Source organism: Prionailurus viverrinus, chromosome E2 (assembly GCF_022837055.1).
Source record: "Prionailurus viverrinus isolate Anna chromosome E2, UM_Priviv_1.0, whole genome shotgun sequence".
Lineage (NCBI taxonomy): Eukaryota > Metazoa > Chordata > Mammalia > Carnivora > Felidae > Prionailurus > Prionailurus viverrinus.
Window position 1 is genome coordinate 38644481 of NC_062575.1, and position 72089 is coordinate 38716569.

Sequence of the window (72089 nt, forward strand, 5' to 3'; positions counted from 1 at the left end):
TCTTCATTTAACCGTATTGAGCTGCATAAAGACCTTACCTTTAAATACAGTCACATTAATTGTTGGGGCTTTAACATATAAATTTTGGGAACATATAATTTAGTCCATTTTAAAGGCCCTCTTTTATTTTTTATTTTTATTTATTTATTTATTTATTTATTTATTTTTATTTTTATTTTTATTTATTTTTCAATATATGAAATTTATTGTCAAATTGGTTTCCATACAACACCCAGTGCTCATCCCAAAAGGTGCCCTCCTCAATACACATCACCCAACCTCCCCCTCTCCCACCCCCCATCAACCCTCAGTTTGTTCTCAGTTTTTAACAGTCTCCTATGCTTTGGTTCTCTCCCACTCTAACCTTTTTTTTTTCTTTTTTTCCTTCCCCTCTCCCATGGGTTTCTGTTAAGTTTCTCAGGATCCACATAAGAGTGAAACCATATGGTATCTGTCTTTCTCTATATGGCTTATTTCACTTAGCATCACACCCTACAGTTCCATCCACGTTGCTACAAAAGGCCATATTTCATTCTTTCTCATTGCCACGTAGTATTATATTGTGTATATAAACCACAATTTCTTTATCCATTCATCAGTTGATGGACATTTAGGCTCTTTCCATCATTTGGCTATTGTTGAGAGTGCTGCTATAAACATTGGGGTACAGGTGTCCCTATGCATCAGTACTCCTGTATCCCTTGGGGAAATTCCTAGCAGTGCTATTGCTGGGTCATAGGGTAGGTCTATTTTTAATTTTCTGAGGAACCTCCACACTGCTTTCCAGAGCGGCTGCACCAATTTGCATTCCCACCAACAGTGCAAGAGGGTTCCTGTTTCTCCACATCCTCACCAGCATCTATAGTCTCCTGATTTGTTCATTTTGGCCACTCTGACTGGCGTGAGGTGATATCTGAGTGTGGTTTTGATTTGTATTTCCCTGATAAGGAGCGACGTTGAACATCTTTTCATGTGCCTGTTGGCCATCCGGATGTCTTCTTTAGAGAAGTCTGTATTCATGTTTTCTGCCCACTTCTTCACTGGGTTATTTGTTTTTCGTGTGTGGAGTTTGGTGAGCTCTTTATAGATTTTGGATACTAGCCCTTTGTCTGATATGTCATTTGCAAATATCTTTTCCCATTCCGTTGGTTGCCTTTTAGTTTTGTTGGTTGTTTCCTTTGCTGTGCAGAAGCTTTTTTTCTTCATAAGGTCCCAGTAATTCATTTTTGCTTTTAATTCCCTTGCTTTTGGGGATGTGTCGAGTAAGAGATTGCTATGGCTGAGGTCAGAGAGGTCTTTTCCTGCTTTCTCCTCTAGGGTTTTGATGGTTTCTTGTCTCACATTCAGGTCCTTTATCCATTTTGAGTTTATTTTTGTGAATGGTGTGAGAAAGTGGTCTAGTTTCAACCTTCTGCATGTAGCTATCCAGTTCTCCCAGCACCATTTGTTAAAGAGACTGTCTTTTTTCCATTGGATGTTCTTTCCTGCTTTGTCAAAGATGAGTTGGCCATACGTTTTTGGGTCTAGTTCTGGGGTTTCTATTCTATTCCATTGGTCTATGTGTTTGTTTTTGTGCCAATACCATGCTGTCTTGATGATGACAGCTTTGTAGTAGAGGCTAAAGTCTGGGATTGTGATGCCTCCTGCTTTGGTCTTCTTCTTCAGAATTACTTTGGCTATTCGGGGCCTTTTGTGGTTCCATATGAATTTTAGGATTGCTTGTTCTAGTTTCGAGAAGAATGCTGGTGCAATTTTGATTGAGATTCCATTTAATGTGTAGATAGCTTTGGGTAGTATTGACATTTTGACAATATTTATTCTTCTAATCCATGAGCAGGGAATGTTTTTCCATTTCTTTATATCTTCTTCAATTACCTTCATAAGCTTTCTATAGTTTTCAGCATACAGATCCTTTACATCTTTGGTTAGATTTATTCCTAAGTATTTTATGCTTCTTGGTGCAATTGTGAATGGGATCAGTTTCTTCATTTGTCTTTCTGTTGCTTCATTGTTAGTGTATAAGAATGCAACTGATTTCTGTACATTGATTTTGTATCTGGCGACTTTGCTGAATTCATGTATCAGTTCTAGCAGACTTTTGGTGGAGTCTATCGGATTTTCCATGTGTAATATCATGTCATCTGCAAAAAGTGAAAGCTTGACTTCATCTTTGCCAATTTTGATGCCTTCGATTTCCTTTTGTTGTCTGATTGCTGATGCTAGAACTTCCAATACTATGTTAAACAACAGCAGTGAGAGTGGGCATCCCTGTCGTGTTCCTGATCTCAGGGAAAAAGCTCTCAGTTTTTCCCCATTGAGGATGATGTTAGCTGTGGGCTTTTCATAAATGGCTTTTATGATGTTTAAGTATGTTCCTTCCTCCCGACTTTCTCAAGGGTTTTTATTAAGAAATGGTGCTGGATTTTGTCAAAGGCCTTTTCTGCATCGATTGACAGGATCATATGGTTCTTCTCTTTTTTTTTTTTTAAATGTGATGTATCACGTTGATTGATTTGCGAATGTTGAACCAGCCCTACATCCCAGGAATGAATCCCACTTGATCATGGTGAATAATTCTTTTTATATGCTGTTGAATTCGATTTGCAAGTATCTTATTGAGAATTTTTGCATCCATATTCATCAGGGATATTGGCCTGTAGTTCTCTTTTTTTCCTGGGTCTCTGTCTGGTTTAGGAATCAAAGTAATACTGGCTTCATAGAATGAGTCTGGAAGTTTTCCTTCCTTTTCTATTTCTTGGAATAGCTTGAGAAGGATAGGTATTATCTCTGCTTTAAACATATGGTAGAACTCCCCTGGGAAGCCATCTGGTCCTGGACTCTTATTTGTTGGGAGATTTTTGATAACTGATTCAATTTATTTGCTGGTTATGGGTCTGTTCAAGCTTTCTATTTCCTCCTGATTGAGTTTTGGAAGAGTGTGGGTGTTTAGGAATTTGTCCATTTCTTCCAGGTTGTCTAGTTTGTTAGCATATAATTTTTCATAGTATTCCCTGATAAGTGTTTGTATCTCTGAGGGATTGGTTGTAATAATCCCATTTTCTTTCATGATTTTATCTATTTGGGTCATCTCCCTTTTCTTTTTGAGAAGCCTGGATAGAGGTGTCAATTTTGTTTATTTTTTCAAAAAACCAACTCTTGGTTTCATTGATCTGCTCTACAGTTTTTTTAGATTCTATATTGTTTATTTCTGCTCTGATCTTTATTATTTCTCTTCTTCTGCTGGGTTTAGGCTGCCTTTGCTTCTCTGCTTCTAATTCCTTTAGGTGTGCTGTTAGATTTTGTATTTGGGATTTTTCTTGTTTCTTGAGATAAGCCTCGATTGCAATGTATTTTCCTCTCAGGACTGCCTTCGCTGCGTCCCAAAGTGTTTGGATTGTTGTATTTTCATTTTAGTTTGTTTCCATATATTTTTTAATTTCTTCTCTAATTGCGTGGTTGACCTACTCATTCTTTAATAAGGTGTTCTTTAATGTCCATGCTTCTGGAGGTTTTCCAGACTTTTTCCTGTGGTTGATTTCAAGCTTCATAGCATTGTGGTCTGAAAGTATGCATGGTATAATTTCAATTCTTGTATACTTATGAAGGGCTGTTTTGTGACCCAGTATATGATCTATCTTGGAGAATGTTCCATGTGCACTCGAGAAGAAAGTATATTCTGTTGCTTTGGGATGCAGAGTTCTAAATATATCTGTCAAGTCCATCTGATCCATTGAATCATTCAGGGCCCTTGTTTCTTTATTGACCGTGTGTCTAGATGATCTATCCATTTCTGTAAGTGGAGTGTTAAAGTCCCCTGCAGTTACCGCATTCTTATCAATAAGGTTGCTTATGTTTATGAGTATTGTTTTATATATTTGGGGGCTCTGGTATTCGGCACATAGACATTTATAATTGTTAGCTCTTCCTGATGGATAGACCCTGTAATTATTATATAATGCCCTTCTTCCTCTCTTGTTACAGCCTTTAATTTAAAGTCTAGTTTGTCTGATATAAGTATGGCTACTCCAGTTTTCTTTTGGCTTCCAGTAGCGTGATAAATAGTTCTCTATCCCCTCACTCTCAATCTAAAGGTGTCCTCAGGTCTAAAATGAGTCTCTTGTAGACAGCAAATAGATGGGTCTTGTTTTTTTATCCATTCTGATACCCTATGTCTTTTGGTTGGCGCATTTAATCCATTTACATTCAGTGTTATTATAGAAAGATACGGGTTTAGTTTCATTGTGATGTGTGTATGTTTTATGCTTGTAGTGATGTCTCTGGTACTTTGTCTCACAGGATCCCCCTTAGGATCTCTTGTAGGGCTGGTTTAGTGGTGACGAATTCCTTCAGTTTTTGTTTGTTTGGGAAGACCTTTATCTCTCCTTCTATTCTAAATGACAGACTTGCTGGATAAAGGATTCTTGGCTGCATATTTTTTCTGTTTAGCACACTGAAGATCTCATGCCATTCCTTTCTGGCCTGCCAAGTTTCAAAAGAGAGATCAGTCACGAGTCTTATAGGTCTCCCTTTATATGTGAGGGCACGTTTACCCCTTGCTGCTTTCAGAATTTTCTCTTTATCCTTGTATTTTGCCAGTTTCACTATGATATGTCGTGCAGAAGATCGATTCAAGTTACGTCTGAAGGGAGTTCTCTGTCCCTCTTGGATTTCAATGTCTTTTTCCTTCCCCAGTTCAGGGAAGTTCTCAGCTATTATTTCTTCAAGTACCCCTTCAGCACCTTTCCCTCTCTCTTCCTCTTCTGGGATACCAATTATGCGTATATTATTTCTCTTTAGTGTATCACTTTGTTCTCTAATTTTCCCCTCATACTCCTGGATTTTTTTATCTCTCTTTTTCTCAGCTTCCTCTTTTTCCATAACTTTATCTTCTAGTTCACCTATTCTCTCCTCTGCCTCTTCAGTCCGAGCCGTGGTGGTTTCCATTTTGTTATGCATTTCGTTTAAAGCGTTTTTCAGCTCCTCGTGACTGTTCCTTAGTCCCTTGATCTCTGTAGCAAGAGATTCTCTGCTGTCCTCTATACTGTTTTCAAGCCCAGCGATTAATTTTATGACTATTATTCTAAATTCACTTTCTGTTATATTATTTAAATCCTTTTTGATCAGTTCATTAGCTGTTGTTATTTCCTGGAGATTCTTCTGAGGGGAATTCTTCCGTTTGGTCATTTTAGATAGTCCCTGGAGTGGTGAGGACCTGCAGGGCACTTCCCCTGTGCTGTGGTGTATAACTGGAGTTGGTGGGCGGGGCCGCAGTGAGACCTGATGTCTGCCCCCAGCCCACTGCTGGGGCCACAGTCAGACTGGTGTGTGCCTTCTCTTCCCCTCTCCTAGGGGCGGGATTCACTGTGGGGTGGTGTGGCCGTCTGGGCTACTTGCACACTGCCAGGCTTGTGGTGCTGGGGATCTGGCGTATTAGCTGGGGTGGGTAGGCAAGGTGCACGGGGGGGCAGGAGGAGCAGGCTTAGCTCGCTTCTCCTTAGATGATCCACTTCAGGAGGGGCCCTGTGGCAGTGGGAGGGAGTTAGATCCGCTGCCGGAGGTTTGGCTCCACAGAAGCACAGAGTTGGGTGTTTGCACGGAGCGAGCAAGTTCCCTGGCAGGAACTGGTTCCCTTTGGGATTTTGGCTGGGGGATGGGCAAGGGAGATGGCGCAGGTGAGCGCCTTTGTTCCCCGCCAAGCTGAGCTCTGTCATCCAGGGGCTCAGCAACTCTCCCTCCCTTTGTCCTCCAGCCTTCCCGCTTTGTGAGCAGAGCTGTTAACTTATGACCTCCCAGACGCTAAGTCGCGCTTGCTGTCAGAACACACTCCATCCGGCCCCTCAGCTTTTGCCAGCTAGACTCGGGGGCTCTGCTTGGCTGGCAGGCTGCCCCTCCACCCTGGCTCCCTCCCGCCAGTCCGTGGAGCGTGCACCACCTCGCTGCCCTTCCTACCCTATTCCGTGAGCCTCTCGTCTGCACTTGGCTCCAGAGACTCCGTTCTGCTAATCCTCTGGCGGTTTTCTGGGTTATTTAGGCAGGTGTAGGTGGAATCTAAGTGATGATCAGGACACGCGGTGGGCCCAGCATCCTCCTACGCCGCCATCTCCCAACTTTCTCCTTACTGGATATTTCTTAAAGGCCCTCTTTTAAATTGCTTCCTTGTTCAATCTCTCTCACCAAAGAAGTAATAGTTACTTTCTGCATTTTCTACTTCTAGACTCCTTGAGTCTTATTTTAACCCCTTTATCTAGGTTACCATTTTTACTAGTTAACAATCCTCTATATCAACTTTTCTGTTTAAATTATGTTTCTTTTTTCTCATGGACCTTGACCAACACAGTTCCCTTAACTCCATTCCTACTATATAAGTAATCTTTTTTATTAAATTTTCTTTAATTCCAATCAAGTGAACCCTCTGATATGGAGAAGGTGACCAAATCTGGTTGATCACCTGGTAACTCTGATGGTATGTCCACTGTTTTCCAATAGTTAATAACCTTATTTCCTCCAATAATTCATTTTAAACAGTCAAACTTCTACTTTGGTCCAGTACCCTCTATAAATTCCATATTTATTTATTTTTTCTCTCTCTTTTTAAAATTTTATTTATTTATTTTTAATATAATTTATTGCCAAATTGGCTAACAAACTGCATAAAGTGTGCTCTTGGTTTTTGGGGTAGATTCCTGTGGCTCATCACTTACCTACAACACCCAGTGCTCATCCCAACAAGTACCCTCCTCAATGCCCATCACCCATTTTCCCCTCCCCCCCCCACACTCTTAGTTTGTTCCCTGCATTTAAAATTCTCTTGGGTTAGCCTCCCTCCATCTCTGTTTGTGACTATTTTTTCCTTTTCCCTTCCCCCATGGTCTTCTGTTATGTGTCTCAAGATCCACATGAGTGAAAACATATGATATCTGTCCTTCTCTGACTGACTTATTTCACTCAGCATAATACCTTCCAGTTCCATCCATGTTGCTGCAAATGGCATGATTTCATTCTTTCTCATTGCCAGGTAGTATTACATTATATATATATATATATACACCACATCTTCTTTATCCATTCATCAATTGATGGAAATTTAGGCTCTTTCCGTAATTTGGCTATTGCTGAAAGTTATGCTACAAACATTGGGGTACACGTGTCCCTATACATCAGCACTCCTTCATCCCTTGGGTAAATTCTTAGTAGTGTTATTGCTCGGTTGTAGGGTAGTTCTATTTTTAATTTTTTGAGGAACTTCCACACTGTTTTCTAGAGCAGCTGCACCGGTTTGCATTCCCACCAATAGTGCAAGAGGATTCCCATTTCTCCACAACCTTGCCAGCATCTGTAGTTTTCTGAGTTAATTTTAGCAATTCTGACCAGTGTGAGGTTTTGATTTGTATTTCCCTAATGATGAGCATTGAGCATCTTTTCATGTGTCTGTTGGCCATCTGGATGTCTTATTTGGAAAAGTGTCTATTCATGTTTTCTGTCCGTTTCTTTTCAAGTCTAGCCATTCAACTCTATTATTTTTACTTAGAATTTACCTCTTCATCTTGACCCACCAGGTTGCATCAGGGCTTGTGTCCAAGAAAATTAATGACTCATCACAACATCTTTATGCATGTGCATTTTTCAGAAGGACAAATCATCAACTCAGAGATAGAAGTCCCTCTTTAATTCTACAAGCTCTAATGGAATTTATTATGATGGGCTGCTGAAATAAATATCTTGGGGAAGGTCTTTTAACTGTGAACTTCTCTAATTCTGCTTCCTCCTTCATATGCCTAAGTGAAAGAAGGCAGAGATATAAGTCTACATGTGGAGAGTCAACAATCAGATTAAAACCTGTCCATACCTGATGTTTTGCTGATATTTGATTCTTTGGATAGATAAAATGGCAAATTCCTATCAGTTATATTGAAATTGGATAGGATATCATCCAAGGTCACAGAATGAGTTAGTGAGTGGCTCTGTGAATGGTGGTTGTTCAGGATTTCTGATTATGCTTAATTCCATGTTTCATGCTATTGGACCTAGTTTTAGGTAGAGAGAGAACTCAACTTGAGATATTTTCTACTGCAATAGTTATTATTCTCATTGGAAATTTATTTCTCTAACAACTTCCTCTGATTACTTAAATTCATCTTTAAAATGGATTTCTTTTTTTATACTCAAAATTCATGTAGGTTTTTTTTAATATTACATTTTTAATGAGAAAATTTATATTCATTTGAGAAGAATGTGGAAATTATATAGAGTGGTACAGAGAACAGAAAAAAGTCTGATTAGTTTTCACCATCTAGAAAAATAATATTTTAAAATCATGAAGTAATATTTGTGTTGCATTTCATATTATTTTCCCCATTAATATTTTTGATAAATATTTTCCATGTTATCACAGCTTTAATAGCTATGATTTTTAATTTATGCATGACTGTAATTTAAAATATTATAGATTAATTGCCCACCATACCTTAGTTTAGGGGTGACTGAGGGAGGCTTTTGGCTAGGGAAATCAGATAATCTGTTTTCAATGTTTTGGGAAAATAATTTGGGAATTTTGTGATTTTACCTCCCTGACTACTGCTTGGGAAAGAAATTAAGTCAGGCTCTTCTCATGGATTTGAAAGACACAGGAAAATTTCTAGCCAATATATGTGAAAGAAGTTCCACTGTCATGCTAGTAAACCCAAGAAGATCAGAAAGAAAAATTATAGAGGTTGAAGGGCTTAAGATAATAAAAGTTATAGAAACTTGTGTTTGATTCTGATGGACTAAGCTCCCCTTGTGCTCAGGACCACATGCAGATGAACATTTCCCAAAGCTTCCTCACAGAGTGCTGCAAGGGCTGAGAGCAGAAGTGTCTCGGCTTATAAAACTTGGATTTCTGAGTTCTATTTTCAAGCACCTTTTTATTCTCCAAATATTCATTCAGTTTAACATTTCACATACCTTATGGATGTAAACAGAAGGAAATCAGTGTGAAAATGCTATTAGTCTTATCGACAGAAACATATCCTTTTCTTGTCATCTGAGCAGTTATATTGCTATTGATTCTTTAGAGACTATAATTTCTGTTGATGCCTGTGTATTCTTGACATTTTTGTTTTATTAACTGATCTATTTCTATTGTTTATTCTCCCTTGGCATCAAAGTTGATAGATGCATACATTTCACATGATATCTTTGAGGTCTTTTAAAATCCCCCTTGCTCTGAGCAATAGTCCACATATAAGAACTGTCACCAAAATAATATGGTCCTGCTTTTGGTGTGTGAGGTGCCTAGAGGCCTTGTCTGCTCACAGTTCTGTGCACTGTCAACATGAGTGGAATTTCAAGCAGTACATAAATTACTTCTCTAAGTTATATTTTATAGTGGTGAGAAGGGGAAAAAAAGAAACAACTGTTTCTCAGAGATACAGCCTGATATGAAGCCTATGAATTTATGCAATAATCTCTGAAATGCAATAACCCCTGATTCTTGCTTTTTAAGGGACAGAATTCACATTCTCTTTTTCCCCTACCTTCAGAAAATATATATGTGTTGTTTTGCTATGAAGTTACAAGTAAAAAGCAGTTTCAGAATGACAGACTAACTCTTGAGACAAAGAAACCCCACAGCTTTTAAAATAGTCTTACTGGAAAACTGAAAATACAGACTACTTTGCCCACCTCTCTGTTATCACAACTCTGGCATGTCACTGAAGAGTCAGTGTCTATCAGAAGGTAAGGCCAGTGATAAGCAGTTTGGTTGTTACTGTGAAGTTCATGTCAATTCATAATATTATTACTTTTAATTTGCATTTATTAACTGATGAGACATGGTGATATTTTATATATTTATTTACCACTGCTATTTTTCCACAGCATTGTGGGTTTTTTCCCTTTATAATTTAATACTTTTATATAATTTAATTAAAATTTTAAATTGTTAATCCATGATTTAAAAAAGAAAAAAAATGGCTTCAAATGGTAAAAATTTAGAATATAAGTGAAAAGTAAAGTCTTTATCTCATCTGTCCTCTAGTTATCCAGTTTTGCAACCATTGTTATCTCCCCCTTTGTTTTTAGCATCTTTGACATATTAATTCCAATAGTCTTTCCCTACCTTTATTTATCTACCTTTGTGGATATAGGTGCCAGCGATGATCAATGAATCTGGCTGAAATATAATGGCTATAGTTGCTTTGGCCATAACTGGAAAATTTGAAACATTGGTACTTTAAAATAATTTGACTTGGAGTGTCACATTCCTTCTTTGTGGTTCTCCAGTGTCTATTATCAGGTTTTGTAAGCTTGACCTTGCCAGGTGGGTAACAATACTAAGGATCTCAGCTTTGTTTGAATCTCTGGCCAAAAGATTTTATGTCTTCCTTGGCCTTTCTTTCAATGCTTGTTCTGTGCTATAAACACCCACTTGAGAAAATCTCTTATATTGGTTCAGGTCCCTAGACTCCACAAAAGGAATTTTCCTTCTCATAGGAAGTGAATAGAGTTAATAGAGTGTGACCACAATACATCTTTCTTAAGACAGCCATCACAAGATCTACCCAGTCCTCCCTGAAAGATAGGCTACGTACCTTCACTGAAGGTAGGGGACTGGAAACACCTGCACATACAGAATGTGAAGCCTCATAGAAGCCCTGATGGTTTGTTTCCATTAAAAATTAATTTGACATGATGAATACATGATCTATGAACATAATATAAAATTCAACATACAATTTCAACATATATGCTATTAAATTGGGAAGACTCATCATTTAATACTCCAAGTAAGATGATAAAAAATGTGGGTCCGAAATTTTGGCCCTGAGAAAGTAATAAAAAGGGTCAGAACTTTTTGGTCACTGTTGTGGTCTTTGCTTTACTAGAAGAGCTACACAGTAACCCTGCAAGAGCTTGGCAGTGGGCTAGATGAGAATTCCCTTTAGATTTATCTTCAGTGGCAAGAGAGTCATGGATCTCTAGCTTTGGGATCTAGTATTGTTTGGACTATCATAGAATTCTGTCTTTATCACAGGGATAAAAATGATGTAGATAGTGGTTCTGCACTTACGGAGCTTGGAAGGCATCATTCCATCCTAATGATAAGTAAAGAGCTGCACAGACTGACACATCAACAACTCTTCTAGGATATGTAAGAAATGTAAGGACATCAGGCAAACCACTGCCCTCAGTATTACAGAGACTAACAGGCAAATACAGAGACAAATTTACCAAATCAGAGTCATGAGTGGAAACTACCACAAGAACAAGTGCAAGAATAGGAAAATCAGAGTTGTAATTGAAGAATTGCTGGAGGCTTATTGCAGATAACTCTGAGAGTTAAAAACTTCAGGGAAGCCCAATCATAGGAATCCCTTTGCAATTTTGTGAGATTTACCTCCATAACCTTAAGCAGTTTCCAACAGTAAATATTGGGAAAAAATTTTCCTTATGTTCTGGCAGAGGAAGGGGAAAAGGAACCATTTTGAACTATGCCAGAGCACTATGTTGTTAACAAGGTCTGCCCTCAGAAGAAACTAGTTATCAAAACCTAAACTGCTGGGGTGTTATCAGAGAGTAACTGTCCTGGGAGAAGGGAAATGCCCAATTCCAATCCACTTTGGCCATCCTTCCCAACCTAAGAGAGGAGGGGAAAAAAACACATATGAATTTAAAGCCCAGAGGCATAAGCTCATTTAAAGACTGAGACCTAATCACAAGACTATAGAGTGGCTCCCCCAACCCCCCACCACCACATACATCTCACTATCATGTTACTAATGGTCTACTTACCATAGTTCCTTTTGCTCAGTATATGTCTGGCTTTCAATAAAAAAATTACAACACATGCCAAAAAGCAATAAACAAACAAATGCAACTTGAAGAGACAGCAAGTATCACAACCACACATGCCAAGGATGTTGGAATCATCAGACTGAAAATTTAAAAAAACTATGAATAATATGGTCAGAGCTCTAATGATTTAAATAAACAACATGTAAGAGCAGATGAACAACACAAACAAAAATGGAAATCCTAAGAAATAATTTTAAAAATGCTAGAGATAAAAAACATTGTAACAGAAATTTAATTTTTTATTTATTTTTGAGAAAGAGAAAGACTGTGATCCGGGGGAGGGGGGAGAATGGTGATGGAGAGAGAGGGAGACACAGAATCCAAAGCAGGCTCCAGGCTCTGAGCTGGCAGTCCAGAGCCCGATTTGAGGCTCAAAGCTGTGAACCATGAGATCATGATCTGAGCTGAAGTCAGACACTTAACTGACTGAGCCACCCAGGAGCCCCTGTAACAGAAATGTAAATGCCTTTGATGGGCTTATTAGTAGACCATATATGGCTGGGGAAAGAATCTCTGAGCTTGAGGGTATCTCAATAGAAACTTCAAAAACTGAAAAGCAAAGAGAACAAAGACAAAAAAATATATAGAATATCCCAGGATTATAGGAAAACTGCAAAAGGTATAGCATACACCTAATGGAAATACCAAGGAGAAGAAAGAGAGAGAGGAACAGAAGGAATATTTGTAGTAATAATGACTGAGATTTCCCCCAAATTAATGCCAGACACCAAGCCACAGATCCAGGAAGCTCAAATAACACCAAGAAGGATGGATATGACTTCTTCCCCACCCCCCCCCCAACAACAACAACAAACACACACAGAAAGACACCTATGTATGTCATATTCAAAGTACAGAAAATTAAAGGTAAGGAAAAAATTCTGAAAGAAGCCAGTGTGAGGGAGTGGAACCTTACCTATAGAGTAACAAAGATAAGAATTAACAGGTGCCTGGGTAGCTCAGTCAGTTGAGCATCTGACTCTTGATATTGGCTCAGGTCATGATCCTAGGGTTGTGGGATTGAGCCCCATGGCAGGCTCTGTGCTGGGTGTGAAGCCTGCTTAAGATTCTCTCTCTCCCTCTTCCTCTTTCCACTGCTCACATGCTCTCTCTCTCTCTCTCTCTCTCAAAAAAAAAAAAAAAGAATTACATCTGACTTCTCAGAAGCTATGCAAGCAAGAAGACAGTATAGTGAAATATTTAAAGTATTAATGAAAAGAAACCCCATTAACCTAGAATTTTGTACTTTGTCAGAATATCCTTCAAAGGTAAAGGATAAATAAAAAGTTTCTTGGGCAAACAAAAATTGAGGATATTTGTTGCTAGTACACTTTCCCTGAAATAAATATATTTTTTTAAAAATTCCTTAGAGAGAAGGAAAATAATTAGGTCAGACACTTGGATCTACACAAAGAAAAGAGTGTCAAAGAAGGATTAAATGAAGGTAAAATAACTTTTATTTTGCTCATTCTTAATATATAAATTAATTAATTTATAAACATAGCAGTTTGTTCCAAATAATAATGGCAACAATGTATTAAAGTATATATGCTTATGTATATGTATATATCCTTATGTATATGTATGTATGCTTATGTACACTTACATATAAGTAAAAAGAATGACAGAAATTAGCAAGGGATGAGAGGGAGAAATTAGGATTATTTTATTTTTGTAAGATACCCACATAACCTATGAAGTGGTAGTGTTATTTGAAAGTTGAGTTGGATTAGTTGTAAGTATATATTGCAAACTCTAGGACAACCACTAAAAAAAACTACAAGGAAATTGTACAGCTGCTATGCTAATAAAGGAGAGAATGTAAAATCATATAAAATGCTTAACTGAAGCTACAAAAGGTAGGAAAAGAGTGGATGACAAAAATAGGAACAAAGAACAAGGTCAATAAATAGGAAACAGTCACAAATATGGTAGATATTAATCCAAATATGTCAATAATTATTCTGAATGTAAGTGATGTAAATGCACCAATTAAAATATAGAAATTGTGAGAGTGGATCAAAACCATGATTCAACTATATGCTGTCTAAAAAAAAAAAACTTTAAATATTAAGATTAGATTACATAGGTTAAAAGTAAATGGATAGGAAAAGATACAGTACACTAACACTAATCAAAAGAAAGCAGGAATATCTACATTAAGTTCAGACTTCAGAGCAGACTTCAAAGTATGGAAAGTTATCAGGGATAAAAAGGGCATTGCGAATATAAAGGGGTCAATTCTCCAAGAAGATATGGTAATTCTTAATGCGTATGTGCTTAACAACACAGCATCAAATTACATGAGGCAAAAAACTGATAGAATTGAAAGGAGAGGGCTTCTGAGAAGATGGCGGTGTAGGAGGATGCTGAGCTCACTGCGTCCTGCAGATCACTTAGATTCCACCCACACCTGCCTAAACAACCCAGAAAATCACCAGAAGACTAGCAGAATGGATTCTCAGGAGCCAAGTGTAGAAGAGAGGTCCACGGAAGAGGGTAGAAAGGGCGGAGAAGTGGTGCATGCTACACGGACTGGCAGGAGGGAGCCGGGCAGAGGGGCAGCCCGCTGGCAAAGCAAAGCCTCCGAGTCTGACTTGCAAAAGCAGAGGGGCCGGACAGAGCATGTTCTGACAGCAAGCGGGACTTATCATCTGGAAGGTTATAAGTTAACAGCTCTGCTCGGAGAGCAGGAAGGCTGGAGGACAACGGGAGGGAGAGTTGTTGACACCCAGATGACAGAGCGCAGCTTGGCAGGGAACAAAGGCCCTCACCAGCTCCGTCTCCCTTGCCCATCCCCCAGCCAAAATCCCAAAGGGAACCAGTTCCTGCCAGGGAAAACCATGCAAACACCGAATACTGTGCTTCTGCAGATCCATCCCTCCAGCGGGTCTGATTCCCACCTGGTGCTGCAGGGACCCTCCCGAAGTGGATCACTGAAGGATAAGATAGCTGAGCCTGCCCCTCCCACCCCTGTGCACCATGCTGATCCACCCCAGCTAATACACCAGATTCCCAGCACCACAAGCCTGGCAATGTGCAAGTAGCCCAGATGGGCCATGACACCTCACAGTGAATCCCGCCCCTAGGAGAGGGGAAGAGAAAATACACACCAGTCTGACTGTGGCCCCAGTGTGGGCTGGGGCCAGACATCAGGTCTGACTGCGGTCCCGCCCACCAATGCAAGTTAATCAAGACAAAACAGGGGAAGTGCCCCACAGTTCCGCACCACTCCAGGGACTATCCAAAATGAAACCGAAGAGTTCCCCTCAAAACAACCTCCAGGAAATAGCGACAGCTAACGAACTGATCAAAAACGATTTAAACAATGTAACAGAAAGTGAATTTAGAATCATAGTCATAAATTTAATCGCTGGGCTTGAAAACAGTATAGAGGACAGCAGAGAATCTATTGCTACAGAGATCAAAGGACTAAGGAACAGCCAGGAGGAGCTAAAAAATGCTATCAATGAGGTGCAAAATAAAATGGAGATGACCACAGCTCAGATTGAAGAGGCAGAGAGAGAATAGCTGAACTAGAAGATAAAATTATGGAAAAAGAAGAAGCTGAGAAAAAAAGAGATAAAAAAATCCAGGAGGATGAGGGGAAAATTAGAGAACTAAGTGATGCACTAAAAAGAAACAATATACACATAATTGGTATTCCAGAGGAGGAAGAGAGAGGGAAAGGTGCTGAAGGTGTACTTGAAAAATAATAGCTGAGAACTTCACGGATCTGGGGAAGGAAAAAGGCATTGAAATTCAAGAGGCACAGAGAACTCCCTTCAGACGTAACTTGAATTGATCTTCTGCACGACATATCATAGTGAAACTGGCAAAATACAAGGATAAAGAGAAAATTCTGAAAGCAGCTAGAGATAAACGTGCTCTAACATATAAAGGGAGACCTGTAAGACTCATGACTCTCTACTGAAACTTGGCAGGCCAGACAAGAATGGCAGGAAATCGTCAATGTGATGAACAGAAAAAATATGCAGCCAAGAATCCTTTATCCAGCAAGTCTGTCATTTAGAATAGAAGGAGAGATAAAGGTCTTCCCAAACAAACAAAAACTGAAGGAATTCGTCACCACTAAACCAGCCCTACAAGAGATCCTAAGGGGGATCCTGTGAGACAAAGTACCAGAGACATCACTACAGGCATGAAACCTACAGACATCACAATGACTCTAAACCCATATCTTTCTATAATAACACTGTACATAAATGGACTAAATGTGCCAACCAAAAGACATAGAGTATAGAATGGATAAAAAAACAAGACCCATCTATTGCTATATGTCTACAAGAGATTCATTTTAGACCTGAGGACACCTTCAGATTGAAAGTGAGGGGATGGAGAACTATTTATCATGCCACTGGAAGTCAAAAGAAAGCTGGAGTAGCCATACTTATATCAGACAAACTAGACTTTAAATTAAAGGCTGTAACAAGAGAGGAAGAAGGGCATTATATAATAATTACAGGGTCTATCCATCAGGAAGAGCTAACAATTATAAATGTCTATGTGCCGAATACCAGAGCCCCCAAATATATAAAACAATTACTCACAAACATAAGCAACCTTATTGATAAGAATGCGGTAACTGCAGGGGACTTTAACACCCCACTCACAGCAATGGATAGATCATCTAGACACACGGTCAATAAAGAAAAAAGGGCCCTGAATGATTCAATGGATCAGATGGACTTGACAGACATATTTAGAACTCTGCATCCCAAAGCAACAGAATATACTTTCTTCTCGAGTGCACATGGAACATTCTCCAAGATAGATCACATACTGGGTCACAAAACAACCCTTCATAAGTATACAAGAATTGAGATCATACCATGCATACTTTCAGACCACAATGCTATGAAGCTTGAAATCAACCACAGGAAAAAATCAGGAAAACCTCCAAAAGCATGGAGGTTAAAGAACACCCTACTAAAGAACGATTGTGTCAACCAGGCAATCAGAGAAGAAATTTCAAAATATATGGAAACAAACGAAAATGAAAATAGAACAATCCAAACGCTTTGGGACGCAGCGAAGGCAGTCCTGAGAGGAAAATACATTGCAATACAGGCCTATCTCAAGAAACAAGAAAATCCCAAATACAAAATCTAAGTGCACACCTAAAGGAAATAGAAGCAGAACAGCAAAGACACCTCAAACCCAGCAGAAAAAGAGAAATAATAAAGATTAGAGCAGAAATAAACAATATAGAATCTAAAAAACACTGTAGAGCAGATATATGAAACCAAGAGTTGGTTTTTTGAAAAAATAAAATTGATAAAACTCTATCCATGCTTCTCAAAAAGAAAAGGGGGATGACAAAAATAGATAAAATCATGAGTGAATCTGGAATTATTACAACCAATCCCTCAGAGATATAAGCAAGTATCAGGGAATACTATGAAAAATTATATGCCAACAAACTGGACAACCTGGAAGAAATGGACAAATTCCTAAACACCCACACACTTCCAAAACTCAAACAGGAGGAAATAGAAAGCTTGAAAAGACCCCTAACCAGCGAAGAAATTGAATCAGTCATCAAAAATCTCCCAACAAATAAGAGTCCAGGACCAGGTGGCTTCCCTGAGAATTCTACCAGACATTTAAAGCAGAGATAATACCTCTCCTTCTTAAGCTATTCCAAAAAAAAAGAAAGGGAGGAAAACTTCCAGACTCATTCTATGAAGCCAGTATTACTTTGATTCCTAAACCAGAGACCCAGCAAAAAAGAGAGAGAGAGAGAGAGAGAGAGAACTACAGGCCAATATCCCTGATGAATATGATGCAAAATTTCTCAATAAAATACTAGCAAATCAAATTCAACAGCATGTAAAAAGAATTATTCACCATGATCAAGTGGGATTCATTCCTGGGATGCAGGACTCGTTCAACATTCGCAAATCAATCAATGTGATACATCACATTAATAAAAGAAAAGATAGAACCATATGATCCTGTCAATCAATGCACAAAAATCATTTGACAAAAGTCAGCATCCTTAATAAAAACCCTCAAGAAAGTCGGGATAGAAGGAACATACTTAAACACCATAAAAGCCACTTATGGAAAGCCCACAGCTCATATCATCCTCAATGGCGAAAAACTGAGAGCTTTTTCCCTGAGATCAGGAACACGACAGGGATGTCCACTCTCACCGCTGTTGTTTCACATAGTGTTGGAAGTGCTAGCATCAGCAATCAGACAACAAAAGGAAATCAAAGGCATCAAAATTGGCAAAATTGAAGTCAAGCTTTCACTTTTTGCAGATGACATGATATTATACATGGAAAACCCGATAGACTCCACCAAAAGTCTGCTAGAACTGATACATGAATTCAGCAAAGTCGCAGGATACAAAATCAATGTACAGAAATCAGTTGCATTCTTATACACTAACAATGAAGCAACAGAAAGACAAATAAACTGATCCCATTCACAATTGCACCAAGAAGCATAAAATACCTAGGAATAAATCTAACCAAAGATGTAAAGGATCTGTATGCTGAAAACTATAGAAAGCTTATGAAGGAAATTGAAAAAGGTATAAAGAAATGGAAAACCAGTCCGTGCTCATGGGTTGGAAGAATAAATATTGTTAAAATGTCAATACTACCCAAAGCTATCTACACATTCAATGCAATCCCAATCAAAATTGCACCAGCATTTTTCTTGAAGCTAGAGCAAGCAATCCTAAAAGTTGTATGGAACCACAAAAGACTCCAAATAGCCAAAGTAATATTGAAGAAGAAGACCAAAGCAGGAGGCATCACAATCCCAAACTTTAGCCTCTACTACAAAGCTGTCATCATCAAGACAGCATGGTATTGGCACAAAAACAGACACATAGAGCAATGGAATAGAATAGAAACCCCAGAACTAGACCCACAAAAGTATGGCCAACTAATCTTTGACAAAGCAGGAAATAATATCCAATGGAAAAAAGACAGTCTCTGTAACAAACAGTGCTGGGAGAACTGGACTGCCACATGCAGAGAGATGAAACTAGACCACTTTCTTACACCATTCATAAAAATAAACTCAACGTGAATAAAGAACCTGAATGTGAGACAGGAAACCATCAAAACCCTAGAGGAGAAAGCAGGAAAAGTCCTCTCTGACCTCAGCCACAGCAATTTCTTACTTGACACATCCCCAAAGGCAAGGGAATTAAAAGCAAAAATGAAATATTGGGACCTCATGAATATAAAAAGCTTCTGCACAGCAAAGGAAACAATCAAGAAAACTAAAAGGCAACCAACGGAATGTGAAAAGATATTTGCAAATGACATATTGGACAAAGGACTAGTATCCAAAATCTATAAAGAGTTCGCCAAACTCCACACCTGAAAAACAAATAACCCAGTGAAGAAATGGGCAGAAAACATGAATAGACACTTCTCTAAAGAAGACATCCAGATGGCCAACAGGCACATGATAAGGTGTCAACATCACTCCTCATCAGGGAAATACAAACCAAAACGACGGTCAGATACCACCTCACGCCAGTCAGAGTGGCCAAAATGAACAAATCAGGAGACTATAGATGCTGGAGAGGATGTGGAGAAACGGGAACCCTCTTGCACTGTTGGTGGGAATGGAAACTGGTGCAGCCACTCTGGAGAACAGTGTGGAGGTTCCTCAAAAAATGAAAAATAGACCTACCCTATGACCCAGCAATAGCACTGCTAGGAATTTACCCAAGGGATACAGGAGTGCTGATGCATAGGGGCACTTGTACCCCAATGTTTATAGCAGCACTCTCAACAGTAGCCAAATTATGGAAAGAGCCTAAATGTCCATCAACTGATGAATGGATAAAGAAATTGTGGTTTATGTACCCAATGGAGTACTACGTGACAATGAGAAAGAATGAAATATGGCCCTTTGTAGCAACGTGGATGGAACTGGAGAGTGTTATGCTAACATGTTTTCACTCTTATGTGGATCCTGAGGAACTTAACAGAAACCCATGTGGGAGGGGAAGGGAAAAAAAAAAGAAAAAAAGAGGTTAGATTGGGAGAGAGAGTCAAAGAATAAGAGACTCTTAAAAACTGAGAACAAAGTGAGGGTTGATGGGGGGTGGGAGGGAGGGGATGGTAGGTGATGGGTATTGAAGAGGGAATCTTTTGGGATGAGCACTGGGTGTTGTATGGAAACTAATTTGACAATAAATTTCATATAATAAAAAAATGAGATAAAATAAAGAATTGAAAGGAGATATAAATGCACAGTGGTGATTCGTACTTTCCTAGAATGGGAAGGTCAAGTTATTAACATTTTCTTAGAACAAACTCAGGCAATTTTTCTGCCACCCTTTGTCAAAATAATATCATTACCCTATACGGTCTTCTCTGTATAGACCCATAGCATACCCAGGCCTCTTCAGAGAAATTTAGTGAGTGTATATACCAATCACTAATGGTTCAAAGTGTCCAGAAGGACACTGGCACTTTCCCAGATTTCAGAGCTGAAATATTTCACATCTGGAATCAAAACCCAGGTCACTTGACTCCTGATCCAGTGCTCCTTCCACAGCTCCTCCCCCATTTTCAATGCCTACAGTCATATTTTTTATTTGCCCATAATATATGGTGTGAAAATCATATAAAAATTAGTTTAATATGTAGACCTAATACATTGCCATATTTAGCTCAAATACTTAGGGAATAGTGTAAATGAAACCTTGATCCCAAATTCTACATGAACTGAGGAGATGGAATACATGAGGGTAGGTTTCACAGTTACATGGAACTGGGTTTGAATCCAATTTATTTCCCTTTCTATCCAAATGGCTGTAGACAATAACACTTATAAGCCTATTTCTTTCCCTATGCAATAGATATAATATCACTTATTTCACAGTATAGTTGTGAGAATTGCATGTTGTGTGTAAAGCACTTAACACAGTGTCAGGGCCATGAGAAGTGCTTTCCTTTGCTTTCTTCCATCAATTTGTCTTCAAGGTTTAGTTCACATTCCACGATACCTCCCACAGTCTTTTGTCTAAACCACCTTAGTGGCTCCCACACTGCTTGGTTTTATTGTCATGACTCGATATAGTTTCATTATTGTATTTTGTTGTGTGATTCTGATTTACCCCATGAATTCACGAGCTTCTTGTAGCAGGGACTATATTCCATCTGCCCTTGTTCTGTCCCCACTTCATCGACAGAGGATATAAGATCATGGAAGCTTTCTTTGAGACACCGGGTTAAAACTCTGCAAGGGTGGACCAATTCCTGGACAGGGAGCAGCCTCTAAAATAGAAACGGGATTTATAAATATGGCTGCACTGGGGTATCTGGCCAATTTTCCCCCATGAACTTTGTGATGGTAGAGACGTGACTCAGAGTTCATGGTTTGGATGGAAAAATAGATGATTTTTGCTTGGATTTTCCTCAACCATCTGTTCTTGTCTCCTGGGAGGCTTTACAATATGGTGTTGGACAATATATGGGGAAGTGATGTTCCAGATACAATACTTAAACTTTTCCCAACTGGTTCTGCTTTACCCAAAATCATCCTTGCTCCTTCAGGCAATCTTTCCACTGAAATTCCGTAAAATTTTAAGCATTCGTGAGATAATGGGTGAGGATGAGGTTCAAGAGACTCTCCATGGTCATAGGATGAGTGAAGTGATTTGAGCCTACAGCTAATAATAGTACTGCCAGTCCTGGGACACATTATGTGCTGGGCACAGTATGTACACAGTAATTCATTTAATCTTCATGACAGCCCTATAAGGTAAGTGCTGTTGCCATTCCACGCTGTAGATGGGAAAGTCAAAAATAAAGAGGTTAAGTTATTGACTAATACCACACAGCTGTAACTATCATAGGTGGAGTTACAACTCAGGTCTGTCTGTCTCCAACACCCATACTTATTTCCTCCTGCTAGATTCTTCTCCAGTGAAGGAATTCAGAATATGCCAACCCAAAAATTGGCCTAGGGCACTTTGCAAACAGCAGATATGGAACAGGGTCTCTGTCCTCCTTCTTTATATTAAAAACAGATCATAAAATTTCTCATAAGAAAGATGCCCTCCCCCCCCAAACCTTGTACCAGGAAGAGAACATTCTTATCATCAGGGACCGGGAGCTGACACTGGAATGAACCTGTGCAAACAGACCTGCTAAAATAACCTTTATCTCCTATTAGTGTCTATCTCTCTTCTATTTCCTGGTCACCATCCCACAAGTTACTTCCCCTAGCCCAGTTGCCTTTGTCTTGTCACATCCCTACAATTTATCATTCTTTGTGTAAAAAGCTATATAACTATTTGGGCCTAATGGCTTCTTTGGGTCTTTATTTTCCTTCTGAATTTTCCTTTGTACATATTAAAATATTAAAATACACAATAAATGATTGTGTATGTGTTTATTCTGTTAATCTGTTTTATGTCAGTTTCATTCTTAGGCCAGCCATAGAACATAAGAGAATAGAAGGAATTATCATCCTCTATACCTGTATAGATAGATCATAAGGTCTTGGATTTTATTTGTACAACACTTTAACATGATGACCCATATGCAGAGGTAGATTGAATTATATATGTTAGAATGTTGTTTTCCTGGTATTCAGAAGTGGCTGTACTTTGCCTCACCGCTGACATGGGTTGACTTAGCTTACTGAAGTAGAAGACTACTAAAAGAGAGTTAGTCATGGTTTGTTGTTCTACAAAATCATGTATCTTTAAACCCAGACATTTTGAAAGTATTAGGCATACAAGTCAGAGATTTCATTTCAGATGCATCCATTTTCAGGGATTTTTTCAATAACCTGGCTTTACAAGTGTATTAAGGAAAATTTGATTTACACAAAATAATATGCATACAACCTCTCAGAAACACATCCGCAACTGAAAGTTGTGGTGACACATTCACTGGAGGATGGAAAGGGCTTGACGTCATCAGAACTCAGAAGAGCTAAGTAGTAAAGGTAGAATAAAGTAGAATCCTGATCACTCGAGGCTTTAATAAGTAAAGTATGTGTAAATTTAGGAAACTTTAATCTTATATAACCTGAGGGGGGGGGGGTAATTCTTTTGAAACAAAAGCTGACTGAAGCTGCTTTTACATGCATGAAGCAGCATGACCCATCTCAGAAGCCAGGTGAGAGGGGAAAACAACCTTCATAGGTCTTATCTGCTCTCATTGGTAGGCCAGTCTACTCCACCCTTGGTCCTGCATAGCTTGGAAGGCAAAGGCCAAAGAGAGGGCAGAACAGTATGCCTGTTTAGGTGGGTTTAATGAGCAGCCTGGGAGGAAGGGGAAGAAAGAAGGAGACATAGGAAAGGTGGTAGGGAGAAATGGGCAAGTGACAGGCTGGCATGCAGGCAACAGAAAATCTCCTGTTGGGGGAAGTTGTCAATTAGTTTTATATCTAGGGAAAGTTATGTCTGCAATTAAATTTGTGATTTTGTTACCAGATCTGTGTCATAATTACCCAGCATGCTTCCAAGCCTTTTTAAAAGTGTGGTGCACTCAGAAAATTTTATTTGGTAATACTCTCAGGGGACTGGAGGAAGAGGTGTGGTCTTCAGGATGGGACAAGTGGGTCAGTGTGAGGGGTGGCAGCTGGGGGAATCAAGCTGTCTTAGCTCAGACTGCCATAATAGAATACAACAGGTGGGGGCTTTAATAACAGAAATTAGTTTTCTCACAATTCTGGAGACTGGAAATCCAAGACAAAGGTATCATCAAGGTTGGTGTCTGTCACAGACTTTTTGAGTCTGAAGTTCTGTCTTGTCCAGCAAGAGAGTGGATGCAGAATTGAATATGAGAGAGGCTAATGTCCAGGAGGAGACAACAGCCCTGAATAAAGTTTCTTTCTCCATATTTATTAGGATCAGAAGGCTTACATATGTGATGGATGTGCATAAAAAGACAATAAAACAGTGACCATTAACTCATGTGTGTGAGAGAAAGGGGATTTCAAAGGTATGCAGTGTTAGGGGTTAGGGTCAAGACAATTCAAAATGTAGGCACCAGCAGATGGCCATTTACTGCAGGCACCAGGCACCGTCTCTGTTTATCTTAACTTTTCTAAGGGCTAAGACAGACAGAGCATGCTACCTCAGGGTTAAAAAGGCATTTTTCTTGCTCATTAGTTCTGGGCACTTTTGCCCTGTAGGAGCTTTCCGCTCTATGCTTTGCTTTACTTAATGATTAATCCTGGGTGCTTTTACCCTGCTGCTGTGGTTTTCCACCTCTACCTGTTCTCCAAAGCTTTCATCCTGTGGAAGTGGTTTTCTGCTCTATGCTTTGTTCTACACTGTGCTCTTTCACCAGTGGTGGCTTTCCACCATAAGCCTTGTTAGCCCATTGGTGCAAGCTCAGAAAATTCTTAAACTTATTCTCCACAGGTGTCTGGTCAGAGTTCTCTCCTTGGATTATAGATGGCCACCATCTCGCTGTGTCTCCAGATGGTCCTTCCTCTGTATGTGCATGGAGAAAGAAAGTGAGGAATCTGATGTCTCCTCCTTTTTTCTTCTCTTTTTACAAGAGTACCAGCTCTAGGGTCTTCCTCTAGGACCTCATTTAGCCTTAATTATCTTCCCAAAGGCCCAATCTCCAAATGTAATCACATTGGGGATTAGGGGTTCAATATATGAATTTTGAGGGGACACAATTCAGTAAATAAAGGGTGATGCTGAAAAACAGGTGACAGCAAAGATAGAAGGTATAGCATGTGCTTACTCAGAAATGGGCAAGACACAGCCCTCTATTTCCCCAAATTTACCAGAAGTCATTCCAAATGGAGTATGGGGTAGAATCATTTTTTTTATAAAAATACATGTTACTGAATCTTTTCTGCTATGTTTTCCTATCAGAGTCACATTTCTAAGATTTCAACCCAGTTCTCTAAGAATAAGTTATGTTCTATACTTCTGGTGTCACAGCATATTCACTAGTGTTCACAACAGGACTCACAGCAGGCAGAAAAGGTGTTTATTTTCTCCTGAAAATTCATATCTTATACCAAGAGGAGAATCTTCTACATTGGATTAGAATATGTATAACACCACCACCCACCCACCTCACCAACATAATCGCTAAACAATCCTGGGTTCTCAATGTTCAAGAATAGCTAATAAAGTTATTCTCAGAAAAATGGGCACTTGTTTGAAATGGAAATTTTCTCCTCCTTGCATCAGTGGTACCTAGCCTGAATGATGATGCCATAGCAGAGCTCTGATCCTGCCCCCGAGATCAGCCACCAGGAGGAACAGGGCATCTCTGGAAATGTGGTTAGCACTGTTCCCAGGCAGTGGACATCTTCTCTTAGAGCCAGACTCTTCCTGAGAAGGAAAATGATAGATTCTGCTCTGCCCACAATCACATCAGGCCATGACTTTCCTTTTAGAAAAATCAGAGCAACGTGTTCAAAAGAACAATTGTTTGATTACAGTTGCAATTTACAGGACATAAGCTTGGGTTGCTAGGGACATGGTTTAGCTTAGCTTGCTAAAGTTCATGAGCAATTAAACAAGGATCTATGCTCCATCCGCATCCAGAAGGCAGTATGATACTGTGATTCCTTACAAGGGGTTGATGATCAGACCTATCTCAACTAAAATTCTAATTCTGTTTCTTATCCAACTTTTAAGGCTTTAACTGTTTAGTGCTTCTTCATATAAGATAGACATTATGATAGTAGCTATATTATAAGATTACATGCAATTGTCTTAGCACAATGTTTGATTACTTAGGAAATGCTTGAAAAATGTCTGCAGTAAGTAGGGTGTCATATAATGAATTGTTTAAAATTCCAGTTTGAGATGAAAGAGGCACTGTCAGTGTTTATACTGGGCTACAGGCATAAACTGAGCCTCTCCAAGCAAACTAGCATGTATAGTCACCTAGCTATGAGAATGGAGTTGTCTGTGTAGCTTCCACTGGAGATAGTTTAGAAACAACTCCGGTATAGTAGGAGATTCCCTGCCAGGAACAAATAGATTTGCTTTGAACTTGGAGTATAGACACCAGGATTATAGCTTGGATCATGGTATGGATTGAATTGTGTCCCCACAAAAGATATGTTGCAATCCTTACTGCCAGTACCTTAGAATATGACTGTATTTGGTATCAGGGTTGTTGCAGATGTAATTAGTTAAGCAGAAGTCATGTTGGAGTAAAGTGGCTTCTTAATCCAATATGACTGGTGTCCTTAAAAAAAGGGAAATTTATACAGAAACAGAGGAAAGATGGCCATGTGAGGATAGAGGCAGAAACTAGAGTGATGTTGTCACAAGCCAGGGAATACCTGAAGCCACTGGAAACTGAAAGAGACAAAGGAGGATTCTCTCTGAGGCTTAGAAGGGTGCATGGACCTGCTGAAACCTTGAATTTACACTTTCAGTCTTCTAAACTGTGAGACAATATATTTCCATTGTTTTAAGCAGCCAAATTTGTGGTACTTTGTTATAGCAGTCCCAGGAAACTAATACATATCATGACATTAACCAGCTATTTGGTGCTGAACAATCCAGCCAGCCTCACTGAGCCTCAATTCTTTGCTTTTAAAATGGAAATGAAAGACCTCTCAGATAGTGGTAAAAGTGTTCTCTGACCTAAGAAGTGCATTTCTCTTTAAGGGCAAGAAAAGGAAGAATATCACCTGTTCTGTCTTGCCACAGAACAATCACAGCTGCCTAACAGAGTAAATGCAGTCAGCAAGACATATTGTTCGTAAAGGACATAAAAAAGTCCTTTAGTTATTTGAACTAAAGGACTTATTAAGCCCAATGAGCAGCTAAAAAGCAAAATCCTGAACACCTCCACTAAGTCTGTGAGCCCCTCATCATGGTAGTCTTAATGTAATTAGTTGAGATCCTGACCTTGATCAGCGTATGTGACTTCGAGGGTGTTCATATGTTAGAGGACTAAGGAAGAAGTGGATAGGTAGGATCATACAGGGAGCTCATAAACCCTTAGCCACAGTGCTGGTATCCCTGGCTACTTGCCTCAGGATATTTGCAGATTTAAAAGAGCAGTGATAGGGGCGCCTGGGTGGCGCAGTTGGTTAAGCGTCCGACTTCAGCCAGGTCACGATCTCGTGGTCTGGGAGTTCGAGCCCCGCGTCGGGCTCTGGGCTGATGGCTCAGAGCCTGGAGCCTGTTTCCGATTCTGTGTCTCCCTCTTTCTCTGCCCCTCCCCCGTTCATGCTCTGTCTCTCTCTGTCCCAAAAATAAATAAACGTTGAAAAAAATTAAAAAAAAATAAAACAGCAGTGATAATAGCTACTCATCAGAAGTTTCCACTTACCCAGCCCTGCTTGGGTCAAGGACCCTTTATTTAAGTCAGGCCCCCCTTAGGATCAAGACCAGTAAAGTGTCCCAGGACATGGGCACTTGATGTTCTCAAAATCCACAGGCAATATTGGAAGAGGTAAATTTAGGATGCAGAGATAAATAATTGGGAGAATAAACAAAAATATTTTTGATCATAGGCTGGGGTTCCAGTTCATTAGGAAGGCATAAAAGAATAATAGCAGAGCAATTCATGAGCAGCAGTGTGCAACTGAGATAGGAATTCCTATGACACATAACTGAAAGAGAGAAATGGTGTTAGAGTGTTCATGAAAGCAATAAATTTGAAAACCACTGAATTCTGATGGAAAAGATCCTAAGTGCATGTCTTCAATCTACCTGAGCACTCATTGTGGATGTCTCTTCCTCCTAGATTTATATTGTGGCATACCTCTGGTTCATAAATAATTTCACCAAAACATTACACATTTATATACATAACAAAACACACCCAAATAGTATATTTTATTCTAGCACAAACTCCCCTACAACTTGCTTCTCATTCTGAAAAAGTAGGTTCATCATGATGGCTGTGTCCTACCCAGGATGCTATTCTGGCAGTTCAGAGACTTCCACCTCAGCCTAACAGGGGGGTATGAAGTGAGATTCCCAGCTTCTACTTTGGCTTTCTTCAATTGTTACTCCACACAAAAGCCAGAGTAAACTTTCTAAAACGTAGATCAGATCATGTTTGCCATCACTCAGAATTCTTCCAAGGCCTGCCATTATACTTAGAACAAAATACTGTGTCATCACCATAGTCCACCCAGGCCTCTGTTTCAGAGCTCTTCCTGCCTCTTTGACATCAGCTCTCACCCTCTAGTTTCCTTATTCAGCTCCACCCACACTTTCCTTCTTTTTATTCTTTGACACACCCAGTTTCTTGCTTCAGAGAAGAGCACTTGTGGTCCATATTTCTGGAGTTTTCTTCAAGGTATACCTTAGTTTCCTTTCTAGTCAAACCTTCCCTGACCTCAGTATCCAATGTGCAACTTGTTCTTCTCTATATGTAAGAAATAACATTGCCTGACATTAGGTTAGATGATAAATAAGTGCACATATCACTATTCCGTTGGATAGTCAGCTTTCTGTGGGCAGGCACATTATCAGATTCTCCATGGTATCCCCAGCACATAAGATAGTGTCAGGAACCTGAAAAGGATCTCAATAAACATTTGCTGTATAAATGGATGGATGGATGGAAGGATCAATAAGGTGTTGAGATGCAGAATTATAGCTTAAGGTAATTGGTGCAATTGAGAAATTTTGTCACAAACTTGTATTTCACTAGCCTCAGGGCTTAATATGCTAGAAGCTTATGTGATCTCAGGCATATACTCTCTCTTTCATTCATTCACTCACTCATTTGTTCAACATATACTAATTATGCACCTGTAATGACCTGACACTATGCAAGGTGCTGAAGACAACTGGTGAGCAGATAAACCTGGTGCTGGTTCTCATGGAGTTTATATTCTATTAGTGGCATAGTTAGCCAATTTAAAAGGTAAACAAATGAATAAACAAGAAGTACTAAGTAGTAATATAAGCTATGGATAAAATAAAACAGGATATGAGAAAGAGAGTGGCTGGGAGTAGGTGGGATTATGCTTTATCCAGCGTGTCTGGGCAAATTCTTTCAGAGGAGATTTCTTGGATGATAAGATACTATTCTTGATACTTTCTGTAAGGATACTTTTCAGTAAAGATTCTCTCATGAAATATTTAACTGGGATCTGGGAGGCTAAGGTGCTCAGGTCCTGGTTCTTAGTGAATTTAACTGACCTTGGGCAATTGACTTGACCTCTCTGCGCTTCAGTCTTCCTATCTTGTAAAATGGGAGTAATACCTACTTCACAAGGTTGTTGTGGGGATTAAATGGATATAATATCTGTAAAGCATCTAAGGTTCTTGAACAAGACACTATATAAATACAAAATAATATCTATTAAAGTTGGTTTATTTGTGAAAAAAGAAAGAAAGAAAATTTAATGAGGAGAAGAAGCTGGTCTTGTAAAGAAGTCCAGGCAGAAAGAAAATCAATTGCAAGGGCCCTGAGGCAGAATGAACTGCGGCAATTATGGCTGGAACAGAGCAAGGAGATCCTACTGCTCAGTAGGCATACAAGTGCCAGAAATTAAGGAGTCTGGTAAGAAGCCTCAGTATCCTAATCTGTGAAATGGACATGAGACTGTTCATCTTATAGGGTTGTTCCAGGCATCAAGTAAGATAATGCATGCCATGCACACAGCACATAGCTGGGCACAGTGTAAATGGAAGCTGAAATTATTTTAGCACTAATGCTTTGCTAAAAAGGACAATTGGCTTCAGTATTTCTGATAATAAGTTTTACTGTCTGGACTGGGTATGCCAGGACCTCTTTTCCAGTGAAGGCAATGGTCTGGGAGTCTAGTTGGGCATCCTCTGCCTGCATTCTTCTTACCTGCCTTCACATCTGCCTGTCTGTCTGGATGCTTTCATAATATGCACTTATTTTAAAATAGATACAAATGGAGAACTAAGCAAGAACCACTGGGCATGAATATTTCTGCTAGCTTCAATCAGGTTTGGAGCCATTATGTAGCTGCCAGAGTTTTTAAAATGAAATTCTGACATGATAGTAAAAGAGGAGGGAAGATCATACAAAATTGGAAATCTTCCAGTCTTGAGCAGGTTAGGTGGGAGCCAAACTGCAGGACCTCTTTTTCCTTGGTCAAAATTGGCCACATGTGGCAGTAACTTCCCCCACACTTCTAGATTGCACATGTGTTGGCTTCTCATGCTTTAGTATAAAAAAGGACCCTCTGAGAGTGAGGTAAGGCACTGTCAGACTGCAACCTCCAAGGCCAATGAGGTGGAAAGGGTATGAACTGACAAAAAGCATGTCTGTGGCAAACACCAAAATGGAATGAAGAACAGCTGAAAGAGAAGGGGAAAAGGATCTTAGAAAATGTGGGAAGACTGGATGGAATTTATAAACTGATTGAATATGGGGTTGAAAGTGAAGAAACTGAGAGATGCAAGAGTCCTCCATGGAGATCCCAGCTTCTTGGGACGTTATAATTTCCCTTCTTACCTTCTCCCTAAATTCTGATTTCTCTGTATAAGTTTGATATTAAGACTTGATTTCTGGATCTTGGACCTTCACATTACCTACTCACGTGGCAAGCCTTGTTCTAGTCAGCAAGTAACTAAGAGTTGAAGTCTAGTTTTCTCTGCAGAGAAAAGCCTGGACAACTGGGGCAGAAGTTCAGGTGTGTGAAAGGCAGATCAGACCTGAAGTTGTATAAAAGTAAACACCAAGAGATTCTGCGGTCAATATTCTGACCACAAGCCATGACTGACTGCAGGCTCTGGGAGAGCCGGCAGAGGGCTCTGAGGCAGAGTGTGGCCTTGTCTCTTCATGGGCTCCCTGTAGTGACCACAGCTTCTTTCCAGGCATGTCAGGAAAATTAAAGGACATAAAGATAGTCAGATTCTTATTCTTCTAAAGAATGAAATGAGTATTACCCATGGGTGAAAGAACAGATGGACAACAAGGGAAGGAAAATCAAGGGTGGCATGGTAATTGTTCCATATCTCCACAATTAGGTGGTGGCATTTTACACATCATACTCTCCTCCCCTCTCCTGCAGTTAATGTTATTGCCAATAATAAACTACAATGAAATAATGAGAAACTATTTTCTTTTTTAAAAAAAAATAATGTTTATTTATTTTTGAGACAGAGAGAGACAGAGCATGAACGGGGGAGGGTCAGAGAGAGAGGGAGACACAGAATCTGAAGCAGGCTCCAGGCTCCGAGCTGTCAGCACAGAGCCCCATGCGGGGCTTGTACTCACGAACCGTGAGATCATGACCTGAGCCGAAGTCGGACGCCCAACCGACTGAGCCACCCAGGCACCCTGAGAAACTATTTTCTTAACAACTATAGTGAGTTTATGTGGAACAGCTGAGAATTGCATAGAACTAGCAATTGGGGTTTTAACTTTTTGAGTATGGTGAAAAAAAATCATCACAAAAATGGAAAGATTATTGCCTTTGTTGAGCCAAATACCTTGTCAAATTGATGGGAAAAGAAGGTAGGACCATAGAATATTGATTTGAAAAAGGCAAGGCTTCAAAATAGGAATGAAACTGACATGAATCAGAAATGAACAAAGAGTAGGGTGGGAAAGAGTAGCTAATGTAGGAGAAAAGGGGAGGAGGGAACGGGGATGGCTGAGGGACACTGCTGTCTGCTTAGTTTGTTTTGTTTTATAGTGGAACTCTTTGTAGTGGAACTCTTCTCAGAACTGCAATCATAATCATGATGGTGACAAAGTTCTTATTAATTAAGTTCTTATTAGGTGCAAAATATCATCCAAAATACATATATTATTCATTCAATCTTCCCAGCAACCATGGGAGTTGAGTAGTGCTATTATTCCTATTTTAAGTATGAAAAAACAAACTTGGAAAGATAGTATGGCCTGTCCAAAGTTACTCTGCTATACATGGTAGAGTTAATCTTCAATCCCAGTCTATCTGGTTCCAGAATTTGTTCTCTTAACTACTTCATTTTGCAGTGTGTGTGTGTGTGTGTGTGTGTGTGCATTGTCAGAGGAATAAGAGACAGGCTAAGGACACAGAAAGTTGGAGACATAGGTGACCACAAGCTGGAAGTTCCCTGAACACCTGTAGAAATGTGAAGCTAAAATTGGCCTTTACCTAGGTCATGGTATAGAGACTATTTCCTCTGGATTTTATAGGTTAAAAAGACCGTGGATAATAAATGGTTTGCATTGCTAGATGAGTTTTCAATTTTGGTCTTGAAAAGAAAGTGGTATTGTGAACAGCTGTGAAAATTATTGCATGAAATTTGTACTAATAAAGTACCAGTGTTTGTAAATGATTTACTTCTTGTGTAAACGAAAGCAGATTTGAGTTGTTCCCTATAGCAACACGATTTCATCCATATGTATTCTGATTCACTTTTAGAAGTGAGAGAGAAAGGATGCAGATAGTGTTTTGAGTTTTAATTCTCATTCTATTTTGCCTAAGCTGCTGCCCATAGCCCAAATTGCATATGTAAACATTATCCATCAGAGGTGTCTTGTCACAAAAGTAGTTTGAGAAAAACTTGACTGGACAGATGCTGTATGACTGAAAAAATTTCCTCCCCCTCCTGGATTACTGCAATGCCTACAGCTCCCAAGAGAAACAATGATGATAGGAATTTGCACTGGGTTCATTTACATTACAATTCTGCAGTGCTATTCATTTTGGCTTCCAGATGATGTCCAATTGACACATACAGAAGTACAAAGTGTGAAATTGCCCCCACTCTGGAAAAAAACTAGATGGTGGTGAAGGTAATTCTGACTTTAATTGGTTAAGAAATTGAAACTTGTCATACACATAAACAGCATTTTGTTTATTCTCCTGACTTTTCTGCAGCTGTTCAGGAGCAAGACTGTAACCAAAGAAAAAGCAGTCCATTCCTTTAAACCATCATTGCTTTTTTAACTCGATTAAGGGCTTGATGGGAGGATGGCTATTGGTGCCCCCTTGTAATGGGCTGGATTACCACCAGTTCCAGCTCCACCAATCTCATTCCCACCTGGGGCTCATTTGCATTTCAGAAGCAAGACAGGGCTGGAACAGTCAATCCTCCAGTCCCCAAGGGTTCTAGCTGTTCAGCAGCCAGCCAATCCAACCATGAATCCGTCTTATCCCTGCCAGCTCTGAGCCCAGGAGTGGTCATGGTTGGGCTGTGAGCAGGAACAATCAGGTCTGTTTTTGCATGGGTTTATTTGGGAGTCACAATACTCACTTAGTTATGGAAAGGCATTTTGGGAGGGACCTATCGAGCCAAAGTTGACCAAATATTTGCCTAGGAGATGTAAAACAGTGAAACTGACAAAGGCAGTATTATTGGCAGAAATAATTCCTTCTTTCCTCTTCCTCATTCCTTTTTTGTTCATTTATTCAATAGTTACTTGTGGTATAATAGCAAATATATGTGTAGTCTTTGTTCCTGGTGCTTAGCACAGAACTCCTAAAAGTCTTGGAATTTCCTAAGTGAAAGCAGAATGTTTTGTTATTAATAACAAGTTCCTTTCTTTTTTTTTAAATTTTTTTAACGTTTATTTATTTTTGAGACAGAGAGAGACAGAGCATGAACAGGGGAGGAGCAGAGAGAGAGGGAGACACCGAATCTGAAACAGGCTCCAGGCTCCGAGCGGTCAGCATAGAGCCCAACGCGGGGCTCGAACTCACGGACTGTGAGATCATGACCCGAGCCGAAGTCGGACGCTTAACCGACCGAGCCACCCAGGCGCCCTATAACAAGTTCCTTTCAACCAGATCTGAATTTATGCTAATGTGATTCTTGGACAGTTCCTAGATAGTTTCAGGGCGGAGGCTGTTCTCCAGCAAGACCAAACATTGATTAGAGGTTTGGAAGTTTCAGCTTCTACCCTGATGTCCTGGGAGGGGAGAGGGGTTGAAGATTGAGTTCAATCTCTGGTAGTCAAATGATTTAAGCAATCATGCCTTTGTAACAAAATTTCCTTGAAAATCCCTAAAGGAGAGTTCAGAGAGTTTCTAGGTTGGTGAACACATTGTGATCCTGGGAGAGTGGCACTCCTGGCAAGTATTTGGAAACTCTGCCCACCCAACCTCCCCCATCTTCCTCATAGTCTACCCTATTCATGTCTTCCATTTGCCTCTTCCTGAGTTGTATCATTTATAGTAAGCCAGTAAATGTGAGAAAAATGTTTTCTTAAGTTCTGTGAGCCATTCTAGCAAATTTTTGAAAGTGAAGAGGAGGTCATTGGAATTTTCAATTTTAGCCAGTTGGGCAGAAATATGGGTGGTCTGTGACTTGTCATTGGTATCTGAAGTAAGGACAGTCCTGTGGAACTGAGTTTTTTAACTTGCAGTATATGAAGCTAACTCTATATACATAGTGTCAGAATTGTATTCCATTGTTGAACATCCAGTTGGTGTTAGAGGATCAAGCACATTTATTGCACACCTGGTGTGTCTCTAGTGCTGTTAACTGAGAATAAAAATATGAATAAAACCAAATTCCTATCTCTGGTTGTTAGCATCATTGAAGATGCTAATGGAGTCCAGAAGGTGTGACTATGTCTGCCTCAGAGAAGGCTTCAGGAGGTACTGTTTGAAACAAATCGATCCGGCTATAAGATTTCCAGGTAGAGTGGAAAAGAACACTCAAGCAATAAGAATATCTGTTTAAAAAAATTTAACGTTTATTCATTTTTGAGAGAGAGACAGAGCATGAGTCAGGGAGGGGCAGAGAGAGAGGGAGACACAGAATCTGAAGCAGGCTCCAGGCTCTGAGTTATCTGCACAGAGCCTCATGTGGGGCTCTAAACCACGAACTGTGAGATCATGACCTGAGCCCAAGGCAGACACTTAGCTGACTGAGCCACACAGGCACCCCAGAATATCTTTGACCAAAGACAGAAATGTCTTTGGAGAAAGCCCCTGTGGCTAGAATGTGAGGAGGAGCCAGGGGTGCATGGTGAGACAGATGGGGTCTTACATGCCAGGTCTACTGGTTTTGACTTTATCCTGGGGATGAGAAGACTACTTAGCAGGTATATTGTACACTACACTAGGTACCTCAACCTCGCATCCTCTCAGCCTGCTTTTTTCTCTAGCTATTGCTGCAGCATCTAGCTCCTCACAGGAGTAAGCACAGCAAGTTGCCTTGCCTGTATCATATATACCTTTTCCTTCCTCCCCACCCCTGTGCTTCTCTGATAATAAAAAATGTCTTTAAGAACCACCCAGAAAACCTACATGCACGGCCTGAAAGTGTGAGAAAGTTAACAGCTTCATGGTATAGTCTTTGACCAATAGGAGACTAAAGATAGTAAGTAAATGCTTCCTCTGTCTTTTGCCTGGAATAATTTGAAGTATACTCTAAATGGCTTCTCAGATGGTCCTAGCAGAACTGAGTATCACTTGCCCACATTGGTAACTCACATTAGCTAAACCTTACTTTCTGTTTTGTTTTTATTAGTGCCACATTCTTATTCCATAAGATCATATTGCATCATGTATTTGTGCATATAAGCTGCTGTCTCATGCTGTGCTTTCTGGGGGTAGTCGTGGTTGGTGGGAGCTCAGGGTAAGTGGGAGGCTACTGCAATAGTTTAGAGAAGAATGAGATTTGGTCAGCTTGGAAGGAGACGGAGTGGTGGTGATGGATATTCACAGTTTTTTGGAGTCAGTGTTGAAGCAGACCAATGCCTGCTATGCATGATTCTGGAGGAGGAGTAAAGGTGAGGCTGCTTTCATTTGTCTGGGGTGGACAATGCATTCTTCCAGTCCTCACAGCCCTATTTAAATGCCCTCTCCTGTGCCCAGATGGAGAGAAATTGACTCTTCTCTTGAACCCACAACTTCCTGGAACAGTCTATGGTAAACAGATCACTTGAACAAGTCAAACTTAGTGCCAGGAGAGTGCAGAGGGTGTAACAAAGGTCACATGTGATCTCTATTTAGATATAAAAAAAGTTATCTCCTGAGCCCTTATCATCTATTACCATGATCCTTTACAATCTGGAAACCAACAATTTTTCTGGGATTAATTTCTGATAATTCACAGGGTAGTTCTGTCCCCCTGTTTCCCATAAAATCATCTCTAGACTTTCACCCATGTTGTTCCTTCTACCCGGAATGCCTTTCTTCCCCTCTGTACCTATTGAAATCCTATTTATCTTTTAAGGTTTGGCTCAATTCCTGCCTCCTCCACCAGATGAGGTGAATTGATGCCCTATCTGTAGTCCCTGAGTAATAGAACTTACATGCTATGGCTGGTGTTAGAGTTGTCTGTTTACACATCTGTCTTCCCCAGTAGGCTTTGGGTAAGTAGAGGCAGCCTAGTGTATCTCAGTCTCCTTCATATCTCCTAGAGAAGGTTGGCACATAGTGGATGTTAATGAAAGTATATTGAATTGAATGTGATAACAAAACCTTGCTTAATTTATCTAATTGTCCCTTTTTATAGTAAAAAGGAGTGGTTTGCAAAACAGCAATTAATTAATCTCCAGTGGAGTACACTGTATTTGTAAGTGAAGCTACCATTCAAGGGAAAAGCATAAAACTGTGTTGCCTTGCCCTCCAGAGCCTCATCTGATAGGACTACTCAACACCAAGGTGATAAAATCTTTGTCTTATACTTAAAGAACTGGTTTTAAGGATTAAGACAAATTATTAATTTGTCTTAATTAATTAAGACAAATTATAATTTTTTTTGCATCACTTCAGTGGGGCCAAAGTCTACTCAGAAAACTTCTTTTCCTGCCATAACAGAGAAAGATGCTCATATTCTGTAAGGTTTCAAAAACTGTTTAATCATTGTATTTTAAGTGGCACACACATACACATAGGATTTCTCCAGTGAGTGTGATGACTGCAGTTATAAGGTAGAAATCTTCTATGTTTATATATTTTATAACAGTTACCTGAACCCATAGTGCTGTAAACACACTGTTCTTTCTACCTATAATGCTCCCCTTTCCTCACCACTTTCTGAAACCCTCATTCATATGTATTCCTTTTTTTAAAATGTTTATTTATTTATTTTGAGAGAGAGAGAGGCAGCCCATGAGAGCAGGGGAGGGGCAGAGAGAGAATCCCAAGTAGACTCTGTGCTGTCAGCATGGATCCCAATGTAGGGACCTGATCTCTCAAACCCGTGCTATCGGGACCTGAGGTGAAACCAAGAGTCAGACACTATATTGAGCCACCCAGGCACCCCTACTAATTCATCTGTATTCTTGAAGATCAAGTATCTCCTTGCTTTGCAAGATGTTCCATTACTCAGCCTAAGTTGATCACTCCCATCTCTGTCTTCCACTTTACCTAGGATATGTTTTAGCCTTCACAACTCAGCCTTGCAAATGTGTTTCCATGGCATTATTCACTATTATAGAATTTGAAAAACCAATATGCATTCAACTTTCATGATTTTTGCCCTATCTATGTTTCATTCTTACTTTTACTTCATTAATATTTTTTTAAGTTGTTCACCTTTAAAATTTGCAAGAAAGCTAAAAATTAATTCTATAGGCAAGACACAAGTATAACACTTGTCACAGAAATGATCAAATAGTTTTTGATTCCAGAAGAACCCTGGTTTTTGCCAAAGGCCTGCAGTCTGAGACTTGTTCCCTCTTTGAGATTAGCCAGTCATGGAAAAGTATGAGACAGACTGACACAAAACTGAGACTTTCTCCTAAATGACCTTTCTCCAAAGGACTGAAAGAGAACTAAACATGGAAGAATTTTTCATTGAGTTATGTGACTTTATGTTATGTCTGTAAGCCACCTCAAATCCCCTTTCATTCCATCCACAGGGTTTCTAGTGTCTCACCTTTTGGAAACACTGTCCTCTGGACTGAGGGCTTCCCTGCAGGGCAATGACCAGGTTTTATTCAGCTCTACTTTTCTCTGTGCCTGGCACATGGTAGAGTAAACATATTTGGGCAGAATAAGTATCAATACTGTCATACTGTATTTAATGAACAAATGAATTCAGTGACTGATGTGTACTGTGTTGAGAGGTCATGATGCAGTCATCAGCAGCAATGCATGGAGAGAGTTTGAAGTTGTTTGGCTCTTACTCTTCCTTCATGGTAAAACTAAAGCCATACTTAATAATAGCTGCCATATAGTAAGCATTTACTATGTGCGTGTGTAAAAGTATGTAACTCTTTAATTCACCCTGAGCTGAGAAGTAGATATTCTCATCACCAAAGGGAAGATTAGAAGGCTGGGGCTGAGAAAAGTTAAGTAGGTTATCCAGGGATACACAATAGGTAACAAAATTAAAAGTTAAACCTGGTTTGTCTCATTCCAAAGCCCTCACCACTACATCAAACTTCCTCCTAAAAATTCTTAGTGAAAAGATCAAGTTTAAAAATCTAGAGGGGCGCCTCTATCTGAGGGGTGGCTCAGTCTGTTAAGCATCTGACTTCGGCTCAGGTCATGATCTCGCAGTTCATGAATTTGAGTCCTGCATTGGGCTCTGTGCTGACAGTTCAGAGCTTGGAGCCTGCTTCGGAATCTGTGACTCCCTCCCTCTCTGCCCCTCTCCTGCTCATGCTCTCTTTCTTTCTGTCTCTAAAAAATAAATAAACGTTAAAAAATTTTTTTTAATCTAGAGAGCTGGTTCAAGGATTAGGATGTGGATATCTTTGAAGGGTCACTATCCTGCTTATCGCAAATTCCAAACCAAATGGTGAACACATGACCTCTAACATTGTTTTATGCTCTAAAAAATTTGGTTGAACAGCCTTTTGGTTTTATTGTGAAACATTTCTTTATACACTGAACAACATTCTCTCCTTTCAGCTCCAACTCATTGTTCCCTCTGTCTAGGATACCTTCCCTCCCCCACCTGTAACTATGTGAAAGCTGCAAGTATTATAGTCAAGCTTGAACCCTACCTGCTTTAAAAGGCTATTCCTGGGCACCCTTGTCAAATATTATTTTGAATCTATTCTCCCATAGCATGTCACTTGTTCTTTCACATGGGGCATATCACTGGCTGCCTGTCTATGTGTTTGCTCATAGTAAGCATTGTATATGTGTGTTTAATGAAATGGATCCAATGAAACGAGAGGGTTCTAGGCCAGAGATTGGTTTAGCTCAGTCATGTGACCCAGTGTTGGCCATTGAGAATGATGGAGACAACTGCTTAGGCAGGATGATGCAAATTGTGGTGTAGCTTTATACACTTGTGGTTTAGTGCATTTAGAAACTTTTACAGCAATTTAACTGAGTAGTTTTATGCTTATGGAATCTAATAATAATAATATATTTTGGATTGTATTTTTAATATCTTTATTTTTTATTTTTTTATTATTTACTATTTTTATTTTTATTTTAAATTGTATTTAAATCCAAGCTAGTAATGGTTTCAGAAGTAGAATTTAGTGATTCATCACTTACATATACACCTAATGCTCATCCCAGCAAGTGCCCTACTTGACACCCATCACCCATGTAACTCATCCCCCCACCCGTCTCCCCCTCCAGCAACCCTCAGTGTGTTCTCTATATTTAAGAGTTTCTTATGGTTTATTTCACTCTCTGTTTTTATCTTATTTTTCCTTCCCTTCCCCTATGCTAATCTTGTTTCTTAAATTCCACATGTGAATGAAATCATAGGATGCTTATCTTTCTCTGATTGACTTATTTCACTTAGCATAATACACTCTAGTTCTATCCACATTGTTGCAAATGGCAAGATTTCATTCTTTTTGATGGCTGAGTAATATTCCATTGTATAATATCTTTATTTTTAAATTTTATCTATCTAGTAATTGATCTTTATTGTGTTTTACAAAAATAATGTTTCATGATGGAATGGAGGGAAAAAAAATTGGTTCTTCGCCTCACATAGTTTGAGAAGCTAAGAAATTTCTGGGAAAGATTTTCTTACCTTAGAGGAAAGGATGCTTCTTTATGTGTGTCATATCTATCCAGGATGCTGGGGACTCCTGCATTCACCTAAGTGACCAAATGAAAATTCCACACTGGTATGCTGGGACTTCACAGCAGAAAGAATGGAGACTAAATTTATTGGTAACAGTATTAGTTATCATATGATGAGTATTTAATATATACCCAGCGCTTTTCTAAATGCTTTATGCAAACTTTTTTACTTAATCCCCATAATAACCTTAAAGTGTTACTATCACTTGCTATGGATTGAATGTGTTTCCCAAAATCCATATGTTGAAACATAATTCCCAGTGTGAGGTTTTAAGAAGTGGGGCCTTGGGAGAGGGACCAACATTGTGGAGAAGTAGGGGGATCCATACTTCCTGCATCTCTCCAACAAAGAAGGGCTGAAGCCAAAGGACTTTGAACCCCAAGACTCTGGGAGAAAAAGAGACAGTCTACCAGGGAGAAACTGACACGACCTGATGAGCCATAGGTGGGTGATTGTGAACTGGGGGAGATAAGACAGGCCACATAGGCACAGAGGGTAGGGATCCCCTTTTGCAGGGAGACAAGGGGAAGATAAAGAGAAGCTGGGGAAGTGCAGGACTGTATCTGGACAAGAGAAAAAACTTCAGACTGGGATGGAGAGGGATCCCATCTTTAACTGCAGGACTTTCTTCAGACTGGGGCCGGCTGCCCTGTTAATGCACCTGGGGAAGAGGGGAGCCACCTCCGGGTTAGGTGGTAGGTCAGGGGCACAGCCTGCAGCAAGAGACCCCCTCCCCTGAAGTGCTGTGGCACATAATAAAACCATTTTTATTCCTACTACCTATTCCTATTCGCCATTTTTCTTCCTACCGCCACCAAGGCGGGGCCTCAGGGATTGGTCCCCAGGGCCCACAGTGGAGGCGGCCAGCCTGCACCAAAGCACACCCCTCTGCACTGGGTTACTGCATATCTACTGGACTGGGATAGATGCTGTGGAACCAGATGGACCACTCCACCAGACCAGCACTGCTGCATTGTCTGGAATAATTCTAGGACAACTCTTGCTATATAGATAGATTCTCCCTTCCATTTCTCCTTCTTATCTCTTTCCTCCCCTAGGCTGGTTACTCTGCTTATTGGTTTTTTTTTTTTAAAGACATATTTAATCCATTCTCTTGATACATGTTCCACACCACCTTAATTACATTCCTTTCTCTCTCTCTGGAATAATCAAGCCATATAGTTTATTTGTCTGGATAACTTTATCTTCTTTTTTTTTTTTCTCCATCTCCTTCATTATTTTCCTATATCTCTCTCTAGACTAAGACTTTTAGTCTCCCTGCCTGGTCAATGTTTATTTTTTGTTTTTCCCTGTCCCTGTCATTTCTCTCTTTGTATGCGCTCTTCTATTAGCACTACCTCCACCCTGTTCTTTACTTGTAGCTGGTGTGTCTCGTTCTTTGCTTTTGGATTGTTTTTAGTTTTTAGTTTTCTGTTTTTGTTTGTTTGTTTGTTTTATTTGTGTGTTTTTGCTTCCTGTTTGTCTGTCTGTTTATTTAGCTTTCCAGGTCTACGTCAAGGAACAAATCAAAGCACACATGGTGGAGTGTCCAAAATATCACTACGAGTAAGGAAACAAAATAACCAAAGTCACAACAACAGAAAGCAAGTAACACTCTCCAAAAAAACACCTCCTGAAGGGTCAGGCCCTGGGCAATGTAAGGCCCCCATTTGATATAGCAGTGCTCATACTTGCAGAGCACATAACAAGCTTTTAAAGCTCATAAGGGACATAAAACTAGCCAAAATGAGGAAACAAAAGAATTCTCCTCAAAAGGAAATCCAGGAGGAGGTGACAGGTAAAGAATGATCAAAACAGATATAAGCAACATAACTGAACAAGAATTTAGAATGATAGTCGTAAAATTAATTGCTGGGCTTGAAAAAAGCATAGAAGAATGCAGACAATTGATTGATGCAGAGATCAAGGGACTAAACAATAGGCATGATTAATGAAAAAATACTATAAATGAGGTGCAAAAGTAAAATGGAGGTGGCCACAGTGCAGATTGAAGAGGCAATGGGGATAATAGGTGAATTTGAAGATAAAATTATGGAAAAAGAGGAAGCTGAAACAAAGAGAAAGAAAAATTCCTGGAGTATGAGGAGAGAATTAGAGAACTAAGTGATGCAATCAAACAGAACATTATCCATATTATATGAATTCCAGAAGAAGAAGAGAGAGAAGAGGGCTGAAGGTGTACTTGAACAAATCATAGATGAGAACTTCCCTGATCTGGGAAGAAAACAGGCATTGAAATCCAAGAAGCACAGAGAACTCCCTTCAAACATAACTTGAATTGACCTGCATGACATATCATAATGAAACGGGCAAAATACAAGCATAAGGAGAGAATTTTAAAATCAGCTAGAGATAAACGGGCCTTAACATACAAAGGTAGACACATAAGGGTAGTAGCAGGCCCATCTCCTGAAACTGGGCAGGCCAGAAAGGAATGGCAGGAGATTTTCAGTGTGATGAATAGGAAAAATATGCCCCCAAGAGTCCTTTACCCAACAAGCCTGTCATTCAGAATAGAAGGAGAGATAAAGGTCTTCCCAAACAAACAAAAAGTGAAGGAATTCATCACCACTAAACCATCCCTACAAGATATCCTAAGGGGGATTCTGTGAGTGAAATGTTGCAAGGACCACAAAAAACCAGAGACATCACTACAAGCATGAAACCTACAGACATCACAATGACCCTTAACACTGTAAATGGAATAAATTCTCCAACCAAAAGACATAGGGTATAACAATGGATAAAAAAAAAAACAAAAAACAAGACCCATCTATTTGCTGTCTCTCTACAAGAGACTCATTTTAGACTTGAGGAAACCTTCAGATTGAAGGTGAGGGGATGGAGAACTCTCTATCATGCTACTGGAAGTCAAAAGAAAGCTGGAGTAGCCATACTTATATCAGACAAACTAGACTTTAAATTAAAGGCTGTAACAAGAGAGGAAGAAGGGCATTATATAATAATTACAGGGTCTATCCATCAGGAAGAGCTAACAATTATAAATGTCCATGCACCAAATACGGGAACCCCCAAGTATATAAAACAATTAATCACAAACATAAGCAACCTTATTAATAAGAATGTGGTAATTGCAGGGGACTTTAGTACCCCACTTACAACAATGGATAGATCATCTAGACACAGAATCAATAAAGAAACAAGGGCCCTGAATGATACATTGGATCAGATGGACTTGACAGATATATTTAGAACTCTGCATCCCAAAGCAATGGAATATACTTTCTTCTCGAGTGCACATGGAACATTCCCCAAGATAGATCACATGCTGGGTCACAAAACAGCCCTTCATAAGTATAAAACAACTGAGATCATACCATGCACACTTTCGACCACAATGCTATGAAGCTTGAAATCAACCACAGGAAAAAGTCTAGATAACCTCCAAAAGCGTGGCCGTTAAAGGACACCCTACTAAAGAATGAATGGGTAAACCAGGCAGTCAGAGAAGAAATTTAAAAATATATGGAAACAAATGAAAATGAAAATACAAGAATCCAAACACTTTGGGATGCAGCAAAGGCAATCCTGAGAGGAAAATATATTGCAATCCAGGCCTATCTCAAGGAACAAGAAAAATCCCAAATACAAAATCTAAGTGCACACCTAAAGGAAATAGAAGCAGAACAGCAAAGACAACCCAAACCCAGCAGAAGAAGAGAAATGATAAAGATAAGAGCAGAAATAAACAATATAGAATCTAAAAAAACTGTAGAGCAGATCAATGAAACCAAGAGTTGGGTTTTTTTGAAGAAAAAATAAACAAAATTGATAAACCTCTATTCAGGCTTCTAGAAAGGAAAGGGGGATGACACAAATAGATAAAATCATGAATGAAAATGGAATTATTACAACCAATCCCTCAGAAATACAAGCAATTATCAGGGAATACTATGAAAAATTATATGCCAACAAACTGGACAACCTGGAAGAAATGGACAAATTCCTAAGCACCCACACACTTCCAAAACTCAAACGGGAAGAAATAGAAAACTTGAACAGACCCATGACCAGAGAATAAATTGAATCAGTCATCAAAAATCTCCCAACAAAGAAGAGTCCAGGACCAGATGGCTTCCCTGGGGAATTCTACCAGACATTTAAAGCAGAGATAATACCTATCCTTCTCAAGCTGTTCCAAAAAATAAAAATGGAAGGAAAACTTGCAGACTCATTGTATGGAGCCAACATTACTTTGATTCCCAAACCAGACAGAGACCCAGAAAAAAAAAAAAGAACTACAAGCCAATATCCCTGATGAATATGGATGCAAAAATTCTCAACAAGATACTAGCAAGTCAAATTCAACAGCATGTAAAAAGAATTATTCACCATGATCAAGTGGGATTCATTCCTGTGCTGCAGGACTCGTTCAACATTTGCAAATCAATCAATGTGATACATCACATTAATAAAAGCAAAGATAAGAACCATATGATCCTGTCAATCGTTGCACAAAAAGCATTTGACAAAACCCAGCATCTTTTCTTAATAAAAACCCTCAGGAAAGTCGGGATAGAAGGAACATAGTTAAACACCATAAAAGCCACTTATGAAAAGCCCACAGCTAACATGATCCTTAATGGCGAAAAACTGAGAGCTTTCCCCCTGAGATCAGGAACACGACAGGGATGTCCACTCTCACCGCTGTTGTTTCACATAGTGTTGGAAGTGCTAACATCAGCAATCAGACAACAAAAAGAAATCAAAGCATTAAATTGACAAAATTGAAGTCAAGCTTTCACTTTTTGCAGATGACATGATATAATATCATGTATTATAATATAATATATTGTATAATATAATATAATGTAATATATTGTATTTATTATATATAATATAATGTATAATACATGGAAAACCTGATAGACTCCACCAAAAGTCTGCTAGAACTGATACGTGAATTCAGCAAAGTCGCAGGATACAAAATCAATGTACAGAAGTCAGTTGCATTCGTATACACTAACAATGAAGCAACAGAAAGACAAATAAAGAAACTGATCCCATTCACAATTGCACCAAGAAGCATAAAATACTTAGGAATAAATCTAACCAAAGATGTAAAAGATCTGTATGCTGAAAACTATAGAAAGCTTATGAAGGAAATTGAAGAAGATATAAAGAAATGGAAAACCATTCTGTGCTCATGGATTGGAAGAATAAATAATGTTAAAATGTCAATACTCCTCAAAGCTATCTACATATTCAATGGAATCTCAATCAAAATTGCACCAGCATTCTTCTCGATACTAGAACAAGTAATCCTAAAATTTGTATGGAACCACAAAAGACCCCGAATAGTCAAAGTAATATTGAAGAAAGCCAAAGCAGGAGGCATCACAATCCCAGACGTTAGCCTCTACGACAGAGCTGTAATCATCAAGACAGCATGGTATTGGCACAGAAACAGACACATAGACCAATGGAATAGAATAGAAACCCCAGAATTAGGCCCACAAAAGTATGGCCAACTCATCTTTGACAAAGCTGGAAAGAATATCCAATGGAAAAACGTCTCTTTAACAAATGGTGCTGGGAGAACTGGACAGCAAAATGCAGAAGGATGAAACCAGACCACTTTCTTACACCATTCACAAAATAAACTCAAAATGGATAAAGGACCTGAATGTGAGACAGGAAACTATCAAAACCCTAGAGGAGAAGCAGGCAACAACCTCTTTTACCTCAGCCACAGCAATTTCTTACTGGACAAAGGAATTAAAGCAAAGGCAAAGGAATTAAAAGCAAAAATGAACTATTGGGACCTCATCAAGATAAAAAGCTTCTGCACTGAAAAAGAAGCAATCAACAAAAATAAAAGGAAACTGATGCAATGGGAAAAGATATTTGCAAATGACATACCAGATAAAGGGCTAGTACCCAAAATCTATAAAGAACTCACCAAACTCCACACACCCCCCCAAAAAAAATCCAGCCAAGAAATGGGCAGAAGACATGAATAGACACTTTTCCAAAGAAGACATACAGATGGACAACATGCACATGAAAAGATGCTCAACATCACCATTCATCAGGGAAATACTAATCAAAGCCACACTGAGATGTCACCACATACTTGTCAGAGTGGCTAAAATGAATAAATAAGGAGACTGCAGATGCTGGAGGAGGATGTGGAGAAACGTGAACCCTCTTTTACTGTTTGTGGGAATGCAAACTGGTGCACCCACTCTGGAAAACAGTGTGGAGGTTCCTCAAAAAATTAAAAATAGAACTACCCTATGACCCAGTAATAGCACTGCTAGGAATTTACCCAAGGTATACGGGAGTGCTCATGCATAGGGGCACCTGTACCCCAATGTTTATAGCAGCACTTTCAACAATAGCCAAATTATGGAAAGAACCTAAATGTCCATTAACCAACGAATGGATAAAGAAATTGTGGTTTATATACACAATGGAATACTACTTGGCAATGAGGAAGAATAAAATCTGGCCATTTGCAGCAACGTGGATGGAACTGGAGAGTACTATGGTAAGTTAAATAAGTAAGGTGGAGAAAGACAGATACCATATGTTTTCACTTAACAGAAGTCCATGGGGGAGGAGAAGGGGGAAAAAAGTTACATAGAGGGAAGGAGGCAAATCATAAGAGATTCTTAAATACTGAGAACAAACTGAGGGTTGGTGAGGGTTGGGGGAGATGGGAAAGTGGGTGATGGGCATTGAAGAGGGCACCTGCTGGGATAAGCACTGGTTGTTGTATGCAAACCAATTTGACAATAAATTATATATTTAAAAAAATACATAAATAAAATGTGCTATTTAATCCCAGCAATGCTATTGGCTCTGAGATTAAGAGTACAGAGTGTATAGATAAGAGAGGAACCTGATTTGTCCTGGGTATCTGGAAATGTGTGTTTGACTGGGAATCTGAAGGTGACTAGGAACTGGCAAGAAACAAGGAAGTAGATTTCAGGCAGGGTAAAAAGTGAGGAAAAAGTGACAGATGTGTGTGTGAGGAGTGAAATAAGATAAGAACACATTTATTTAGAACCTGGCGAGTGTGAGGGAGGAGAGTGATGCCAGATGAGGAAGGCAACACTAAGAACTCACATTATACTGGACTTCAAAGGCCATGATAAGGAGTTTGGAGAGTCTGTTAACAGAAGGGAGAGGCATTTTAAGCAAGCCATGATTAAGATTAGATTAGCATTCTTTAAAGATCATTGCTGATCTATGTGGAAATGAATTGGAGGGGAGAAGATGTGAAGTTCCAAACCAGTCAGGGGGTAGTACAATTGTTCAGCAAGAAATGATAATAATTGGGACTTGTGTGGTGTGGCATGGGTGTAAATTTTAAACACCTCTCCTTGCAAAGCATCTTTAAGATACTTTAGTGATCTAAATCCGCCCCTCCAACCTTTCTGCTCTCCCAGAAGGTAAAACTATGATTCCGTGTTTGTTAATCTTATACTGGGGCTGCCATGCCAGTTGCATTTACAGTGCAGAATGGTTGCATGTGTACTTACCACTATAGGTCCCTTTGTATAATTAAGATTACTGATATAGCTAATGACTGTTTTATGGGACTTGGGCATGAGAGAATTGTTTCAGATGGCCATAGAGAGTTGCAGCTATTGAATATTTGTGTTTAAGATAGTTTGGTTATAGCTCTGAGTTATTGGATGCTGAGCCCTTAGGAAGGATGAATTTCCAAATAAAGGCATTGTTACTGTGTAAAAATGTGATTAGCGGGGCGCCTGGGTGGCGCAGTCGGTTAAGCATCCGACTTCAGCCAGGTCACGATCTCGCGGTCCGTGAATTCAAGCCCCGCGTCGGGCTCTGGGCTGATGGCTCAGAGCCTGGAGCCTGTTTCCGATTCTGTGTCTCCCTCTCTCTCTGCCCCTCCCCCGTTCATGCTCTGTCTCTCTCTGTCCCAAAAATAAATAAATATTGAAAAAAAAATTAAAAAAAAAGTGATTAGCTTCATGACAGTCTGATTTATGGATGACTACCCAGGAATACCTCATTGATTCATTTATTCACTCAACCAACAATTTCTGGGCACCCACTATGTTCTAGGTCAACTATATACTAGACACAGGAAACAAAAAGATGTCAAGAAAGAGTTTGCAGCCAATGAAGGTCCAGTTCATTTTCCAGGGGGTAAAACCAAAACCTAGACTCCATTTAACTAGATCCCTTCATCAATGCCATCATATTTTCTCACACCACCCTTTTCTTGCATTTATCTGGCCTTTTATTCTGTCCAGTCATCAATCTTAGTCACCATTCTCTAGAGATCCAACCTGAAGGGTCAAAGAGAAAAGACAAAGGAAGTCAATTCATTCAAGGATTGTTGCCTAATGTCTTTCTAAGCCTTGGGTTATGTAGTTTAGTACTTATTTTCTGCAAATGAGCTGGTATCTCAGAAATATTCTGAGGCAAACCTTTTTTTAAAAAAACTGTGTCTTTTTCCATAATAAAATTCTGAGTTGAAGGCACTGCCCTTCATTAATAAAAGATGATATTTGGAGATAGGAACATGTGTGTGGATGATTTATTACTAAACCAGCTTCCGAAGTTGACTTTCCAGACTTGAACCATATAAATATAAACTCAGGATACCTCCTGTTAGTGACCTGGCTTTTTGTTATCCCTCTCTTAAGATATCAAGATAAATACTTAGCTTCTTTTAGAGGAAAGACTTCAAAGGCAAGAAAAGCTCTGCCAAGAAATCATTTATAAAGGCTGCTTCCTTTGAGGGGCCTGCACATGGCTTCCTAACAAAGCAATGCCTTATGGTTTTTCCTTCTCTTGCAAAGTGATTTCCACCTGTTTATTCTATTCTGTTTTTTTAAAAATGCACTTATTCTAAGACAATCCCATTTATAATTGTACCCAAAATAATAACATATCTAGGAATTAACCTAACCAAAGATGTGAAAGACCTGTACTCCAAAAACCATAAAACACTGATGAAAGAAATTCAAGATGACACAAACAAAAATGGAAAGACATTCCATGCTTATGGATTAGAAGAACAAATATTGTAAAATGTCTATAGTACCCAAAGTTATCTACACATTCAATGCAATTCCTATCAAAATACCAACAGTATTTTTTACAGAACTAGAAAAACAATTCTAGAATTTGTATGGAAAAGACCCTAAATAGCCAAAGCAATCTTAGAAAAGCAAAGCTGCTCATATCATAATCTGTTATAGTTTCTTTTGTGATTACACTAAAACAATGATAAAGTGATCCAGGCTGTTCCCATCTTGACATTCCTCTTTATCTCTAGGATTCAAGAACTTGTAAACAAAGAAACAAAGAAACACTTTGTTGAAAACAAAGTGTGGAGAACTCACATTTTTTATTATCTGCTTCAGACCAGAATTGGCATATTTTAACTCCCCTCACAAACTAAAACAGTCATCTGGCCAAGACAAAATGCAAAGGAGATTGGGAAATGGAGGGAAGCATGTGAGCCAGTTAATGAGCACCATTGTAAAAAAATAAAATAAAATACAATGAGCACCACTGTCTCAGCCATGTAGCTACCACTATTATCACCAGGTAAAGAATAAAGAGGCTTTTTTTTAAAAAAAAATTTTTTTAACGTTTATTTATTTTTGAGACAGAGAGAGACAGAGCATGAACGGGGGAGGGTCAGAGAAAGGGAGACACAGAATCTGAAACAGGCTTCAGGCTCTGAACTGTCAGCACAGAGCCCGACACGGGGCTCGAACTCACAGACCGCGAAATCATGACCTATGCCAAAGTCGGCCGCTCAACCGACTGAGCCACCCAGGCACCCCAGAATAAAGAGACTTTGAAAGGTCAGTGTCTCAAAGTAATAAAAGGCAGGGCCAAGGCTGAGCTTAGACTGGTGTGACTCTGTATTTCTAATTACAGAACCATGGTACCTTGTTTGTTTGTATTCTTTCAGGATAATTAGACTTATTTATTCTTTGATTCATTTATTCCAAAAACATTTGGCAATCATCTATTATATACTAAGAACTGTGTTGGGCTCTGAAAATATCACAGTGAACAAGTTAGATGAGGTGCAAGAGTGAAGGAATCTTAGATAGCTGTGGAGCTGAATCTCACGTCTTTTCTTTCTATTCAAAATACATTTCTTCAGTACTTCTTATGTACATGACACTGCACTGAGAAGACCATAATAAAATCAAACGTGGATCTTGACCTCAAGAGTTAATGATCTATTAAGGTAAACAGAATATCAAAGCCTTATATACTCTACAGTAATTGTGTTCTGCTTGATCTCAAGCTGGAACAGTCCAACTACTATGGGAACCAATAGTAGAAAAAGGACTAGAACTGGTTCCATGATACAGATGGAATATAAACAGGGTGACGGGAAGTGGGTAAGATAACAGAGAGCAGTGGAGTGAAGGATGGAGAGATTTGCATGAGCAAAAAAAAAAAAAAAAACCAAAAAAAAAAAACAAAAAAACCCCACAGGTAAGAAAGTAATATCTGTTCAGACAGAAGTAGCAAGGCCCATGTGCATGCGGAAAGGAAATGCAAGCATAGGGAAATGTAGTAGGGTTAGGGCTTAAAAAGCTAGACATCAGGTGATATGAAGAAAACAATTCAGCAGAGTGGTCAGGACTCCAGGCTGGCATGAAAAAAGACATGAGGACTAGCTTGACTAATTGCTTACTATGTGGCTTTAGACAAGCCCCTAATATCCCCAAGTTCTTATTTTTAATATTTGAAAATAGGCAAAAATTTAGACCCATCTCATAGGATTTCTGAGAAGATCAAATTAGATAATGCTTTTAAAGTGTCTGGCACATAGAGATCCAATTTTGGGCCATGCCTAGTGCCTTAAACACAAAGTGAAAGTAGATTGATTCATGAGATTGGTTATTCTAATTTCCAAACCAGTATGTTACAACCAGAATCTTGTCTTCCCGCAAAGGTAACTCCCAGTGACCCCACATTTATATTGAGTGAATCATAGAATGTGCTCTTTCCTTGGGGTGGACAGGTTGTATGGCAGCTAGTCAGGTAAGTTCTGTAGACCTATCTTCCAAGCTTCTCTTTGCAAAGATGGATTAAAAGGTATGATTGGTACATTCCTGGTTTTAGTGCCTCAAAGTTAACTTTGACCTCTTTAGAATGGTTGTGGGATGGATACTATCCCTTAGATATTTTTAGAGATAGTGAAGTAGATGTGGCTCTTTAGAGAAAATTTCTTGACTCCAGGGATGTTCTTAAATTCTTTTGAATTAAGAATTTCACTACTTGTGGGGCGCCTGGGTGGCGCAGTCGGTTAAGCGTCCGACCTCAGCCAGGTCACGATCTCGCGGTCCGGGAGTTCGAGCCCCGCGTCGGGCTCTGGGCTGATGGCTCGGAGCCTGGAGCCTGTTTCCGATTCTGTGTCTCCCTCTCTCTCTGCCCCTCCCCCATTCATGCTCTGTCTCTCTCTGTCCCAAAAATAAATAAATGTTGAAAAAAAAAAAAAAAAAAAAAGAATTTCACTACTTGTTTTCTAATTAGAAGGAGCCTCTTTCCTATAAGCAGACACACATTAAACATTTTATTAGTTCTTACAGAAACCCTTCATGTTTTGTTTTTTTTTTTTAATTTTTTTTTAACGTTTATTTATTTTTGAGACAGAGAGAGACAGAGCATGAATGGGGGAGGGTCAGAGAGAGGGAGACACAGAATCTGAAACAGGCTCCAGGCTCTGACCTGTCAGCACAGAGCCCGACGCGGGGCTTGAACTCACGTACCGCGAGATCATGACCTGAGCCGAAGTCGGCGGCTTAACCGACTGAGCCACCCAGGCGCCCCTAAACCCTTCATGTTTTTAACTAGAGGAAAGGGTTCATATTTTTTCCTTGCCTCAAAATTGTGATATTCATCCAATTCTGGGTCTTAAGGGTAAATTGTCCCATCATTTGGCAAGAATAACACTCACTTCTGCTAATGGACTTGCAAGAAAGCACACTCCCTCTCAAACTGCCAGACCCAGAGTGCTTCAATCCACTATGGAACTAGAGTCTGTAGTGAGTTTTAGCTACTCAGCAGAGCAAGGAAAAACTAACTTTCCAGCAAAGTGAGTGTTAGCCACTCAGCAGAGCAAGGAAAAACTAACTTTTCAGAAAAGTATTGTAAGCAATTTTTAACATTAGCTTCCTTGAAGGGTGAGATGCCAAGGTAATTTAAGTCCCTTCTGTGATCTAAAGCCTCTGTTTGCTGGTTCATTGTTATTTAATATTAATGGCTTCTGCTTTTATAATAGTATACATTTATTTTACTAACTTCATGATTTGCTGAGATGACTCAGCTAAGGAAGAGCATAACTAATTAATGCCTTGTGACAGAGTGTGAGCTTCCTCTATGTCTCCTGCCTCAACATTCCCAAGCATGTTCAGAAGTCTAGGTAGTTTGGCATTCCTGAACCGACTCTACTTCTCATAAGGTCATAGATTCTGGCTTTGAAACCTCCTCAGCAGAATTCAGAACAGACTCTTTGTGGTGCCTTACTTATGGATCAACATGTAGTAGGTGCTTCATAAATATCTGCGAATAAATGAATGTCCACATGACATATTCAGGAAAGCTGAAGAAAAGGATGTTTGTGGATAATCCTCAATTCACTAAAGAGCCCATGGTTTTACCCAATGCATATTTGTGGTATGTTCCATCTTTAATCAGGGTGTTTTTCCCAACTATTTTATATATATATATATATATATACACACACACACACATACATACATATACACACACATATATATACACACATATATGTATATATACATATATATGTATATATATTTATAATAATTATTAATATATTAATATAAATCTTGTGTGTGGATATGACCAATTAGGAAATTACTTATATTGGATGTGATACATGTAATAAATATATAATTATTATATATATATCATTATAAGTGAATTTCTAAATACATATGATGACAGTATATATTAGCTACCTGTTGCTATAATTAAGGATATGTGTAACAAGCAACTGTAAAACACAGCAGCTTAAAACAACAAGGATTTATTATTGTTCATGAGTCTGTGGGTCATATACGTAGCTCTGATCTTTTGAGCTTGCTTATAAATCTGAGGTCAACTGTGTACTCTTTAGGTAGCTGATCTAGGTTGGCTTTATTTGGGATAACTGGTATGTCTTAGCTCTCTGGGGTGTCTTTCATATTCCTCCAGCAGACTAGCTCAGGCATGCTTTTATTGTGGAGTTATGGGTTCAATAGCAAGAAAGAGGAAACATGTAAGACCTCTTGAGACATAGGCTTGGAAATGGCACAGTGTCATTTCCCCAGTGTTCTATTAGCTAAAGCAAGTTTTAAGGTCATCTCAGATTCAAGGAACAGAGAATAAGCTCTGTCTCTTTTAGAAGGAATGAAGAATCAGAGCTATTTTTTTTCAATATGTTTACCACTAAGCAGAGAAGAGAATTAGCTAGAATTGTGAAGCATAAACTAGGAACAAAATTATGACCAGAGATAAATTTTCTTTAATAATTTATTAGAGTCTTCCATCAGGGCTGAAGATCTAGGGTTTGGAAGAATGAATGGGGGAAGCTCCATGGACAGATAGAAGGGCTAAGACCGCTATCTTGAACGGAAATTCTGGAAGCTAAGATCCTCCTACAAGCTTCATATGGAATGACTACAGCAAGTTGCATGGGTGCAAATTCCACACTAGCCACCTAGGGACAGAAGAGCTTTAAAAACCTGTTTTTTTCTAAGCAGATCCCCACTGCCTGTCTATTTAGGGTATAAGAGAGAGTCTCTTACTTTCTCTCCCACCTTTGTGAACAAGTGGGCCAAGAGTGAGAAGAGAGAAACCATATACTTTTCTCTCTATCTCTCTGTCTCTATCCCCTTAAATCCTATTTCCATTTTGATTTCTGTTCCAATGGAGGTAAGAAAGGGAGAAACATTAAAACACCATTTCATCTTTGTTTTTTAGCATACCTCTGTATAATCTAGTTTTGGTACAAAAATTTGTGTTGTGGGAAAAATTTAAGCAATTTTTATTAGATTTTTGAAATTTAAACTGAGAAACAGATATTTTGGCTATTTATAATTTACCATGTGCCACTGAATCAGTTACCAACCTATTATCCAGTCAATCCATATTGGACACTTATTATGTTTATCTCCAATATAAGGAAAAGTAAGAGCCAAGATCTCTGTTTATGAGCTATAATTATGGTTAAATTCATCTTTTAATTTTGCTGAAGTTGGAGTGTCTCAATTGAGATTAGACAGAAGTAACCACTCTGGCTTAGCTAAATTACAGAGCTGATAACAAAAACAGATGGGATAATGAATGCAATGATATCATGAGGAAATGCCTTTAAGATATTATGAATTACTGGGATTGAAAGAGGGGGATCATTTTGTCTGGGCCACTTTGCCTGAAAGAGCACTTACAAGTGAAATGTTTTCATTTCAATCAGAGCACTTTAGTACTGGATGTTACAGTATGAACTATGTGGTGATATATAATTAAAAAGTAATAAATGGCTATTTTACTATTTTCTAATTCAGAATATGACAGATGAAAATTCAATTGTTCACTCTGTGTTAGCAGTACTCATTCTTCACTTAACAGATGGTGATTCTGATTTGGAGGCTTTCTCATCAGGGCTTTGAAGAGCTTCTCTTGCAGTGCCTATTATTGCTTCCAATGTTGTTAGTGTTCCAAGGTAAGGATCATCCACTCAAGTATCAGGGAGAAACCAGACTCCTTTTATAGCACTAGATTATACAACTGGCCCCTTGAGCTGAGCACAATCCACCTACTGGTGGGTCTCTATTGAGTTCCCTGGGATGTATTTAGTACTGATTTTAAAGACTGAGGGGGAGAAAGACAAAAAAAAGCCTACAATCTAGCAGGATTGATAAGCCTGTCATACAAAGGCAATTAAGGAACAAGATAGTACATGGATGGTTTAACAGCTTCCAAAATGAATTGTTTGTACATTTATTTTTCATTTAATGTGGTATCATTTAACTGTGCTAATATCTGTTCCTGCCACTGATGTGTAAATTCCTGAGGATGAAGACCTGTGACATATGACATCATGTTACTCTCTTGTTAAAATCCTTCAGTGGAATTTCTTTCTCAGGTCATGGCAGAATTTTGGGCACTGAACTTACTGTCCTATGGTAAACAGTGAGGACAGTGAAAAAAAATAGATGACGGAACTGTTTTCAGACATTGGTAATGAGGCAGCGTAAGATTATAATTCCAGATAGAAAAGAAAAAAATGAGGTGAATCCTATGTCCCAACTTTTTACCTACAGGAATTTTCCAGATGGCAGTGCAGGAGAGGAAACCCAAGCTGATCAAGATGGTCATGCTGGATTGAGGAGATAATGACTGAATTTCAGAGGCAACGGGAACCTTCAGGACACCTGGAATTTTCAAAGCATAGAACCATAGAGGAGAGAGTCACATAAAAAAAAGAGCGAGAAAACCTGCATGAGGCTCACCTGAGTCTTTGGTGAGTAGTGATCTATATATGTCATGATAATTGGGCAAAGAACGACTATCAGAAAACTCTAAACTAAATAATTTCCAGACTTTACATGGGGCTGGAAGATGTTTGAATTCCCACGAATCAGAGCGATAAGTCCTTATTGAATACCAAAGGCATTCTGTAGAGCCCCAGAAAGGTCATGCCTTGGTAGTAAAGCCAAATCAGTCCTAGAGTAAATGGCTTATTCAACAAAACCATAAAACAAGCCATCAAAAGATCAACTGATAAACAAGAAATGTCAAAACCAATTGCTGGAAGCTGAGCTATCCGACCAGCCTGATGGCAGGGCCTGACTGCAGGGCAGTCCACTGACAGTGAATCTCCTTGTACGCCTGCTTTTATGTAATTTGGCCTTAATAGAAGTACCTGGGGAATCGTCTGTTGGGGAATTGTCCTCAACAGGACCCCTGGGAAAAGAACCACTGGGGAAAGAAAATAAGGTTCCACAAGGAAATCGTGTGGCCCTACATTTAGCCCTTGCCACCCCCTATAAAGACTCCTCTACCTAAAGGAAGGATAGCCCCATACATTTCCTAGCCAAGGAAGGAATAAATGGATTTGAAAGCCCCACTCTGGCAACAAAGGAGTGTATCTATGGGCACAAGTTACTCCAATCCCTAGGCCCACTTGGCCCCCAGGAAGCATTCCAGATGATGATTGAACCTAGTCAGTTAAAGTACAGAATGGTTCATTAGTTCCTAGGTGCATTGTCTCTCTGAGAATGTATAAGGCATGGGTTCCTAAGACCCTCTTGGCCCCCTCCTGGCACCTTGGACAAAGGCGAACACTTTTGTTCCTCAAACCACAAATGGTTCAGGGAAACAACTAAGAGGCCATGTCCCTGTAACTGTTCCACTTGGGGTGTTGAGAGATAGATGACCTTTCATGAAAACAGCAAAGCAAATGCTTTATAGATTATAGATAAACGTAGAGACATAATGAAAATAATGTAAGAAACTAATAAGCAAAGGGCAGGAGGGAACATTATGAGAAAATAACCATGTTATTCCTTAAAGGGTGATTACACATAGGAACATTTTTAGAATTAGATAATGCCAGAAAACATAGGTGACGCATGCTACAAGAAAATTGCTAACAAATATATAATGCCATGTTTGCCACAATAAAGCAGCAGTTCAACACACTGCTGTTGTCTGTGTCCATTTTTATTTTTGCTTTATTTTATTTTCACTTTTTCGCCAATGCCATTCATACTTCAGGAACCCCTGGGCCCGCTGGAACTGGACTCCAGCAACCAATATTAACACTTTTTAAAGAATAACAAAATTCAGGCATTCAACAATGTGACAATCACAATACTTAATATCCAATCAGAAATTACTAGAACTGCAAAAAACCAGGAAACATAACCTATAAACACACAAACAAAAATAAATCAATAGAACTAAACTCAGAAATGACAGAGATGCTGGAATTAGCAGGCAAGAGATAACACCAGAAGAAAATGCTCCATATATTTACTCTAGGCCCTTGGACCCACCTCCCTGCTTACATGTTTTCTGAGGCTGCTCCAAGCCAATGTCTGAGCATGGCAAATAAATTAAGATAAACTAATTCCTATGGGATATGGGATTCTCCATTAGGAGATCTTAGGTTAAGAATTTTCTCAACAGTCTGAACTTTTGGTGTTACTACACAGCTGCCCAAGACTTTTTCTACCCAATATCCTTTCCTTCCCTCTCACCATTATATTCATCATATCTGCCTTATGGTCTGAAGGCTTTCCATGATTTTTCATGTGTTTTCCCCTATATCTGTCACAAGCATTTCCACCAAAACATTTTCTGTATTTTTATTCAGGGCTCAATGTTTGTTTTTTGGAAGATCTAAGCTGAAAGTGCCTAATAACAGAGCTTTAAAAATTATGGAAGAAAAGTGGCATAAATGAAAGGAGAAAAAGACAAATTTTCATTATAATATAAATTTCAATACTACTTTCTCAGTAATTGATAGAACTGCTAGACAGAAAATGATTAAAAACAGAAAAAAACTTCAACAACACTATCAACCAATTTGACTTAAATGGCATTTATAGAAGATCATAGCTAACAATGACAAAATATATATTGCTTTCAAGTATACATAAAATATTTACCAAGTTAAATCATATATTGGTCCATAGAATGAGTCTCAACAAATTTACTAGGCTTGAAAATATATAAAGTATTCTCTTGATTCAGTAAAACAAAATTATAAATCAATAATAAAAGGATCTCTAAAAAATCTTGAGGTACTTTATGACATATTAATGACATATTAATTTATGACAAATTAAATGACATAATTCTTAGCAACCAATGGGTCAAACAGGAAATTTAAAGCAGAAGTAGAAAATATTTTGCATTGAATAATTAGCACAACATATAAACATTTTGGGGCCCAGATAAAATAGGACAAAAGGGAAGTGTATAGCTTTAGAAGAAATAATGTCTAAAATCAATTATCTACAATTTGCCCTCAAAAATCTAAAAAAAAAGACAGTGAGTCAAACCTAAAGAACATAGAATAACAGAAGTGATAAAGATAAAAGCAAAAATCAATTAATAGAAAACAAAAGTAATATAAAATATTGATAAAACGAAACATCATTTGTTGCTGAAAAGACCGATAAAATTAACAAAATTCTAGTTAGGCTGATGGGGAGAGAGAGAAAGAGAGACAGAGAGGGAGGGAGAGAGAAAGAGAATGAGAAGAGAGACACAAATTATAAATATGACAAATAAAAGAGAATATCACTATAGACCCTACTGACATAAAAAGAATAGGTAAGTTTTATGAAACACTTTTTTAGAAAATTAAAAAGTTTTTTTTAGTAACATAAATGATGCAAATTTTAAAGACTCAAGCATAAATATATAATATAAATACATCTATATTAAAGAATATCAATTTAAGCCTTCTTACAAAAAAATTCCAGGACCAGATGGTTTCATTGTTGAATTCTGTGAATGTAAGGAAGAAGTACCAATCCTACACAAACTCAGAGAATACAGGAGGAGGAGGAAGCACTTCCCAATATATTGTATGAGTCCAGCATTACCTTATTACAAGAATCAGAATAAAGAAATGAGATACAGACCAGTATCCCTTAATGAAATATTAACAAATGAAACCCAGCAATATATAAGATAGATAATCCATCATGACCAAAGAGGACTTACCCAATGATGCAAGGTTGATTTGTCATTTGAAAGTCACCAGTGTAGCTCACCATATTTACAGAATAAATGGCTAAACTGATAAGATTTTCTCAGTAAATAATTTCTCAGAATAAAAATTGACAAGATTTAATACCTACTAGGTATTGATATAATAATACCTCCTAGGCATTGATACTAGGAGTAGAAGAATTTTAACAAACTGGGAATAGAAGAATACTTTCTCAACCTGTGAAATGCATTTATAACAAATCTACAAATAACTTTATACTTCCAGGTGAAAGATTGGGGATCTTCCCCCCTGAGATCAGAAAGCAAGGATATCTGTTTTCACTTCTGTTGAACATTGTACTGGAGGTTCTAGCCAAAGCAATGAGACAAGAAAGAAAAATACAATTTTGAATTGAAGAAGTAAAGCTATCCTTATTGATGGAAATAATAAATTTAGCAATATTATAAGGTAGAAGGTCAAACTACAAAAATCAATTGTATTTATACATATTAGCATTGGAAAAATTGAAAATAATATTAATTTTTGCATTACCATTAAAGGTAAATATTTAGAGATAAATTTATCAATATATTCACAAGACCAGTGCACTCAAACCACAAAAGATTGCCAAAAGAAATTAAAGATAGATGAAGAAGTTTGTCAATTGAAGACGGGTATCTTAATGCTAATGTTATCCAGTTTGATTCAATGCAATTCCAATCAAAACGTCTACAGGCTTTTTTTTAAACATTTTATTTTTTAAATTTTTATTCACTTATTTATTAATTATTTTTTATTTTATTTATTTATTTATTTATTTATTTATTTTTAATTTACATCCAAATTAGTTACCATATAGTGAACAATGATTTCCGGAGTAGATTCCTTAGTGCCCCTTACCCATTTAGTCCATCCCCCCTCCCACAACCCCTCCAGTAACCCTCAGTTTGTTCTCCATATTTATGAGTCTCTTCTGTTTTGTCCCCCTCACTGTTTTTATATTATTTTTGTTTCCCTCCCCTTATGTTCATCTGTTTTGTCTTTTAAAGTCCTCATATGAGTGAGGTCATATTATTTTTGTCTTTCTGACTGACTAATTTCACATAGCATAATACCCTCCAGTTCCATCCAAGTAGTTGCAAATGGCAAGATTTCATTCTTTTTGATTGCTGAGTAATACTCCATTGTGTATATATACCACATCTTCTTTATCCATTCATCCATCGATGAACATTTGAGCTCTTAACACAGGCTTTTAATAGAGATTGACAAGATGATCCTGAAATTTATATAAAAATTCATAGATAAAATAATTTTGAAAAAATACATAATAAAGGTGGAGGACTTAAACTACTTGATTTCAGGGCTTACTCTTCTTAAACTAGAATAGTCAAGACAGTATGGTATTGGTGTAAGGACAGACATATAGATAAATGAAAGAGACTAACTAGCCCAGAAATAGACCCACGTATATATTATCAATTGATTTTTAATAAAGTTACCAAAGGTATTTGTACCCAAGGTACAAGGGAAATAATTGTATTTTTAACAAATGGTGCTAGAACAAATGGATTATACATATGGTAAACAAATGAATCTCAATCCCTCACATCATACAGAAAAATCATCTTAAAATGGATCATAGACCTAAATATAAGAACTAAAACTGTAAGGTTCTGGAAAATAACATAAAAGAAAATATTTTCAGTACTGTAATAGACAAAAATTTATTAGAATACAAGAAACACTAGCCAGAAAAGGAAAAAAAAAAGATAAATTTGACTTTTTAGAAATTAAAACATATTCTTCAAAAGATACTATTTAGAAAATAGAAATGCAAAACACAGATTATATCTTATTTGTTTAAGCTGCTATACTAAAACATCACACACTGGGTACCTTATAAACAACATAAACTTATTGATCACAGTTCTGGAGGCTGGTAAGTCCAAGATCAAGGTGCCAGCATGGTAATGTTTTGGTGAGGTCTTGCTTCTTGGTTCATAACTGGTGCCTTCTCACTGTATCTTCACATGGTAGAAGGGGCTAAGGAAACTTTCTGGAGACTCTCTTATAAGATACTAGTCTCAGTCATGAGGGTGGAATCCCCAAAGGTCCCACTTCCTAACACTATCATCTTTGGGGGGTAGGATTTTAACATATAAATTTGAAGAGATGCAAACATTCAAACCATAGCTTACGGAGAAATCTTTTTTTGTAAAATATGTATCTGAAAAAGAAAAGAAGTGTTTCCAAAATATTTAAGAATGCTTACAATGCAATAAAAAGATAAACATCTCAATGAAAATAAAATGACAAAAAGACATTCACAAAAGAAGATAAAGGAATGCCAAAAAAAACATGAAAAATGTTCAAGATCATTATTCATCAAAGAAATGTAATTTAAAAACACAGTGAGATACCACCATTCACCTACTAGAATGGATATAATTAAAATGACATTTGCACTAGGCTAATCATCCATCTATTCATTCTTTAAATATCACTTCTTCAAAGAAACATTCTTTGAACTCAATTCTAAATTATTCTCTCTAACATCCTCTTATTTCCTTCCTAATACCTAAAGTGTTATATATTTATATATTTTATTATTATATATTTATTAAGGTGAGCATTTAATGATCAGCTTTTCCTCTAGAATATAAATGCCATGAGAGGCCATCATTTTGGTCCCTATTCTATCCCAGGAAACTACTATAGTGACAGGACTTAGGAAGATGGCAGTGGAGTAGGTTCATCTCATCCTACAAATACAGCTAGATAACTCTCAAATAATCCTAAATACCCCAGAAATAGACCTTAATACTGGCAGAACAAACCCCATAGCTAAAAGTAGAGAAGAGGCCATGTTGAAGAAGGTAGGAAGTGAGGAGATGTGGTTTGGGAGAGAAACAGATCATGGCTACTGTGGTGGCAAGGGAGCTATTGTCAAAAATAATGGCAAGAAACAGATTAACACACAGGAGAGTGCACAGGAAAAAGGAATCCCCATTATAATTGGCTTGGAAAGTGAGAGTGGCCAAACTGTGTGAGTTATTGCAACCAGTGGGGCTTAAACCCTGGAGTTCTAAAGGTCAGCAGGCATGATGAGTCAGGGAGATCCCAGAGATGTTGTGGCTACCTTTGGAGAAAAGGCAAGGTAAACAGCATATGGACATACAGATGGTGTTTCCATCTGAAACACCATCTGAAATAGTAACTGGGACACACATAAGTCAGCCAGAGAAAACAAGTAGCATTTGATTTCACTCATACGTGGAATTTAAAAAATGAAACAAACAAACATAGGGAGAAAAAAAGAGAAAGAGACAAACCAGAAGATAGATTCTTAACTATAGAGAACAAACTGAGGGTTGCTGGAGGGGAGGTTGTCAGGGGGATGGTTTAAATCAGTGAAGAGTATTAAAGAGGGTACTTGTGATGAGCACTGGGTGTTATATGTATGTGATGAATCACTAAATTCTACTCCTTAAACTAGTATTAGTTAATTAATGTCAACTGGAGTTTAAATAAAAACTTGAAAAAAAATGGAAAAAAGAAGAAACGGATTCTTAATGATAGAAAACAAACTGATGGTCACCAGAGGGGACAGGGATGGGAGAGATAGGTAAATATGTGATGGGGATTAAGGAGGGCACTTGCCATGATGAAAATAGGGTGGTATATGGAAGTGTTCTGAATCACTATATTACCCACATGAAACTAATATAACACTGTTAACTAACTCAAAATAAAAACTCCAAAATTGTTTTAATTTTTTAAAGTTTGTTTGTTTGTTTGTTTAGGGAATGAGAGCACAAGTTGGGGAGGGACAGAGAGAGGCAGAGAGAGAATCCCAAGCAAGCTCTGCACTGATAGTGCAGAGTCTGATGTGGGGCTCAAACTCATGAACTGTGAGATCATGACCTGAGCCAAAGTCAGATACTTAACTGATTGAGTCACCCAGGTACCCCTAACTTTTTTTTTTCAAAAAACTGCTACAGTGGCTACATTTCAAAGAATCTCAAATACTCAAGATAAATGAATAATGAAACACCTGATAGGGCCAGAGACTTACATAAGACAACAATTTATAAATGTTTGTATTAAAGAAAATTGAATAAGGGCTATTGTTAAATTCTCATTTGTTTATGTCATTTTACAAATTCACTACCCAGATCAGTGATTTGGGATAATCTCATATCTTTAGCTGATAAAGTTTTGTGAGGTTAGAGGTAATTTTTCAGTTTCACCATATCCTTGTTAGGCCTACTTGATCATTCTGTATTTGAGCATTACAAACCCCATTATCTAAACCCTAGTTGCTGTGGTCTTTTGTGATCTAGGGCATACTGAAAAGCAAACAATACTGTTTGACTCACAGGTTTTTAAACTTATCTTTTTGGTTTCTTTGTACTTACTACCATGTGGGGGACACTATATTCTGAACCAAGCTTACTAAAAAAAAGTGGGGGGCAGCTTTTATAAAGATCTAAACCAATTTTCCAGCATTTTCTCTACCTCCCTGCAAACTTCATTTTTTCCTATCATATTACATTGGTCATTTTAGCAAAAGAGAAGTCTTAAGCAAAGTTCCTGATATTCCCATTCTTCTCTTTTCTCTGACACCCTATCCATAGCACTCTCCCAAATCACTCACTGCTCCCCTTTCTTAAGGTATGTGGTGTGACTTACTTGGTATTAAAGATGTGGGAAGAATAAATTCTCCATCTTCAGCTCATTCTTACCCTTATTTTTTCTTGAGAGTTACCTGTCCAAAGAAAGTAGGTAAGATTTGTTGCTCTAGACCACCTTGGTATGGCATTACTATTCCTAGACAAGTAACCTGGACAAGTCTTGGGATCCAATTTTAAGGCCTAGTAGCTCTTCCAATAAGCCACTTCCTCCAAATTATCCCTTAACAGTACTCAAGGTGATACTTTTATTGCCACTCCTTTCCTTTGTTTTTCAGTTTGTTCAAAAGTTAGGTAAGCACAAGAGTTATGGTTTATTATGCCTCTACAAAAATCCCAACAATGAACACTGTGTCTCTGTAGAATCATGTCTCTGAAAATTACAGAATTAAGTTTAAACTTATAATACCTCCCAATCAACATCAGTAGACATTTTTATTGACTTAATATGTTCAGGAAAATATACCAGACTCATGCATCAAGGCTATATTTGCTTTTGACGAATTTATGGCCTGGTTAAAAAGATTGCAGATGTATAAACCTAATCGCTGCAAATTAGGTCATAATTTTTAAGTTTACTTGTTTACTTTTTATGTGTACAATTCAATGTTTTTTAGTATATTTGCAAAGTTGTGTAACCATCACTATAACCTAATTCTAGGACATTTTCATAACCCTGAAAAGAATATGTGTACTGATTGACAGTCACTCCCCATTCCTCTACCCTCTAGTTCCAGGCAACTACTTATCTACTGTTTCCATAGATTTGTCTATTTTGGACACTTAATAAAAATAGAAACACACAATATGTTGCCTTTTGTGTCTAGATTCTTTCACCTAGCATGATGTTTTAAGGTGATACATGCCATATTATAGCATGTATCAGTACCCCATTCCTTTTTATGATTGAATAATATTCCATTGTAGGGAAAAATAAGTTTAATTGTCAAATATTTTGGGATACTTCACATATCTGTTATCAACTTCTAGTTTAATTCCATCATGATTTACTTTTTCATGATTTCTACTATTTTACACTTTGTTAGGATTTTCTTCATGATCCATACACAGACTATCTTAGTGAATATGCCATATCAAATTTAAAAAATGCATAAGTTGCCATTTTTGGGAAGAGTGCTCAGTAAATTTCAGGTCAAGTTGGTTCAAGTCTTCTGTATCTGACTGATTGTATGCCCTTCAATTCTAGAGTGAGGGGTATTGAAGCCTACAACCATAATAGTGGATGTCCTATTCCTTGTGTAAGTTCTTTCAATTTTGAAAATATATTTTAAAGCTTTATTATTCAGCACATCTACATTTACAGTTGTTACACTTTCTTGAAGAACTGACCCTTTTATCAGAATAATATTCTAAAGTCTACTTCGTATGATTTTAATGTAACTACTTCAGCTGGCTTAATTTCAAATTGACTACTGTTTTTGCACTAATCAGAAAGCAACAGTGACAGAGGAAACAACTAGTCCAAAATCCACACATGCAGAGAGAAGAAAGTCATGAATACTTGCTTACCTAGTATAGACGCACCTGGATTCCGGCAGATTTCAGCTGGAAGAATTGATGAATTGGGGAAAGCAGAGTATAGCCAGCAGGACAGAGGAAACCCTTGGGAACCAAAGTGTAGGTGTCTTCACCCTGTTTCAGGTTTTTTCTCTAATGGCAATGGGGCACTCCAGAAAAAAAAACTAGTTAGCTCAATGGTGGGGGAAGGGTCCTTCTCTCATGTTCTGATTAGGCCACAGTCTTAGGCAAGCCCTGTGTCACTGGCCTTCTAAGGTGTGTTTTTCTCAGCTCTCTTGTTATTCTCCACTGTAGTTCTGAGTCAAGCACATATTCTGTTCCTCCTCCAGGAATAGTATCTTTTTTTATTTCTCTGTTTCCTTGTTGCAATAACTTTTTACCAGTTCCTTTAAAGTTTATAACTCCTCACTCCATGTACTGATTAAAATTTTGCTCCGTAAGAGACATGGGGGGAGGAAGAATCTGGCCAACTTTCTCAGTACTCCTGAACAGCTGTCATTCCCCTTTCCCAGGTCTGCATTACAATAGAAACTTTAAGGTTTTTTCTGCCTTTTTTTTTTTGGTAAACCATTAAGATTCATGGGAAAAAAGAGAGTATGGACTGCCCCTATTTCTGCAGTTCCCATGGTTTCATAGCGTTCCTGCAGCCCAAACTCAGCATTCACCAATTTATCAATTCTAGCTAAGCTCTCCAGTTGCATCTATCCTAAGTAACAAGTGTTCATATTTCCTACTTACCTGAAGGTGGCAGTCTTGCCCCAGATTTTGTGTTAGTTGTTTGCTCTGCTATCTCAGCTCTCAGATGGGTTAAAAATAAGTCAGGAATTTGAAAAATGTGCGGCTGTTTTGTTGTTGCTGTTGTTTTGTTTTGTTTGCTGTTGTGTGGGAGTGATGCTCCTTGCTGCTCACTAGATGGCAGAGTGGCTCACTTTTGATCTACACCCCAGTTGCTGAATGTGCTCCAGGATCCAATGTTTATTGTGGCTATGGTACCACAGGTTTTAATGATCTTTGTCCATATTTTATGCCCATGGTGGGGCTTGTTTGCTGGAGGGTTTGTTTCCCTTTGCACTGGTTTGTCTGTTGCAGCTCTCCCAGTAATATTCCACTGTGACTTGTTAGTCTGCTGGTGGAGGCTGATGTTCTGGTTAAACATCAGTCCTAGGCAAGGACTTTGTCTTTGTACCTTGGGGATGTAGACTTCACAAATGTCCCTGCCCCCTCCTTCAGGAGTATTTCTAGGTCCATTGTGTATTATTGCCCTTTTCCCAGGGTTAGTGGAGTTTTCTGTAACATTCCCTCAGCTGCAATGGGTTTTCACCAGTGCCCTAGTGCCTCAGTTTCTGTTGTGCTTCTCCTTGTAGATAAATGCCTTTGTTCCATAGAGGACTAGGGAAGATGGGTCTTGACAGAGTTTAATGGCCCTCCCACAGTGGCTGCATTCTGTATCTTGGAGGAGAGACATGCATTCTTAGGAACCCCACAAGTTTTCTTGTGAGGTTTGTGAGGAAAAAACCAACAAGAAGGTGCAACCTCCCTCTCCCATATCTCTGACTTCTCTCTTGCCCTTCACATCAACTATTCTAGATGAATTCTTACCTGAATTCTGCTGGTATTTTTTCACAGGCAAATAAGTGTCCAGGCTTTCTCTCCCTGCTGGCACCTGTTGCTTCCTACATTTCAGGGAGATGGGAGTGGTACTTTGCATTCTCTGTGACATTGGCAGGGTGTCCTATAATCCAATTCAGATCTGACTCTATTAGTATAAGATACCACAAGATAAGATCTCAGTTCCATAAAACTGCCCCCACTTGAGATGACAGTCCAAAGTCCTAGTTTGTCCCCTGTACCAACCAGGTATAAAGCAGGATTCCCATAAATTCCTTGGGTTGACGATTTTCTAAAGTGGCTCACAGAACTGAAGAAATGCAACTTATATTTACCAGTTTAATACAAAGGACATCATAAAGGATGTAGATAAACAACCATATAAGAGACACACTAAAGCAAAGTATGGGGGAAGGGATGGGGAGCTTCCATGCCCTCTTCATTTTTTTTTTTTAATTTTTTTTTTCAACGTTTATTTATTTTTGGGACAGAGAGAGACAGAGAATGAACGGGGGAGGGGCAGAGAGAGAGGGAGACACAGAATCGGAAACAGGCTCCAGGCTCTGAGCCATCAGCCCAGAGCCTGACGCGGGGCTCGAACTCACGGACCGCGAGATCGTGACCTGGCTGAAGTCGGACGCTTAACCGACTGCGCCACCCAGGCGCCCCTTCCATGCCCTCTTCAAGTGCACCACTCTCTTAGCACTTCCACTTGTTCACCAGTGGATAAGAGCTCTGAATCCTGTACTTTGGGGATTTTTATGAAAGCATTACCATATAGGTATGATAATCATTAATTCAATCTCCAATCCCTCCCTCTTTCTCAGAAGAAGGGAGATGGGACTGAAAGTTCCACCGTTGTTGTTGTTGTTGTTGTTGCTCTTCTTCTTCTTTGAGTGAGAGAGAGTGCACAAGCAGGGGATAGGGGCAGAGGGAGAAAGAAAGAGAATCTTAAGCAGGATCCATGCTAAGCACAGAGCCCAATTCAGGGCTTGATCCCACGGTCCTGGGATCATGACCTGAACTGAAATCAAGTTAGACAATCGTGAGCTGCTCAGGTGCCCCCTGAAATTTCAACCCTTCTAAACATAGATTGAAATTTCTGATGATAGCCTCACTAGAATAAAAGATATAACTGTCATCCAGGAAATTCCAGGAGAGTTAGGAGCTCTGTATCAGAAAGAAGAGTCAGATGTCAAATATTAGGCCAAAAGATGCTCCTAATGATGTTATCCCTTAAGAAAGTACAATGGATTTAGGAGTTCTGTGACAGAAAGTAGGACCAGATATGAATATATATTTTTTCTATTATTTCACATCCACAGTACATTTTCATAAAATGTCCATCCTTATAACCATCAACCAGATAGAGAAATGCAATTTTTCTAGTATATTCCTCTCAGTTAATAATCCCACATAGGTAACCACTATTTTGACTTCTATCATCATCAATAGTATTACCTATTCTTGAATTTCATATCAATGGAATTATATAAACTTTTAGCTTTGGGGTTCTTTTCCACAATGCTGCATTTTTAACATTCATCCGTGTTTTTGTGTGTTTCAGTAGTTTATTCTTTCTATTGCTTTGATTGTATCATTGTATGAAAATTTATTTATATACTTTTCAAATGATGGAACTTTGTTTTACTTCCAATTTATGACTATTAAGAAAAAAACTGATCCCTTGAAATTTAAGTATAGCAAAAACAGGATAAAACAGTAGAAATTGAAGATATAAATTGAATAAACTAATTTCCACATTAGATAGGATTTCAATATTCCAACTCTAGAGTAGCTATACATAATTCGTCTTGCTTAGTATTTTTCTGTACTGCAGGAGTACAAAAATAGAGTATTGGCTCACAGAATATAGTAGTTTTCTTCTTAAAACACATATTTTTTGCCAATCTTATTCAGAGTCTTCATTAACCTTTGCCTTTCCTGTTAGTTGTGTCAAACACTGAGAGATGGAGAGTCATGTTCATCTTACTCATTAGACAGGTCTTGCTTAAAACAAGTCCATTGTGTGCATAGTGTCTAGCATCCTTTTTGCTGTTTAGCAATTGACTGACATATGAAACCATTTCTTAAGCCACAGCACTTAAGGGAATAAGCTCATAATTAAGTAACGTACTACCCCCAAAATAACCCTTAGAGACTCTCCATTTCATTCCTATTACCTTAATACTGCCTGTACTTTAATCACAAGTGTGCATCCTATCTCTTCCCAGAAGCTTGCTATGGTCATATGGGTCCACAATAAAATTTTAATCTTGAAATTCTCCAGGTATTGGGGTTGAGAAATGGCAAATTCATTGGCTGGCTCACCTGGTAACATAGTCAGGGTTTGCCAACCAGATTCAAAGCAAGAGAGGGTGGCACAAGTTCTTAGGGATCAACGTCAAAATAGGGGAGAAGGGCATCCATGGCTGGAGGATAATATATTTGAGAATGGTCTCTGGTAATCAGACATAATACCTTGTAGAGTCCGATGAACTAAAAAGGCAGGCATAATACATGGGACAGAACTGTAGTTCATCCTTGACTGTTGTAGTGTCCTGATTTTGGATACAGCCGTACATGTTTTTAATTGTGGATAATGTGTGCTCATTTCCTGGATTTGTTGTGTTTTTTTTTTTCATTTCAAGTTTTTATTTAAATTCCAGCCAATTAACATATTGTGCTATGTTAGTTTCATGTGTAGAATTTAGTGATTCATCACTAACATACAACACCCAGTGCTCATCACAAGTGTACTCCTTAATACTCATCATCTATTTAACACATCCCCCAACACACATTCCTTCTAGCAACCCAGAGTTTGTTCTCTATATTTAAGAGTCTGTCTTGTGGTTTGCCTCTCTTTCCCACCCACCATGTTCATCTGTTTCAATTCTTAAATTCTACATATGAGTGAAATTATATGGTATTTGTCTTTCTCTGACTTATTTTGCTTAGCATAACACTCTGTAGCTCCATCCATGTCATTGCAAATGGTAATATTTCATTCTTCTTATGGCTGAATAATATTCCATTGCATATGGAATACCATTTATTCTCTGTTTATCAGTCGAGGGACATTTGGGCTCTTTCCATAATTTGGCTGTTGTTTATAATGCTACTCTAAACATCAGGGTGCATGTGTTCCTTTGAATTACTATTTTTGTATCCTTTTGGTAAATATCTAGTAGTACAATTGCTGGATTGTAGGATAGTTGTATCTTAAACGTTTTGAGGAACCACCATACTGTTTTCCAGAGTGGCTACACCAACTTGCTTTACCACCAGTAGTGTAAGAGGGTTCCTCTTTCTTGCATCCTTAACAACATCTGCTGCTTCCTGTATTAATTTTAGCCATTCTGACGGGTGTGAGGTGATATCTCATCATGGTTTAGATTTGTATTTCCCTGGTGATCAGTGATGTGGAGCATTTTCTCATGTATCTGTTAAGCATCTGTATGTCTTCTTTGGAAAAATGTCTATTCATATCTTCTGCCCATTTTTAATCGGGTTATTTGTTTTGGGGTATTGAGTTTGTTAAGTTCTTTATAGATTTTGGATACTAACATGTTATCAGATATGTCATTTGCAAATATCTTCTCCCATTCAGGCAACTAAAAGGTTGCCTTTTAGTTTTGTTGAGTTTTTCCTTCACTGGGCAGAAGCTTTTTATCTTGAAAAAGTCCCAATAGTTCATTGTTGCTTTTGTTATCCCCACTTCAGGAGATGTATCTAGTAAGAAGTTGCTATGACTGATGTCAAAGAGGGTGCTGCCTATGTTCTTCTCTAGGAATTTAGATCTTTCATTCATTTTGAATTTATTTTTGAGTATGTTGTAAGAAAGTGGTTCAGTTTCATTGTTTTGCAGATTGCTGTCCAGTTTTCTCAGTACCATTTGTAGAAGAGACTGTCTTTTTCTCATTGAATATTCTTTCCTTCTAGATTAAAGATTAGTTGACCATATAGTTATGGATCCATTTATGGATTTTCTATTCTATTCCATTTATCTATGTGTCTGTTTTGTGCCAGTACCATACTGTCTTGATCACTACAGCTTTGTAATATAGTTTGAAGTCTGAAATCTGGATGCCTCCAACTTTGCTTTTCTTTTTTACAATTGCTTTGGCTATCCAGATATTTTGTTTTGCAGTTTCATACAAATTTTAGGATTGCTCTAGCTCTATGGAAAATACTGTTGGTATTTAATAGGTATTGCATTAAATGAGTAGATTGCATTGGGTAGTATAGACTTTTTTAAATGTTTGTTTGTTTGTTTGTTTGTTTAGAGAGAGCAGAGGAGGAGCAGACAGAGACAGAGAGGAAAAGATAATCCCAAGCAGGCTTTGTGTTGTTAGCACAGAGACTGACATGGGGCTCAATCCCATGAACCGCAAGATCACTGTCTGAGCCAAAATCTAGAGTCAGATGCTTAATCAACTGAGCCACCCAGGTGCCCCTGAGTAGTATAGAAATTTTAATATTTGTTCTTCCAATCCATGAGCATGGGATGTTTTTCCATTTCTTTGTATCAATTTCGATTTCTTTCATAAGTGTTTTACAGTTTTCAGAGTAAAGATCTTTTACCTCTTTAGTTAGGTTTATTCTTAAGTACCTTATGGGTTTTTGTGCAATTGTAAATGGGATTGATTCCTTGATTTCTCTTTCTGTTACTTCATTTTTGGTGTATAGAAATGCAACAGATTTATGTACATTGATTTTATATCTTGTTATTTTTTCAGAATTGCTTTATATTGGGTTTTTTTGTGGTTCTACACAAATTTTAAGATTGGTTGTTCTAGCTCTGCAAAAAATGCTGGTGGTATTTTGATAGGGATTGCATTAAATGTGCAGATTGCTTTAAGTAGTATACACATTTTAACAATGTTTTTTCTTCATATCCATGAACATGGAATGCTTTTCTACTTTTTCTGCTGTTCCTCTTCTAGTTCCTTTAGGTGTAAGGTTAGGTTGTGCATTTTGAGAACTTTCTAGCTTCCTGATATAGGCCTGTATTGCAATATACTTCCCTCTCAGGTGCCTTTGCTGCATTCCAAAGGATTTTAACTGTTATGTTTTCATTTTATTTGCTTCCATGTTTTTTTTTTCTTTTTTTCTTTTTTTTCTTTCTCTTCCTTCTTAACTGTTAAATCTTTAGTAGGATGTTTTTAACCATTATGTATTTGAGAGCTTTACAATTTTTTTCTTGTTGTTGACTTCAAGTTTCATAGAGTTATGAGTGAAAATATGCATGGTATTATCTCAATCTTTTAGTACTGGTTGATGCTTGATTTGTGACCCCATATGTGATCTATTCTAGACAATGTTCCATGTGGACTCAAAAAAAATGTGTATTCTGCTGCTTTAGGATGAAATGTTCTGAAAATATCTGTTAAGTTCATCTGGTCCATTGTGTTATTCAAAGCCAGTGTTTCCTTGTTGATTTTCTGTTTAGAGGATCTGTCCATTATTGTAAATTGGGTGTTCAAGACCCCTACTATTATCGTATTATTTTCAATGAGGTTTTTTTTAATGTTTGTTATTAAATGATTTATATATTTGGGTAATCTGAGTTGGAGACACAAATATTTACAACTGTTAGTTCTTGTTGATGGATAGACCCCTAATTATGATATAATGCCCTTCTTCATCTCTTGTTACAGTCTTTTTCTAAAGACTAGTTTGTCTGATTAATTATGGCTACTCTGGCTTTCTTTTGAGGTCCATTAGCATGATAGATGGTTCTCCATCTCCGCACTTTCAATCTCCAGGTGTCTTTAGGTCTAAAGTCAGTCTCTTGTAGGCAACATATAGA